Here is a 71,174-nt window from a genome sequence, read left to right on the forward strand (position 1 = left end):
AATTTGCAAGAAAGTAAGAAGATTCATATCACAGCAAGTTTCCTTCCAGGCCCAGCCAAACCCCCAATACTCATTTGGAAATCAGAGGGAGAAGAGCAAAATTGTCCTGCTTCTCTCATATTCACTACAGCTGCAATTGAAGCATTGGACAGAAATAACTGAAGCTGTATTTGCAAACACAATCCCAGTATGTTCTTAGTTGTTCCAAATACAGATTTTATTTAAAAGAACACTTTGCTACACCTCATCTTTGCAGTCTGTCAACATGGCTGAAATATAGCAGAGATAGGCAATAATTGGGGGAAAAGATAAAATCATAGTTAGCCCAGAGTTAAGTCACACAGCAACAGGCCCTTCCCAGAACAGGCTCAGTGAAAGATCCAGCACGGTTTGGCTCAGGAGCAGACTTCTCCTTTGTTTTTTTAAATGGTGCTCAAGTAAACATGAAAGAGAAATTCCAAAGCTGGGTCACAGGAGTTTGCTGCAATGCAGAACCTGTGTTCTTTATTCCTGAAGGGAAAAAATTAATAAAAAACAATTTTACATTAGGACAAGTATTTAAGAAATTGAAATTTACACCCTTAATGGCAACTACTGGAAAGCTCAGTTTACACAACCCTGCTCAGTGATTCAGTAAGAACCTGAGTGTGTCCAAGGCAAAAAAACCTTGATAGTGTAATGATTCTTAGCCTGTTTGTTCACTGATGTCAGCCTTCCATTACACCAACACCAGCTGTGGATGGAATACTCTTCTGGGTGAAGCGGCTGGACAGCACTTTCCAAGTGCATTGCTTCAGGAGAACAGCACCAAATAGTGGATATTCACTCTTTCTCACCTGTATTCATTTGGAGAAACACAGCTTCAATCTTTTAGGCACCTTTGTCTAAAGTTCAGACAGAGATAAAAGTGACAGCCCACAGCCCAGGACCACTCAGTAGATGTTTTCATAACCAGACGTACAAACTGCTTGCTTTTGCATAAAGCACTGTGCAACAGCTGATGTCTGGTACTTGGTTTTGACTACCAGGTAATGTGAATTGAACTTCCATTGCTTGAAGGGAGAACTAGGACTCAAATCAGTGATCAAACTCAGCACCTCAGTGAAGTTACAAAATGTTCACTGACTCAGAACCACTGTATAACCATAGCTATGAGATGAAAGCCAATTTTTATTTTCTCCTCCAACTAATCTACAAACCTACAAAGAACAAGTCATAAAAAAGAATGAGAATGAAAGATGGTAGATTGTTTTCCACAGTTTTCATGAGTCAAGATACAAGGCACTGATGTCAAGGGCAGTTCAAAGTGGAGAATCATTAGAATTCAAGAGGTTTCACAAAACAAAAGTGCAATGTTTTGATCTTTAAGCTACTTTGCAAATTGAGGATTAAAATGCAAGGCTACCTAACTGCTGACACACTATGTAGGGTATTCCTACTGTCACTCTTTTGGAAACAAGTTTCATAATTCAGTACATAATTCTGCATCCCAAGAGAAAAACATCATAAGCAAGATCAAACATGAGGAAGCTGCTTAGTAAAAACAAGTTTATTCATCTGTATGTCAGGCAACTATGTAAACAGTCAGCAAAGCCTTTTCATCATCACTGTGAACTTTTCATTAAAAAAAAAACCCAACTGTTTTAAAAACCAATACAGGAATTTCTGTTAATGTTCTAAAAAAGTCTGTTCACATCTTGAAAGAAAATACATTAGCAACATCTCCCAGCAGAACTTTGTCTTAAAAAAGTAAACCTCTAGACGCAGAGCTTTCCTACAGCACAGTATCCTCTACCTTTTCATTAACCACAGGATTGAATACCATTCATCTCTGTTGTCTCCACAACATGACCAAGTTTGTCTTACATAGATGATATTCAGTGATGTTACACATTGCCAGAGGAACTAACATCATTAGAAGAGCGCACAACTGAATTCCACTAAGGAAGCAAGACCTTTCTATACGCTGCATTGTAACCCTTCCTAACCAACACAGTTAATTTAGCCTTTAAAATTATGCACATTTTCCAAGGAAAAATACTAAAAGAATCCATGTTCCAAATTCTGCTCCCACTTATATTCACAGGATAATAGAAGCACCATAAAGTTGTGGCTTACAGCCAAGAAGCATGTAAAGAACCAGTGAATTTATGAGTATAAGGGAGAGAAGAACTTGACCCATGTCTGTAAACATTCCCCAAAGCCTGCAGTCCAAAGTGCTGGACAGGCAGCCTATTATTTCATTCACAGAGAGGTGTGGGGGCAAGGAGGATGTTATGGAACTTTATTTTAGAAGCAAATTAAAATGCTTTCATGCACTTTGGAAAGATGCACTTTTACCCAAATACAGTACAGCAGCATTTTCCAGCTCTCCTGGTCAGGTTCAGACAAAGGAGTACTCAACTCAACAGCAAGCCCTTCCTTAACAGTATTTTAAAGCATAAGAAAACCCCCACATTCCTCTGACCTACTCTCCTCTTTAACATACTGCTGATGTCAAGCAGAGATTCTCACACATACAAAGCAAAGATCCAGAGAACCATGGGCTGAGCATGACCTACGCACACACAAGTGTGCATCTAGACAAAAGACCATCTACAGCTTTCAGTATCTTGTTGCGGTCTTGATCTTGTCCTGTGCCAGCCACATGCACTATACAAAACATAACAGAAGACAGTGCTCATACACACTCTCAGTACAGTTCTTCTCCCCACTGGGTTTGACAGCAACTCCTCTATTTACATTAACATCTCTTCGAATGTCCCTGATCCTGTAAGACACCAAACATTCAACTCAAACCAGAGAGTCACGAACCAGACCTTAAATCAGTCAAATGCAATCATAAATTAGATTTTGACATCTGATACAGCCTCCTTTCATCAGTTTGCTTTTGTGTGTTCCCCTTTCTCCAATTCAGACCAGGCTCCCACTAACATGGAGACAGCCTTCAAAGTCTCTGTCAAGCAAGCACCGCAGTCTTTAAAAATGCCTGGTATTTATTGCCATCCACTCTGGGGCAGACTTGTCTGCAATGAAAATGGTGTTCCTGGTGTTGATGGATAGTTAGCAAAACCTTCAGGCTGAGCTGTATAGCTCTCCAGAGCAGAAGCAGAATGTGCCTTTAAGGAAGAGAAGTTGTTAGGAAATAGCACTGATAAAAACAAAGAAACAAAAAACCTAAATCAAGCAAAATTACAGGCAAAATACCAGTCCTATTCAAGCCAAACCAAACCAAGTATAACCTGAAGTATGCAAGGAACTGAGCTGAGCAATGTACCTATATGCAGGTGTTAATATGTAGTACAATTACTGCTCTGAAATACCAGAGAATGAGGAAAGCAGTTGGATTAAGAGGAAAAATGAAGAGGTGTTAATGGCATTCACTTCCCAGTGGAGTAAGCCACAGCTGATTTGGAAGGCACAGCTTAATCAAGAGCTGCAGTATTTCACTGACTTTGAACTTTATCTTCAGTGCTCAATTGGCTAAGAGTTAAATGTTATTGATTGGAACTTGCAAACACGGAAAGTGTGGTTTCCTTGAAGTGATCTGCATACATGGATTTTTACAGAATGAGCAAACTCCTGTAAAGCAGCATGGCCTGGATTAGGTAATGTGCTTTTTTCATTATCTATTTCCCTGTGCTTAGATACATGCTCCATTTGGAAAACTGATGTGTCATGGAAGACAGAAAGCATTCATTCAAGACACTCAACTCTCTCTCTTAGTATTTTGTAGAGGACAGATTTCCTACCAGAATCCCTAAACTGTACAGAGGCTGCTTTTAACAAAAGCCAGAATAAACATCCAAATACAAACTCTGATGATGGTTTCAGTTAGCTTACATAGGCTGAGGACTGAAACAAGTTATTTCATGGACAAAAATGATGAAACTACACATGACATCAACCACCTCAAGCTTGTATTATAACAGTTGCATTTGTGGGAACTACCAGGACACAACCACAGCAAGCACAAATTCAAGCCACCCTGAGTGCCTGTGTAGAGAGGCAGATAACTCACAAAAAGTGGTTTTCCACAGCAATACCGAGTATTAAAATGTCAGACTGCAATCGAGCACAGATTTTGCAGCCAAGTGGCAAGTTCATTAGGTTTAGCACAAACGTAACACAAATTTAACTTGCAGGTGTTTTGCTTTTTCCTGTCAAAGAGAGTTACATCCAGTTCACAAGATCCAGAAGCAGTGTACCTTGGCCTCGAGTGAAAAGTTACTCTGAGTTGTTCTTTATCATCAGCCTTTATCAACAAGCGGTTTTCACCACTTACTGACTTAAAGTAATCCCAAGAAGTTAGCACACAAGTACATGCCCACATAATCACTTGAGGCCAAACAGTATCAGCACACATAAGCACATTACCTGTAGCAGTGCTGACTGTGCAGCTGCACTGTGCTGCAACTCCTGCAAAGAAGACTGCGCTGCACTTTGGGGAAATCCAGGGATACCAGGGAGAGACAAAAGACCAGGAAAAACTGCATTTCCTGGTGTCTGCAGTCCAGAAGTCAGGCTGAAAGAATGTCAGGAAAATGTGTCTGTTATCAGGAACACATGCATCACACTTTATCCTATTGCTCTCTGTAAGCTTATGGCTATAAACATTAAATGTCTTTTTGTCTACGTATCACAAAAGCTGGAATTTCCAATCAGAAGCTGGGTAGAGACTGGGCACAAATCATTCATGTACACACAAACCAAGACTGTCAGGGGCTCACCTGAGAAGGGAACTCAACTGTTTATACTTTGGCTGTGCCTACAATTTGCTTACTGAAACTGCACAGGCAAAAGTTAATGTTGAGTACTTCCTTAAAACACAGGAACATCTAAGACGCTGCCTGCTGTTACCTGGATGTCTCAATGGATGCCCATGTGGAATCTATTCTTGTAAAAGCCTAGGAGGTGCCAAGCGTCCTCATCTGGGAAATATCATCACTCAGCACCTCACTGGATTAGGCTGTCAGAACAGGGACTACTGAGGACAGCCTGTTTACTATCTGTTTGTATTTGAAGGCAGGTGGCAATTTACTGGTGAATTAACTTTTAAAATTGACTGCCATTACTATGAGTGAAATACTGTCTATGACTGAAGTAAAACTAGTTCTTTGCTCAGGAGAAAAAGAAACGGTGCTGACCTCCTTTAGAAACAGAAACATACCCAGCCTGTGCAACAAGTGCAGAGTTGAAGTTTGAGCTAAAGGCCGAGGCAAACCCTGGCAGGACTGGAGCTGCAGATGGGGCTGTGGCAGCTGCTGGCAACGGTGCAACTGCTGCTACTGCAGAAGATGCCTGGAGGCCAGGGAAAGAAGGGAGAGCAGGAGTGACAGAGGGTGTGTTAGAGACAGGAAAACCGGGGAAGGATGGGTTTGATGATCCCAGAGGTCCCTGGGCAACAGAAAAAAGGGGAGGGACAGCACTGGACAAGTTAAGTGAGAAGGGTGGAGCAGAGACTGTTGCCGAGGCGGCGAGTCCTGAAAGCACGGCGGCAGTGGAACTCACGTGAGGAGCAGACACGGCCGGAGCGGTTGTAGACGGGCTGGCTAACAAGGACCCTGGGAGAGTGACGGGAGGCGTAAGTGCTGGGTTACCAGTAAAAGCAAAGTTACTGGTTAGAGACGTGAAAGGAGGAAGGCCGTTGAACACAGGGGCAATGGGAGCAGAGGAGCCATGAGGGGTGAGGGAAATGGAAGCCAGAGAACTGGAATTGTTTAGAGGAGCACTCAAGGAGGAGAGACCTGATAGTGCTGGATTCAGGGAACTGGGTAAACTGACTGGCACTGACGCTGCCGAGGTGTAGGCACGTCCGAGCGCCGACAGTCCTATGCTGCCGTGAGAAGGGCCAGCTGAATGCGAAGGACCTTTGAAGGCTGAGAGAGTAGGGCTCATGGGCTCAGTTTTGACCAGGACTGGGACACTTGTGGCACCTGGGGCTGATGAGAGCTGTTGATCGGGATTAGTAGGGCTTGTGCCATGCAAGAGGGAGGCTGATGAGCCACAGTTGACTGGCATAATTGATGGCGAAGTGGTTAAAGGTGACTGTGCAGGCAATGTTGGAGGAGTGGAACTAGAATTTGCAACAGATGGGGATGAAAGACCTGGAAAAATGGCCTGTGCAGGTGTGGAGGAACGTTGTGGGGTGGTGGTGGCTGATGGAGTGTAACATCTGTTGACAGAGGAAGTGGGAATGTCAGAGCTTTGATTAGCAAGAGCAGAAAAAGAAGCAAGCTCACTTGTCATAGCAGAAGGTAAAGCAGATGAGTTGATTAATGAAGTGTCATTGGATGTCAGAAATCCCTTTAAGACTGACAAAATCGGATTAGGCAAGCTAAGTGAACCAGGAACGGTAGTGGCAGGAGAATTAGCAATTGTAGATGGAACAGGACTAGAAATCCCTTGGGCATTGGGTGGCAAGGACAAAGGTAGGCCAGGAAAAACTGATGACAATGGAGTGGGATTATTAGCAGAAGCAATTGAAGAGGTTGCAGAAAATGGGAGGCCAATAAACGGTGCAGTAGCAGATGCAAAAGCTTCACTAGGTGCAGGCGTGGCACATGGGGTGGAAGAACCTTGTGGAGCTGGTGTAGCAGTGGGTAGAGAAGCCAGTCCAGAAAAAACCGCAGGGACGGGGGTAGAGGTTGCACTGTGAACAGAGGTGACAGGAACACCAGGCAATGAAAGGGATTTGATGACAGTAGGGGTTGCAGTGGATGGCTGAGATGTATGGATGGAAGAGGAGACCTGTCCTGGGAAAACAGGAAGGACAGGGTTAGACATGTTCATCCCAGAGATGACTGGAGTTGCAGGTGCTAATGGATGGCTTATGGCCTTGACAGGTGATGGGGTAGGGACTGGAGTAGCAGCAGGTGTTGAAGGATTAGAACCATGAGGAGTAAAGAGCTGATTCGCTTGTGCAGAAAAAGCTGCAAAGAAACAAAACTGGTAAGAATACTTTGAACTGTCAGAAATGTTTGAAATCAACACAAAGACATCTTATATAGCATTTCAAAATACGATACACAGGCAATAGCTAATACACAGTGTCTGTATATAAACTATCAACACTGAGGGCTATGAAAACAAAGCCAAAAGTACGTGCAAACACATCACACAGGTTGTACATCACATAGGCTACCACTCCACTCTAAACACTAGGTGACATCTGATACCCCTTCATGATCTCATGCAAGACAGTTAGACACTTAAATATACTCTGTAAGAATGTTTAAGTGATACAGGTGAACACCCTCCTGGTTCCTAACATCTGGCAGTACCACAACCAGATCCAATATTGCATTGGCATCAGATCACCTGGGCTCTCTACATCCACTGTCACTGAAGGTCAGAATTTCCTTCAGAACCATGACTTCAGAGTCAACAACTGAAGACAGCTGATTTCAGGTGCTGGTATTTTCCTTTGCTTCAAAATCAGATCATTCTCTTCACTGTGTCCTTACGATTTTGATTCTAAGAAGGTACTCTTTAAAATGTATATGTCCCATTACAGTACTAAGCTAATATTGGCACTTGACTATCAACAAATACAAGTCTTTAGTCAGATGTCTGAAACTGAAGCAAGCAGCTGCCACTAGGAATATCAGCTTCTATCAACCCTACAAAGTCAAAGAGACATCGGTCAAGCTGTAGGAGAACAGGCAGACATACTGTGAATGGGGATGTGGAAGTTAATGGAAAGAAGCTGCAGTTATCAACACTAGCATGTCAAGAGCCTTGATCTACCTCTACCTAGTTTCCTGTGGAAAATGAATGTGCGAATTCATCATTCCTCTTGAACAACCCTCATGCTTTATTTTACTTGTAACTAATCTTTTTAACTGCAAGCCAATCACTGACCCAACCAGTTAAACTCAACTGTAACACCTTAGATTTCTCTCATGCACAAGTTCTACATATAAACACACTAACTCCAAACCAGAATCTTTAAAATAAAATCTTGAACCTAAGTTGACATGACAAATTCCTCTGAAACCAGCAAGTTTGCAAACAATTTTGGTTTAGTTATTCTTTTCCAAAAGCCTACACCCAGATAGCTCAGCTATGGATTCTCTTCTTTCCTCACCCTGTTTCCAAGTTGAAGACTGTCCTGAAGATCACAGTTGTTAATCCTGACAGCCAAGATAACCACTACTGAAATGCAGCTGAAATAGAACTCAGAGTTCATGGCCATTTTATCCATTTTGGGTATATGTTATTAGGCCTGACTGAATATTCAGTAGATCCTCAGTTTCTATTGGTCAAACAAAGTATTATCAACACCTTTGTGTAAGTAACGGGATGTAAGTGATTTACTATGAGGACCTGTACAAAGCGTACCAAGTGCCACACAAATAGACACAAAGAACACCACCAAGCCAACTACGCTCAGAAAGAACTAGATTTCAAAGGGTAGGATAAAAGTGCAAAGTCAGATGTAGCAGTCTGAGACAGGACATTCTACACACGTATTTCAAACTATAAATAATCTGTCTCTCTTCTGTTCCTAGCTTCCCATTGTAACTAATGGATGAAATTAAAATGTGAATGAGTTTCCAAACAGATGTCCAAAGTTTTAACAACTGTAAAGATATTATCAAAGTGTTTCAGTGCACTGCATTGCAAAGCATAATTTGATTCAGTTTTGTACATGATTGGTCACATACTTCAATGCTGAAGAATGAAACTCTAACGAGCAAACACAAAAGGCTGAATTTCAATGTCGAAATGTCCCAAGTGCCCGAGAACAATTTTTCCTCAACTCTCAAGGGATCCTACTCCAACGGTAGTTAAATACTTAGTTTTATGAAAATCCCACTAAGCAAATAAATTTTTCACATTTTCTGAACCACAAATGAAGATACAAAAACTCCCCTATGGATTTGCAATTTACCTTGATTTTGGGAAGGCTTTGCCTGACTGGAAAGATCCTCATTTTCTAAACAGAGAACAACAATTAGTTATCTATAAGCAAGTGAAACTCCGCAATGAATGATCCACTCACAACCACGAAATACAAGAAATATGATTGGAATTTTAAAAGGATGCATGCTTCACCTGATACCACTTGATTAGCAGTGTACAGCGGAGGAGCTGGCAAGCTTGGAGTTACGACATTAGACGCTGGAACTAAGCCAGCGTTGTTGTAAGCACCTAAAATAACAAATGCAGCACACATCTCAGTTTTCAGAAGAATCTGTATCTAAACAAAACAGTAAGTGCCTTTTCCTTTAAAACAACATTTTCAAGATTCCTCCTCCAAAAAAGACAGACCAGTTAACCATTCAGGCTAGATGCTGGCTTCTGCCAATGTCTGCCTGAATGACTTGCATTGTGATCCAAAATTCATTAAAGGCAGCTCTCCTGAAAAAGCCTGAAGAAGTCAGGTTTCAATAGCTTTCAATTCCATTTTGCCTGAAAAACTCAAAGGGGGGAGTGATTCAGTGTCTGCAGCTTCATTTCCTCTTTTCCTATTCCTACCTTACAGGCTGTTGCAACTCTTCCTTTAACATTAAAGCCTTGACAAACGAAAGAGCCAAACATACATCAGTGGCCATGACCAGTCCTCCAACACTAGGCAGAATACTCAGAGGATAATGTCCCATCTCAAATGCTTGGTCTGTCATTCTTCAATGTCTCTTTCAATGTTAAGAAATTCAAAGTATTTTAATATAAAACTTACTGTGCTCATTGTACACATTTTTAGTATACAAATGCATCATCAGTTATGAGTTACACTGTCACAAGATTTTTTTACAAACCCTGTTGCAACCTAAGTAAGGCCCTGAAACCAAAGAAGCTGTTCCATATCCTATAATGTATGAACACTTGCATCCAGTCACTGGCCAATTTTGTGACATAATTTACTTCCTATAGGATTTGTTTAATATAAATTTCAGCTGGTTCCCAAGTTGCCTGTGGAGAAACTTTCTGAGGAGCAAGAAGTTCGTATGGCACAAATGATCAGATTCACTTTACCTGAACAAATTTAATCCTCTGCAAGTTCATACATACTTCTACCCAGTTCAGGGCTGTGCCTGATCACCTCTCTGTGTGTGGTACAACAGCACCAGGTCAACAGAATGTCAAGCCTACAAACATCACCACAAGATGTAGCCCTACTCTTCTCTAACATGCACAATGCCTGCCATAAGTGAAAGATTTTGTCATCAGAACAGGGCTCTCTATTTTCCTTAGGACATGGATGCTGGAAAAAGCAGCCAGTTATTGATCTTTTTATCAATTCTGCAGTCATGACAGGAAGAGGTAGTTCCAGAGTGTGCAGAGGGAGCAACAAGCTAATTCTTGGTCAGAGAAACTGACAACTTACTAAAAATCAATTGGATTAACACACATAGAAGCCTTACTTGGTGCAATAGTTGCATGTGGCCGACAGGGTGGGATGGGGTATGGAACTGGCTTGTGGGGATTGTAGGTTGATGGAGCCTACATGAACAAAGAAGAAACAGAAGAATCAATAGCAAAAGCATTACCCAACATTTCTCAGACAAAGTGACAAAATTCAGACACCACTACAGACAGCTGCTCTTCACTGGAGAAATATTAGACATGAGCTTTCTTTGCAATACCCATAGTCACTGAAAATATTTCACTCTTTCTGAAAATAATGAAAGAAACAACACTGGTACACTTTCAGTTTTTAATACAATACTCAACATAGGTCAGAAAGGGACCTCCTTCCTGCCTTGTAGTCTTCACACTCTAGTCTTGGACTGATTTCTCATTTTAAACATTAACACATCTAAAATTGAAAAATACTTATGAAAGTATCTATTCCTTTAAAAGAATACAACTTATAATAAAAATGAAAATAAAGCACCAAGACAATACTTGAAAGTACTCCTGGGTTCACTGAAAGTTTGCCTTACATGCTTAAACATTTTGAAATGCAGGTTGGCTGTGCTGTTAATCATAGGATCAATAAGGCTGGAAAAGACCTCAAAGATCATCCACCACCTCCCTGGGCAGCACACTCCAATGGCTAACAACTCTCTCAGTGAGGAACTTCCTCCTCACCTCAAGCCTAAACCTCCCCTGGTGCAGCTTGAGACTGTGTCCTCTTGTTCTAGTGCTGGTTGTGTGGGAGAAGAGACCAACCCCTTCCTGGCTACAACCTCCCTTCAGGTAGTTGTAGAGAGCAAGAAGGTCTCCCCTGAGCCTCCTCTTCTCCAGGCTAAACAATCCCAGCTCCCTCAGCTTCTCCTCACAGGGCTTGTGCTTGATGCCTCTCCCCAGTCTCATTGCCCTTCCCTGGACACGTTCAAGAGTCTCAAGAAGCAAGAACCTCCTTTTAAGGCACTGCTGTAATTCAAGTTTTGAAGATGCAGGCATTCTTTAAGTTTATGTGGGAAACCCTCAGAGGCTGTAACAAAAATTTGTAAATACTTTTATCTGAAACTTGCACTACCTTACTGTGGACTACTAAATATACTTTCAGTTTAAATTATGCCACATACATTGTATCCCCTAGAGAATCCTAATTCCCACAGATGCAAACCAGAGCTTTTAGAAAAAACAAACTACTACATGGCATTATCTTCATTGTGTAAGTTTAGCCTTGTTGATATTGCTGCTCTACAGTCTTCTAGCAACGTATTTTGTATCATTCACATCATTACATCTAGCATTTTATATCAAAGCCTCACTGAATTGGCTGGTGGTTTGGATTTTGTTCCTTCAAGTTTGATTTATTGTTTCATTTATTAGACATACTGGTTTGGATGGGCCAAGGATACGGGCTGCGATTCCTTTTCCTTCGTTAGTGCATTCTTCTGTGTCCTTTTTGATAGGGGTACCCTGAAACAAAAGAAAATTAAACTATTAAGTATTAATTTAAAATCTTAAAATCATTTTGATGGGAAAGGACCTTTTAAGATCAACTCCAACCACTATCTATTACTAGTCTGGTGCTAAACCATGCCCCTTAGCAGTACGTCTCTGCATGTTTTACACACCTCCAGGGATGGTGATTCAGCCATCTCCCTGGGGAGCCTATTCCCATGTTTGATAACCTTTTCAGTGAAGAAGTTCATCAATCTTGCTACAGAATTTCTCCCATATTTGATTTTTTAATAAACAACATTCAAATTTTTGAGTATTCTGAAAGTGATACTGCACCATGTTTGTTGGGAAAAAGAAACTGCATGCTAGGCTTGGAAAGTGCTAAGTATAAGCATGCCAGTGGTTTGGTTTACAACACTGGAATCTCATACAGAGAGGAGCACCCATTACCAGCCCACGTTTCTGATGAAATTACCATTCTGCACTTGGACTTGTAGAAAAGGCAAGTTACATTTTGCAGTTCATTAAGAGCACACAGGTTGTTCAAGAACTACACTAAAATTTAGTCCTGGGACCTGTCTTATTAGTCCTGGGACCTGTCTTATTCAACATCTTTGTGGGGGACATGGACAGTGGCATTGAGTGCACCCTCAGCAAGTTTGCTGATGACACCAAGCTGTGTGGTGCAGCAGACACGCTAGAGGGAAGGGAGGCCATCCAGAGGGACCTGGACAGGCTGGAGAGGTGGGCACAGGCCAACTTCATGAGGCTCAGTAAGAGCAAGTGCAGGGTCCTGCATCTGGGTCGAGGCAATCCCAGGCACAAATCCAGGCTGGGCAGTGACTGGCTGGAAAGCAGCCCTGAGCAGAGAGACTTGGGGGTGCTGGTGGACAAGAAGCTCAACAGGAGCTCTCAATATGCACTTGCAGCCCGCAAAGCCAATCAGATCCTGGGCTGCATCAGGAGAAGTGTGGCTAGCAGGTCGAGGGAGGTGATCCTCCCCCTCTACTCAGCCCTGGTGAGACCCCACCTGGAGTACTGTGTCCAGTTCTGGAGCCCCTATTACAAGAGGGATGTGGAGGTGCTGGAACGTGTCCAGAGAAGGGCCACGAGGATGATCAGAGGGCTGGAGCACCTCTCCTGTGAGGACAGACTGAAGGAGTTGGGGCTGTTCAGACTGCAGAAGAGAAGGCTCCCAGGTGACCTAATTGTGGCCTTCCAGTATCTGAAGGGGGCCTACAGGAAGGCTGGGGAAGGACTTCTCAGGATCTCAGGTAGTGATAGGACTAGGGGGAATGGAATGAAGCTGGAGGTGGGGAGATTCAGGCTAGATGTGAGGAGGAGGTTCTTCCCCATGAGAGTGGTGAAACCCTGGAATGTGTTGTCCAGGGAGGTGATCGAGGCCCCGTCCCTGGGGGTGTTTAAGAGCAGGCTGGCTGAGGCTCTGGCCAGGCTGATCTAGTGTGGGGTGTCCCTGCCCATGGCAGGGGGGTTGGAACTAGCTGATCCTTGTGGTCCCTTCCAACCCTGAATGAAAATATGAAACTATGAAACTATGAAAATTAGCAGCAGGACTGCAGTGCCCACATTAGGTCATCTTATCAATCTGCGACTGAGATGTTTTTACACCTCTTCTGATGCTGACAAATATTGCTGTAGTTCACAGTGTTTGCTTCAGATGAACAAAGTCTTATTCATGCAGTAATCTTTACTTGAAGAAGCATAGGAAGAATGGGCAAACAAAAATAACACAAGCTCCCTATAAATGTGGAATGGGGAAATACAAAAGAACACCACTGACTTGGATTCCAATCCTCCTTCCACTTACATGAATTCTGGTTTAAGATGTAACTCTAATAAACCCTAACTCAAGGATGCTGTGAAAAGTGAAGGCATACAGTTATGCTTACTGGAAAAATTCCATTGATGCGGCTTGGTTTGCCCTTGGGATAAGGGTTGCCAGGAATCATGCCACAAGATGATATCATAGCATGAGGAGCCTTACAACCTGCTTTTGAAGCCTGCAAAAGAATCAGGAAAAGGCATTAACTGCTATCAAATTCAGTGTGTTAAGAAACTAAATACTATTTCATGATATTTACACTGCATGAATCAATCTACACAGAACAAGTCAAAGCTCTGTCTTAAAATTTCTTCTCAAATAGTCCAAATAGTGTGAGTTCTACCAAAGCCTCCTCTGTTTGGAGTAATTCTACTCAGACCACCTCTGCTTCCGCTGAACTTGGGGTTAAACACTTGATGTTCTCTAAAACAAATGCAGACTGTTTCTTTCGATATTGGTTGCAATTCTGTGCCCCTTTTCCCGCAGGATTCTAATGCTTGACAGAAACTTCCCCTCTTTTTGGCACGTGCTGCATAGCTCATTATCCTTCCGCAGATGCTTCTCTCAGCTTGTCTTCCACCAGTGGTTCCCAGCAGTCCTCAAAGCAAGTCCTGACCCCAACATGAACATTAGGATACAAGCAACACTGTATCTGACAGAATCGAGGATACTAGGGTATCTCAACTACCTGCTCAAGAATCCTTCTGCATCTTTTCTTCTCTGACATGTTAATCCTGAAGAGATCTTCAATAAGGCGGTAATTCTGTGCATCAACAATGTTGCTATAAACAAAGACATTGACAGGCACTTACTGCCATTCCAAATGTGTATCAGAAACAATGCATGACTGAAAAGTGATCCACACTTATTCAGCCAGTATCCAACAGTGCATTAAAAAACATGATTATTTCAGATTGTAATATTACTATTACTTTACACCAATACTGGAGGCTTAAATATGGACTTCATATCTGTAATTAAAGCATGTATTAGAATTAAATATCAATACAGAACAGTGGACAACAATGGCTAAACTTTATGGCAAAATTGACTGTCTTGACAAAATGCATTTTGCATCACCACAGCTCATGAGAAAGCTTTAATTGCTACGGCACACAATTGCCATTATGGAAGAAAATCAGCAGCTGCTCACATTGCCACTGTTTCTTACTGGACTGGCAGAGAAAGAAGTTTGCACCTTATTTATTCTAGAATGAAAAAAAATAACACTCCTGACAATATTTCCATCTTGTGCAGAATCAGTGAAATCTCTCATACAGGTCTATAAAGAATTCTTTCTCTCTCCATGCTAATCTCCCAAATTAACACTATACACACCAAACAAAAAGTGCAAGTACGAGGGACCTAATGCCTGATTCTGCCTGCTTTGTTCAAAACTCTGACCACAGTACTTGCACTGCTGTCAGACATTACCTACCCCATCTGAACCACAGTAAATAGTCCCAAAAAGGAGGAGCTCTCAAAGAATATTCTTTGATATTAGAAGAAATGAATGAGTAGAATGTTGAATTGACATGAAAACCACCTTAAAATGGGAATAATTTTTCAGCTCTGTTCTCTAATTTTGATTAGAAAATTAAGCAGTATACAGACTTGGGCAGGGACTCCTGCATCATGACTCCCTTATTATGCTCTTGCACTGTACAAACTCAACAGCTAAAGAGGTTATCATGCTTTGCTCCCACACCAGCTTAAGTGAAGCAACTGAAAAGTGAGTCCGAGTGACAACCTCATTTCAAGAAGCATTTCAAGGAGGTTAGTGTCACGTGCCACTGGACTTCCTTTAGGCTGCCTGCTTTGTTTTGGTCTGAAAAAGACTAAGAGTGTTCAGAGAGCTTCCTTAAAGCTCAACTCCAAAAGCAAGATCATGCCTATATCCTCAGTCTTGTTTTATGAATATTCATGTAATTAATTTATATGCTTCAAAATGTACAAGCTGGCTCTAATAAGTATTCACATGCAAAGCAGACATACTTGATGCTAAAAATCCCACAACCCAAACCAGAACAAAATTTCATAGAATAAATCTCCTAAACTAGGCAGGAGAACTCCCACATAAGCATATGTGAAAGCATCTGTGTTCAGTAAAAAGTAACTTTCTGTGTAAAAATAAATTCAGAATATCTACACATCTTTTATAGGTATCAGATCTCCAAACTGAATGTGTCAATTCAAGAGATGTATTAACTTGCTTTTACACAAGTAATATCTAGAGAGCTTTTCAAATGCAAAAGAGTCAACTCCCAGAACACTTTGGTCTCAAGTCTTTTCCATTCCACTGAGCACAAAGAGGCTTAAGGTCCTCTTCATTGCCTAAATGATTTGAAGATCACTGTAAAAACACTGGCCAAGTGGCAGTTTTTCCAGCAGGCACACATCCACATAGCAGCATGATCAAGGCTCAGATGAACTACAGAATTTCACACAATGTCTATTTCCAATTCTTCTTTTTACACCCTCATGGACAATGGATTTGTGTTTAACTGGCCAGAGCACGTCTTTCTGGAACTACCCTGGATTTTCTGTACTGTAACATTAGTAAAACCAAAGTGACTTAAGGAAATACAACGTGAGAGATACTTACGAAGCTAAGATTTCAAGGGCAATAAGTTTATCTTTACTGAATGTGAAGCAGTTGAGAATATTAACCATTTTTGATGCTGGAACTGCCACTATTTTCTGATAAGTAAGCAAAAAGAGAAAAATAAAGCATAGAAAATCAGACACTGTAAATATTTTAAATCTAGAATGCTACTCTGTAACAGCTTCATATTACATATTTCAGTAAACATTTAATATTCTCTCCCTTTCACTGGGAAGGCGACTTTATGAGCTAAATTCTGAACTGGCAACTCCAAAAAGCACTTCCCAAAAGCAAAGACATTAGTAAAGTTAACAATAGTTACAATGTGATAGTAAAGTAAAAGACACTTCAGTCAGAAGAGAGAACAATGGTTAAAAGCAGTTCCATATTTTGATACCACTGAAAAAAGAAGAGATGAAGAGGAAACTTTGAAGACAGACCCACCAACCAGTTGCAAAAGTAGGCATGACAAAACTAAAATAAGATAAAGAGAGTAGGTCACAAGAACTTACATGTTGTAAAGCCTTGATTGCCTTGAGCTGTGGCTCAGCCCAGGAAAAGTATCTCAATAACTCAACCACCTGCAACAGAAAGGCTTTCAATTAATCTTTTCTAGATAATAAAAAACTATGCTAGCAGCATCAATAATGAGCTTTCATTTTTTGCAGTATAGTCATATATTGCTAAAGCAAACAGGCCTGTCTGTGATGTCTGGTGACAGCAGTACCTACCAGCATCTAAAGTTCTTTTGATTCTAGGTAGGCACCTGCAAACTCTGTTATAAGATTACGTTTTTCCATAGAAATATTTAAAGTGCTTACTTCTTTCTATGTATTTGTTTACATGCACAAATGTCACAGTATTAAAGTAAATAAAATAGAACAAATCCTTCCAAAGTTTATAAACATTCCATTTATTTAAACAGTATTTACCCATCATTCAAAAAACCAAACAAAAACACCGCACAAAAGTAAAGCAAGAGAAGAAAAGGAAACAGGAAAAACACCCACACAGCATCAGAACAAGCTGGATGCTTATTACTACAGGCCAGTTAAGAAAATGCACGCAAAATAATCCTAAACTCCATTGTGATCAATTTCTCCAATTTTCCCCACACACAAATAAAAATTTAATGATTTTGATAACAAAACAACCTTGAGTTATTTTAAACAGTTTTAGCTGATATAAGGAATTAAATCTCCTCAGTTATTAATAAAGTATGGACTGGAGATGCTGGCATTCTGTATTACTGAAAACATAAAACCCAAGACCTCCCATTAGACCCAGGACGGTGTTGACTTTTACCTGTTCACTAGAAAAGTATCCATGAACATATTCAATAGCTTTTAATTTGTACTCAGTCAGTACAGCCTAGAAGATACAGAGAAAAAGACAGTTAATCCCCCGAATTATACCCCAACCATCTGCTGGACTAGTCTATGAGTCTACAAAAGTCTGACCTTACCAAGTGACATTTGCATCAATTATACTGCAGTATTACTAGGGATCAGTATATGCCTTAGATCATTGAGAGAAAAAGCAAAAGAGATGTAGATTAATTCCTCTGTTTAAAAAAAAAGAAGTACTCATTTTTTGACATTTTGCTATTTTTTCAATATTTAGCACTGTACAGAGAGAATATCATCACTCTTCCTTTTGCCCCAAAGGTTTGCAGCATGCTCATGTTAAAGAAGATAATGCAGTTGATTATTCATACAGTCTTTGTACGTGCCCTGTAAATAATTAGCAAAGCATCTTCAGCGAATGTATAAAAAACTGGGTAACAAGTTTGTACAGACAGAATTATGTACACAAGCAAGCTTGCTCCAAAGGTTGGTGTTGTCTTATTACCTTCCCACAGTTCCAACTTCATTACGTAATCATACAGAACAAAGGAAGCATCGTAGTTTAACACAGTACTGGCCATCACTTTTGACTAAGTGGCAAGACAGTTCTGTTGATAACCCCATGGGCTACCTAGTCCAGGGCTTTCTCCCTCTCCTCACACCCAGCACACTGTTACAGCAACACGATGTAAAGACAACAGGTAACAGCTAAATCCCTGACCTAAACTAATAAAAGCATCTTTCTTCCCCAGTTTCTATGCCCCCACCTATTGCTAGCTCTCATGCTTGTTCTCAAATTACCTCCAGCTTTCACCCACACTCCTAACTTCTTCCCCAATTGCTCTTCTACACCTTTGTTTTTTGTCCTTGTTCCTCCATACAGGCACGTGAAGTTCTCTATCACTACAATCTGACTCTGCCATGCTGAAGTTCACTGGCACACTGCTTGAAGCAACCCCTTTCTTTCTGTACCCTCATTAAGAGACTGACACTAGCAGAAACACTGCAGTCACAGGGTAAAAAGAACCTCTGTCTTTATGGCAACTTTAAATTCTCTTTCTCCTCTTTATATATTTTGTTTAAAGAAAGCCTTGTATGTCATATAGCAACTTACCCAAATGAATTATGTCAGTCTCCCTCCTCAAATCAACGACTAAATGGCTTTAGAATAAGAACACGAACAAAAAGCACCTATATGCATGTTTACAGGAACACAGAAAAACCCACACCAAAAAACCCAAACCACACCACAAAACTTTATGTCAATAATTATAAATATGTATGGGGAAAGATGAACCTAACCTATACATTAAGACATTAAAATAAGTCTTCCTGCAATTAGGAGGAACCATTCATGGGTGGACTGTCCAGTGGGTAAGGAATTGGTTGAATGATCGCATCCAGTGATTAGTGGTCAATAACTCGATGACTGGATGAAGACAGATGGCAAGAGGTGTCCCTTCAAGGGTCCATGTTGAGACCATTGCTTCTTCAGCAATGAAACAACAGTGAAATTAAGTGCATACTCAGCAAGTCTGCAGGCAATACCAAGCTGAGTGGTGCCAGTTGACAAGACTGACAAAAGAGATGCCACCCAGAGGGACCTGGACAGGCTAGAGAAGTGGGCTAAGGAAAATTGCATGAGGTTAATTGTGGCAAAGTGCAAGGTCCTGAACCTAGGTCAGGGCAATCTTTGATACCAGGACAGGCTGAGGGATGATGAAATGGAGAGCAGCCCTGCAGGAAAGGACTTAGGGGTACTGGTGGGTAAGATGCTGGGCATGAGTCAATGAATACTTGCAGCCCAGAAGGCAAATCACATTCTGGGCAGCATCAAAAGAAGCATGGTGTCAGATTGAGAGAGGTGATTCTGACACTCTGCTCTGGTGACACCTCACCTGGAGTACTGTACTTGCTATGGGACCCCCAACACAAGAGGGACATGGTCTTGCTCGAGCGGGTCCAGAGGAGGGCCACAAAGGTGATCAGAGGGGCAGAACACCTCTCCTATGCAGACAAGCTGAAAGAGGTGGGGCTGTTAAGCCTGTAAAAAGGAAAGCTCTGGGGAGACCATATAGCTTCATTTCAGTATGGGGAAGGGACCTTCAGGAAGGCTAGGTAAGGACTGCCTACAAGGGCTTGCAGCAATAGGATGAGGGGCAAGGGTTTTAAACTGGAGCAGGGTAGATTTACATCAGACATAAGGAAGAAGTTCTTTACAATGAGAATGGTGAAATACTGAAGCAGGTTGCCCAGGGATGGGGTTGAGACCCCACCCCTGAAGACATTCAAGGTGAGATTTGATGTGTTCCCGGGCAGCTTGACCTAGTTGGAGATGTCCCTGCTTACTGCAGGAAGGCTGGGCAAATGACCTTTGAGGGCCCCTTCTAACCTGACACAACCTGTGAATCTGTGAAAATTCAATGCACCAACAAGCGTCTCCTGAATCCCATCACAAAGAAAGTTGTATCACTGAATTAGGAACGAAGTTTAAACAAGGACCTAGCACCCAAATCACAGAATAAGTATTTGGAAAACGAATATTACAACAGCACAGCTATTGCTAACCTAGCACTGACCCCCAGATCAACGAGGTCAGGTTTACAGGCAGACAGAGAACCACATGTCAAAATCCCTTTGTTTGAAGTCTTCAGTAATCAGAGAGCATATTCTGAAGGGCTGCACTGCAGCAGTGATATCTGAAACGTTACTCCCTCCCACTATCGATTGTGAGGCAACACATTCACGTGCAAACGGCTCCCTCATGTTTTTAACCCCGGCTTTCCATAAAGATTCTTGGGTTGAAAGCCCACCCCCTGAAATATCTTAGGCTGTCGTGGTTTCTGGCTGGTTATAGAGCACAGAAGATACCCGCTTTATAAACGAGAATTTGTGACCATGACCCCATGTGAAAATGCTAAGTGCAGCTGTGATAAAGACTCACCCCTGGGGCTTTCATGCACGATGGTTTATACCTCGATACTTCCAAAACAATACAACTGGGCCATTACTGGGTCTCATGATTAAGAGAGGCTGACCTGAAACTACAACCTGTAGCACCTAAGCCCAAATTAAAAAAGCATAAAACCCACCTCTCCTAGGCAACCCATCACAGCAAAAATCACCCATTACAAAAATGCTATGGGCTCCTGTTCTGCCCTAAGATAATCTTACCCAACTCACTCCGTGACTGCATTAGCAGGACATGTAACTGATCTACTGTGACACTTAAGTCACTTCTCCTTAGCTACAGCCAAACACATCACTCCAGGTAAGAAACAAACCACTCTTCTCAAAGGTTCTAATTTCTTCTCCCTCTTCTTGCAGTTCCAGCATTTAAGGGACTGTCACAACCAGTAACCTCTATCATTCCTGTTAAAAATGGGCCTCTGCACAGAAAAAAAAAAGAAATGAGACCTGCCAGGCAACAGTTCAAGATTGCACATCTCTGCTTCCTGTAACTAGAAATGATTTTGCTCATTTTTAACGGGAGATGGACATGCAAAATCCAGAGCGTGCATCAAAACCCAGGATTTCACATCCTGGAGAAAGGCATGCATGCTTGTGAGCTGTGACTCTGAACAAGGACAGCTGAGCAGAGCTTTGAAACCAACCCTCCCTGTGCCATACCCCTGTGTTCTATCTCCTAAACCAACCTAAAAACGGTGGTCCCCATCTACACTCGGGTCAAGCAAATCCAGCTTCTCTCCCCAGATAAGAGATACCTGTCTCTTCTAGCTTTTCTTCATCACCCTTGACAGTAAAAGTGCTGTACTACACAATCGCAGTATCACCAAGGTTGGAAGAGACCTCAAAGCTCATCGAGCCCAACCTGTCCAGTGTACTCCTATCAAACGAGCGCTGTTCAAGCATTCTGTTACCTGAGGAACAGCAGTCTGAACACTCAGCCCCAGTCTGCTGGGAAAATAAAAGTTTATCAAACAGACCAAGTACACTACAGCAACTTTACACTGACACACCAAAACAAAACCAACCAAAGAAAGTCACACCAGCAACACAGGATTACAGTCCCTCACAACGAGGTGAAACTTAGCTTTTATTGAATCCTGAAGCGATTATTAAAATACACAAGCCCTTGGTCTGCTGTGTCCATCCAAAGTAATATCCTACCAACAAATGGTTAAACCAACACATAAAACGAGAAGTTACCTTTCTTATTTCATCCAGCACGGTTTCAAAGGACTTCTTATCCATCTTTACTAGTTCATTCAATGCAGACACTTAAACATGGACGAGGCAAAAAATGTACCAAAAAAAAACCCCAAAAAACAAACACCACCACCAGAAAACCCACCAAAAAAAAGCCAATTTCCTGCCAAAGACCTATCAGAAAAAAAAAACAACCCAGACAAACCTACCAAAAAAAACCAAAACACCCCAAAACCCCAAGATCGCAAGAAGGTCAGCCTGAGATCTCCGCAGCCCCGGGCACTCCGTGCTGGCGCCTCCGCCAGGCTGACACAGAACACGAGACAAAGGCGACGGGCCGGGCGCTGCCGGCAGCCTCAGAGGTGACCCGAGGCCGCTCTGCCGGCGGAGGGAGGGCCCGGGGCAGCTCGGCCGCGGCCCCCGGGCACAGCAGCGCACCGACCCCGCGCGGCACCGGTCCCCTCAGCACGCGGCGCCGAGGCCCGGCCGGCCCGCGCCCGCCCGCGAGGCGTCCCCACGGCCCATCGCGCGCTGCACCGCCACACTTCGGCCCCGGCGCTTCCGAGGGGCCCCCGGGCAAAGCGGAGCACCGGGCGGAGACACCCCGGGATGGGAGGGCGCGGCGCGGAGCCCGGAGCCACCAACAGAGCACCCCACTCCGCCCGCCCTGCCTCTCCACCGTCGCACTCCTATGACATCAGAGCGAAGGGGCCAAGGTCCCTTTCCATGCTGTTCGAAACAACAGTGCCTGCACAGAAGCGGCGGAAACTTGAACCGGGCTTGCCCTCTCCCAGCTCCCAGCCGTTTTGCCGAAGCTTCGAGCGCTGCTGAAGGCCGCCGCCGTGCCATCCCCTGGCCTGTGCCTGCGGTGCTGGCGCTCGGGCTGGAGCCGGCACGGCTCGGGGCAGCCCAGCGCTCGGGGGAGCGGCGCCAGGAAGCGAGAACGCTTTCCCCTGCCCCCCGGTGGCGGGCGGAGAGTTCCGTCGCGCGGCTCCTATGGCGTCTCGCGCCGCCCAGCCCGCCCGCGGGACGGAGGCGGCTGCCGGGCGGCGGCTGGGCAGAGCGGGCGCCGCGCTCCTTCTCCTGGCGCTGCTCTGGGGCGTGCAGGTGGGCGGCGGCCAGGGCGAGCCCATCCTCGGGGCCTGAGGAACAGTGGGTGGGCGCGAGAGGGAATCCAGTGCTCTCCTTACGCCTTCGCGCCCGAAGGCAGAGGGCAGCCGGGCACAGGGATGAGGACAGCCGGGAGGAGCGATCTCGGCGGCGGTGGGCAGGGGACGCGGTCCCTTCGATCTGCGTGGGGCCCTGTCGGAGCGTGGAATGCAGCAGGCCCCAGGAGGCGTTTGGTCGTGGCCCCTTGTCGCGCCCCTTCCAGTTGCTGTCAGTCTAGGCGGAGACGTGTTTGTGTGGCTTTACTGCCCTGGGGAAATGCCTGTGCCGGGTTCTAAGCTCTGCTTGGACGAGGGAGAAGCCTCATGATCGCTTTGCACCCTTTATTGTCTGTCTCCTCCCGCCGCTTCCTTCCTGTTGGCTTTCCCTGCACCACAGACTGGTCTGTCTTAGGCTGTTCCCCTGCTCACCCCTGCCTCTGGCGAGGCAGTTGGCAGGAATGTTAAATGGCCCTCGTCTGTCAGGATGCGGCACTTGCAGGCTCTTAGCCCTAGCCTGATCTGACCTGTTCCGGTGCTCCGGTTGCAGCAGTGCAGCTGTACTTCCATTCTTCTGCTGGAAAAATAGATCAAAGAAGTGGAAGCTTGTTTTTTTCCATTATCTTTTAAGATGTATGCATTGGCATGAGTTTTGCCATTCCTGGTGTCTTACACTTCCCCATTTCCAAGATGCTGTTTCTGCTTTGACCTCTGTTTTTCCTTTGTTCTATTTTTCCTTATTTTCATACCACCTTGAATTAGTTATTGATCCTCTTCCATTTGGAACCATTTATACTATTTTCCTCCTTTTGGAGTGTGCTTTACAGATATCAATAGCACCGCTGAGGTAAAAAATTTCAGGGTATATTTTCTGCCTTGTAATTCCCCAATCCAAAGAATTTAATTTGCTAATTTCCAGTTTGCTGAAGTTTCCCTGTTTGCCTTCCAAAACCCTAGCTACAAGCCTATCTCTGTTTATCCATAATCTTAGATTAAATTCAATAAAACAATTTGTAATGCTTCAGTGCACAGTTACTTGCTACTGCCGGTCCTTCTGATCCCATCGTCATGAAATTTAACTACTGGTGGATAATTGTTTTGCATTTTCAGGTTTCACAAGCGTTTGATTACGTCCCATCTTGGAAGGGAGAGCAACAGGTGTACAAACTGGACATAGGCTGGCCTAAACTTCCAGAGTACTTCACTGGCCAAACATTTTGTGTTGCTGTTGACTCTCTTCATGGTTTGGTCTATGTGGGCCAAGTGAGTATTTCTTGCAGTTCTGGTGTAGTTTTGCCTATTTTAGCTTGGGATGTATGTATTTGTATGTGTATATGTTTGTGTCTGCATATGTGAATAGTTACTGTATCAAAAGTGGTCAAAATAGAAGTATAGGTCTCCTCTTGATGGACATTTTTTTAAGCAGTTCTGACGACACCTTTGTGTTTTTAAAAGCACTGAATTTCTGTGGTATGAAACTCTACAGGAAGTGAAGAGAAGGACAGCTAGAACAGGGGGTATATAAGGAAGCTGCCTGAGCAGCAAGAGTCCTGGTTAGGAAAGCCAAAGCAGAGTTCGAATTGAATCTAGCCAGGGAGATTAAAGGGAACACTAAGAACTTCTACAGGTATATCAATGGGAAGAAGAAGACTAGGGAAGGTGTGGGCCCCCTCAGAAAGGAAAATGGTGACATGGTCACAAGTGATGAGGAAAAGGCTGAGGTACTTAATAACTTCTTTACCTCAGTCTTCACTGCAAGGGCCTCTAGCCACACTCCTGATGTTATGGAAGACAATGCCAGTGACGGGGAGGAAGAACTGCCCATTGTAAGTGCAGATCAGGTTGGTGATCACCTGAAGAACCTGAAAGTGTTCAAGTCCATGGGACCCAACGGGTTACACCCACGGGTGCTGAGAGAACTGGCAGAGGAGGTTGCTAAACCCCTCTCTATTATATTTCAAAAGCCATGGCAGTCTGGGGCAGTCCCCACAGACTGGAAAAGGGGAAACATTGCCCCCATCTTCAAAAAGGGTAAGAAGGAGGAACCGGGGAACTACAGGCCAGTCAGTCTCACCTCTGTGCCTGGAAAGATCATGGAGCAGATCCTCCTGGAGTCACTACTGGCTCAGAAGAAGAGTGAAGAGGTGATTGGGAACAGTCAGCATGGCTTTGCCAAGGGCAAATCCTGCCTGACCAACCTGGTGGCCTTCTATGAGCAGGTGACAAAATTAATAGCTGAGGGGTGAGCAACTGATGTCATTTACCTGGACCTGAGCAAAGCCTTCGACACTGTCCCACACCACATCCTGGTCTCCAAACTGGTGACACATGGGTTTGATGGGTGGACCACAAGATGGATAAGGAACTGTCTCCTATGAAGACAGACTGAAGGAGTTGGGGCTGTTCAGTCTGCAGAAGAGAAGGCTCCGAGGTGACCTAATTGTCGCCTTCCAGTATCTGAAGGGGGCCTACAGGAAGGCTGGGGAAGGACTTCTCAGGATCTCAGGTAGTGATAGGACTAGGGGGAATGGAATGAAGCTGGAGGTGGGGAGATTCAGGCTGGGGGTGAGGAGGAGGTTCTTCACCATGAGAGTGGTGAAACCCTGGAATGGGTTGTCCAGGGAGGTGGTCGAGGCCCTGTCCCTGGAGGTGTTTAAGCCCAGGCTGGCTGAGTCTTTGGCCAGCCTGATGTAGTGTGGGGTGTCCCTGCCCATGGCAGGGGGTTGGAACTAGATGATCCTTGTGGTCCCTTCCAACCCTGAATGATACTATGATACTATGATGATGCAACCTAACTGAGATACAGTAGCTTCTCTTAACTATAAGGTAAAAGGTGATTCTGGGACAATTGAAGCTTCCACTCTTTCAGCCTTTATCTTTGGAAAGCAAAACCACACAGCTCTGTCAGCCAGTTCCAGTAACGAGTTCCAGTATTTGCTTTACTCAGTTTCATGCATTCGTATCTCTAGATCACAGACAATACATTCTCTCCATGGAAACTGCTGGAATTTGGTGGTAAAGCACAGTATGAGTGCTTGAGTGTTAGGCAGCTAACAAGTACAGATATAGTTTTTCATGCTTGTGTTACACTTGGCATATTTTTGAACAAGAACAGTAAAATGATGATTCAAAATGAAGACTCAGAGAATTTGAGGAGCTTGGCTGCTGTGAAAATTCTGCTCTTATGTGTTGTAAGTTGAAACTCTAGAATGAGTGAAAAGTTTTGCATTTGCACGCACTTAGACTCTTTCCTTTTCCAGCTGCAAAAGATGAGATCTAGCAGACAGCCTCAGGAGATTCTTAGGATCATTTAAACCTTGCAAAAGACCTTGCAAAGAGGAATTTTCATAAGTATAATTATTTCCTTAATATGTTTTCTTAATAGACTTCTTTGCCTTTTCAGAGGGGAGACAATGTGCCAAAGGTACTTGTATTCTCAGAGGAAGGCTATTTTCTTTATTCCTGGAATAATACTGTTGAAATGCCTCATGGTATCTTTGTATTGAACACTGCAACAGATAGCTCAGTATGGATCACAGATGTTGGAACAGGTATGTGTGGTGGTGATAGGCAAGTGCTAGATGGGGAAGAAAATGCTAGCAGTGCAGACACTACATTTAAAACTCATTCAAGTCAGTTCTGCCATGAACAAACTTCTCAGGTGCTGCACAAAATGCTCTGCAGGTTCATGAGTTGTGTTGTGTGTTTGCTTGTAGCTTCTAAACTTTGTAAGCTCTGCCCTCTGCCCCCAGGAGGAATATCAGAAGGAAGAAAAATCCTCTGGCTAGACTTGCTGTAATAAAATGGATGCATATTGTGGTAGCCTGGGGCCACAGTCATATTCTCACTGTAGAATTTTGTCTTCTTTTGATTTATATCACTTGTGAGTGTTAGGAGATTATATTTTTGTAACCTGTGTAGTCAATTGTGCTTACTTTATTGTGTTACTAAGACTTTTTACACTATTTTTTTCAATCCAGGAAAATATGGGCACACTGTGAAACAGTACAGCCCTTCAGGTAAACTTCTGCAGGTCTTGGGCACGCCGGGTAACGCTGGTTCCAGTTTGATTCCCCTACAGTTTGATCAACCAGCAGAGGTCTTTGTGGAGGAAAGTGGAGATATGTATGTCGTGGATGGGGACGGAGGAATGAATAACAGATTGCTCAAACTATCCAATGGTATGGGAAAACAAACTTCTGCAGTAGCTGACCATTGAAAACTGCATTTTAAATAGTGTGGTTTGAGAGTACTTACAAGCAAGAGCTAGGTAGAGCTGTCATTAATTTGAAGGCTCTTTAATCAGATCCTGGTTTACTGCCTGTCACTTCAGGAGAAATCTAACTGTTTCTGATAAGAGGCTTAGAGAACAAGTTTGTTCAGTCTTCAAGAGAGAATGCTAAGTGAGATTCTTATTGTCTTCAAGTCAGTAATGGGGAGGGTATAGAGAAGATGCAGCCACTTACTTCTTGGAGATGAACGGTGAGGAACGAAGAGCACCAAGCAAAAGGTGTAAAGGAGTGTATCGCTGTTCAGCTTTTGGAGGAAAAGATGCACAGGGAGGTGATCATACAGTGAATAGTTTGCTCAGAGATGTGCAATCTGCACTCTTGAAGATGCTCAAAATGTTATGAGTTATGAGCAACCTGATCTAACCTCAGGGTTGGATTTGTTAACAAGGCTAGCTGTGATTTGAGAAGAGGATTGGAGCAGGTAGTGTCTGAAGATCTTTCAGACTTAAATTATTTGGCGATTATAATTAGTTTGCTCATATTCCCAAGTTAGATGGTCAGTGTTGGTTAGGGCTGTAAGTGAGGAGTCTGCACATGCCTGCAGTTGGGGAAAAACTGGAGGAGCTACAGTTTCTCATTTGTACTATCATGAAATAGGTAGTTTCCTAGTTAAAACTACTTGAAACTGCCAAGTTATGAATATAAAACCCAATTTAGTAAGCAATTGGATATTATAATCAGCCAGCTGGGGTTTGGGTTTGTTTTTTTAAGCACAGCCTTTTATTATGGCTTGTGTACTAGTGGCTATATTTCTGTAATCATACTCCTGAAAGCACTGATAACAAGCCAGGAGTCACTGTAGCAGTTCCAATATTTCTTGAGTTTATGTATTGGAAGTATTGTGTTTAAAAATCCTGTGTTTAGAAATTTCACTTCTTAAAAATCAAGTACCTTTGCCAGGATATTACAGCTTGTCATTCCCTTACTCTGATTTTAATTATTTTTTTTAACTCTTTTTTCCATGGTGCTCACTGTTCAGATTACCAGGAGATATGGCTGACTGGCACAAATGGCACTGGCATTGGTCAGTTCAGGATTCCTCACAGCGTAACATTGGATCCTTTTGGACGGGTAAAGAACAGAGGGAGAAGTTTTTCTCATCTTCCAATCATAGAACTGTCAGGGTTGGAAGGGACCTCAAGGATCATCTAGTCCCACCCCCCTGCTATGGGCAGGGATTCCTCACACTAGAGCCAGTTGCTCACAGCCACATCCAGCCTGGCCTTCAAAACCTCCAGGGGTGAGGCTTCCCCCACCTCCCTGGGCAACCTGTGCCATTCTCTCACCACCCTCATGGGGAAGAATGTCTTCCTAACATCCAATCTGAATCTGCCTACTTCTAGTTTTGCTCCATTCCCCCCAGTCCTATCATTACCTGACACCCTAAAACATCCCTCCCCAGCTTTCTTGTAAGCCCCCTTAAGACCCTGGTAGGCCACCATAAGGTCTTCTCGAAGCCTTCTCCTCTCCAGACTGAACAGCCCCAACTCCCTCAGTCTGTCCTCACAGCAGAGCAGCTCCAGCCCTCTGCTCATCCTCATGGCCCTTCTCTGGACACCTTCCAGCAGCTCCAGATCCTTCCTGTAGTAGGGACTCCTATGGAGTTGTGTACAGTATTTGAGCAAACATAACTTTCCTTTTCTCAAAGGAGCTGTTGTGATATGGGTCATTTTATTGGGATTTCAGTTTGCAGTGTCACAGGTGGTCGTGAGCTGAAGTCTCGTACTGCAGATCCTACTGATGTAGCTAGCTCCAAGGTTAGCACAAGGGTCCTGAGCAGCTACATTGTCAATATCTGTACTAACAACAGACTGTTCCTCCTGCAGCTCCTAACAGGTTGTCATCATGAGAGTACAGGAGAACTATGCTCTGTAATAAATATCGACCCAAGCACTCAGGTTTCTTCAGGGGACTTTGATTTCACGTTTAGAAACTCCATATAAGATTAAGATGATAGTAAGGCTTTGGCTAGGTTGTGGACATGGTCCCTTTTGGCATGTGGGTTCAAACGTTCAGGAACCTGCTTTTCTGCCAGGTGTTAATTGTACTCTAGCTTTTGCTCTGCTGCTCTTGTAGAGGAATTGTGCAGTCATTCCTTAATCTGTTTCAGGGGAAATAAACCATCCTAAATCACTAGTTGGAAGTAATTCTGCTGATGCTGTGTGAACCAAAATAAGAAGCATACACAAAAATCACTTCTCTGCTAAAACTGGCAGGGTGGAGAGAGAGAGGTGGAGGGAGATGTTCAGTTTGTGTTGAAGGGTAGCCACAGTATATATACATTCAAAGACAGCAAGTGCAATGAGCTGTGGTTTTATTGCCAGTGTAGTGTCAACCTCAGCCTAGGTTAACATCATTAATTCCTCAGAAATCTAAGAGAGTGCTGTAGTAGTGTTTTATTTAAAAGCACTGATAAAAGCTCTCAAGCCAACCTGTTTATTGCTCCTTTTGGGTGATACCCCACAAAACAAATTAAGCTTATTGATCAGATTGATAGGTTGTCAACAGCTAGCACTTCAATGATTGTGGTACAAGAGATGCCTTCACTGGAACTAGTGGTATTGCTAGCTTGCATTGTTTGGAAACCCAGTTAGGAATAGGTGGGACAGAGACAAGCTCCACAAAACTGATTACACAAAGCATGCTGCAAAGCTCTTCCAGTTGCTCAGTGTTTATAGTAGCATTGCACATGTCAAGTGCTTGCAGATGCAGTCATTATGGGCCTGCATCACGAAGTGAGACTACTGCTGAAAACTTGTTAGTTGTTGACAGAGCAGTATCTTTAGAATTAAATAGGTAGTAATACATCCCCACTGGGAGGTGGGAAAATACCTGCTGAATATGTCCATGTCATAGCCACAAACATGAAAAGAAGGCACTGATTGCTCTGTTAAAGTAGTATAAAGTAATCTGTGTATGTTAACTGTGTGCTAGTTTTGTGTAGTACCTGAAACTCATATTTACTTAACATAGTTTTGAATGGGGAGACACATTCCTTCAGGGTATACTTCTGTTTTTGCTACAGGACACTTGGCTCATGTAAGAAACTAACACATTTCATTGGTTCTGTTTGTGAACAGCCACGATTTTTGTTCTTAACAGGTATGGGTTGCAGACAGAGACAACAGAAGAATCCAAGTCTTTGATAAAGTCACAGGGGAATGGCTTGGGTCTTGGAGCAGCTGCTTTTCAGAAGATGGACCCTATTCTGTCAGGTATTGTTGAACAGCTCTAGAAGCATGCAGTTATGTAAATCAGGTGTATATTTACTGGTGAATTAAAATGTTGCTGTTTACTGCCAGATGACAAAGAGCTCTCCAGTATAACTAAAAGAATGCTGGGCCCTAATCACATGCAAAGCTCTGTGCAGTTGTCTCTTGACAGGGAGATCCTGGCTTTATAATGAGCCCTATGGATTTGAGTGCAGGATTGGGAACTTCATTTTCAGGTTGTTGTGTGTTGTTGACCTTACTGTTGCAGCTTTTATGGGAAGAGAGATTGTTTTGAATGACTTCTCTGTAGCATAATCTGTCTCAGGAAGCATCCAATAGGTAGACGAAGGCTTGTGATTTAATTCTTAGCTTTTCATTCACTTAGTCTGTGGTAAGCTTCCGAAACTTGACTATTAAGGAGGTTTTGTATGCTTAGAAGTGCAGGGTTGTATTAAAATGAGATGTCCTAGGGAGTTCACAATCCACAATGTGTTTCTCTTTCACAGATTTACTGCTGATTACAAATACCTGATTGTAGCTCAGCTGAATATCAACCGGTTAGTAGTCTTGGCAGCACCACCAGTTGGCTCTATTAGGGACTGTGTTACGGTCAACACAATCCAGCTGGCAGATGAAACCAAACCACACCTCGTGGATGTCGACATGAAGAGTGGAGCAATCTATGTTGCAGAGATTGGAGCCCAGCAAGTACAAAAGTACATACCCTTAAGCTGATGGTTTCCCACAGCTGCCATGGCCCAAGCTGTGTGATATATAAGACCTATGACCACATTTCCTTAAGTTTTCTGTAGTATCTGTATCTGTTTTGTGGGCAAGTGCATAACAATGTACTTCCAGAACTGTTGAGTTAAGAATCTGTCCTGGCTGTGCTGCAGTCCTGGAGAAGTGTTTTATCTTGAGCTGTGTCATGATTTAACCCCATCCAGCAACTAAGCCTTCTCCAGACAGCCACTTGCTCACTCCCTCTCCACACTCCTAGCAGGATGGGGAAGAGAATCATGAAATAAAAATATTAAAGCTCATAGGTTGAGATAAAGACAATAGGTCAGAAAAGGAATAAGAGAATGCTAATTAAAAAAGGATTAGAATATACAGAGCAAGTAATGTGCAGCTAGTTACCCATCAATGGCCCCAAGACAGCTTTCCCTCCAGCTTGTATACTGAGCTTGACTTTGTAGGATATGGAATATCCCTTTGTCCAGTTTGGGTCAGCTGTCCTGTCTATGTTGTGCCCCAACCTTTTGTGCCTCCACCACAGCCTACTCACTGACTGGTCCTGAGAAGCTGATGAGCATACACACTACATAGCACACCTAAAACGTCAGTGTGTTAGCAACTTTGTTCTCACACTAAATCCAAACCAACACTCTACTGGGAAGAAAATGAAGTCTGTTCCAGCTGTACAGCTTGTTCCAGACAAAGCTGCACAATGGGTTTTCCTTTTGTGGCTGGCAATTGGAAAATGGCTTTGAAAGGCAGCTTAATTTTATTCTGTAAAACGTCACAAACACAGCTGCCATTCCTAAGTAGAGAGGGTCGCCTTGGGGCTCTTCTGCTTAGCCTGTGTGTGTTGCTAAATGAAGGCCAGAACTGCCTGAAGTGTTTCAGGAGAGGCAAGCACCTCATTTTAATGTTTGTTCACATGTTTGTATTTTTAAAGGGGTTGTGCTGATAGTGCCTAACATTAAATACAGGGATGCATTATGATGCTGAAATAAGATGCTGCTGGATGCCGATGTCAGTGCTGATATTGGCATCTACCTTGGGTGCCTTAATGACACCTCTGGCTAAAGTGGTGAGGTCTGCAGTAACCTTAAGTTAAATTGGTATCAGGCACTTTAAATTAAAAACAGGTGCACAGCAGTCAAGTACTGATTCTTAGCTACAGTCAGTTCTTAACCTGATCTTACGTATATCAGCATGAGCTGTGTTCTGAGGTTTCGTAGTGGAATACATGGAAGCTCAACTCACTGAAGCTCTTCAAAATAAGCAAATTCCAGTTTGCTGGAAAAGTCTTAAATCGGCATTAGGGACTGGGATACACTTGATTTTCTCCCAGTTTCCTCGAAGATCTGCCAGGGCATTGTTTTGACTTGGGGATTTCTAACTGATCTATATCCAGACGTTAGAATTCATCAACTCCATTAATGTTTAAATTGTTACACTTTATCCCAGCTGGTGTCTTCAAATTCTGTCGTAAAAAATGCTTCCTTCCATTCCCACTGCAGGGAGGTTCTGTCTTCTCTACGTGGTGCTACAAGAGTTTAAGGTAGTTCACTTTATAGCACAGAGAGAACTGGGTGTAGTAAACTGGGATGGGGAAAATGGCATGGCAGAAATGATACAGTGCATAATTGATTACCTCTACAAAGCTGTGGACCCACATTCCATATTTATCTACTAGCTCTTCAAAACACGTGGGAGGATTTTTGCTGTTTCCAGATGCTGATTCTATCGTGTGGACTATTCCAATGCTAAGTACCAGCTAAGAGAGATATTTTTTTTTCTGCTTCCATGGAAAGGGAAAATGAGGAATAGGATTATTCTGATGGGAAGCAGCCAATTCAGCAAATGTTATCAAAAGCAAACTCTTCTTGATTGGGCAAGTTTTAAACTATGACCACAAATTTGTGGGTCAGCAGATGGAAAAGCTGCTCAGAAAAGTCAGATTCATGTATTCTGTGGGAAATAACTCAGCTGTGGAGCCTGATGGCCTGATGTCAATAGTATGTGAGATAAATGTATTCAATGTGAATGCTTTGTTGCTGGTTACATCCACGGTAACAAAAGCAGATCTTACCTGGCTACCCTCAGGCGAGCCTTAGAACCAGACCTTCAGGGTTTTACACTAGCAAATGTGGTCCGTCATTTGTATGATCTTGAATGGGAGCTAGTCAGCAATATTTATTGTCTGTAAATACAGCAGTACTTCCTCTAGATCTAGACGGATCGGTCCACATTGCTTTGCAGTGCGTCGTGTGGATTTTCCACGTCTCCGTTAGCTCAGGGAGCTCTGCTTTGTCTGCATTTTAGCCATTTTCACCTGCACAAGGTGGATTTCTTCTTAAGAATATGACAATGTTTTAAGAATATTACAATAATATATTTGATCTTATCTTGGTGGTGTAAGGAGTCCGGGCACATCCACCCTTCCTCACCGCATCCTCTTTATTTATTTTTACCTTTGATACATCCATTTAAAACAGAATTCAAAGCTCTCCAGGAACATGCTTCTGTGTTCCATAAAAGGAGTAGTGCACTTTTGGATGTTGATGAGTAAGTTATTCCTAGAAGTTTGCATTTGCTGTGTGAATCTGTTCTCAGCTCTCTTTTTGCATAGGCTGTTTCAGACCCTAGAAGTGGGGAGCGTTCATGCAGTGTTGTCTGGCTTTACTGAAATAAGCCACGGTGCCAAAGTGTGTTTTGCCTCCAGGCATTTGGGTATCTGTGCTAAGAAGGGATGTTATTGACTAGTAGAAGATGCTTAGACACCTTTTTACCTCTGTGTCTATGACCAGACTGGAAAGATTACTGATCTGTGCACAAACTTGCTAATTATCTGAAGATTTTATTATGTATCATCTTGAAACTGATTTCTGAAAATGTGCATCGTAGCACAATTTGATTAAATAAACAGAGCATTATGAAAGGCATGGGCTCTTCGTTTCTGTTCCAATATCAGTGATACTCTAGTGGGGTCCTCAGCCCTTTGATAAGGTGTTTAATAATTTCCAACGCCAACACTCAAATGCAATCTAAAATTCCACGTTACCTTTGTGCATTAGTATTTGTGTACCCCATGTCTTTTGCATCCTGATTGATGTATCAAAAAAGGCACAAGTGAGATGGGGTGAGGAGTTACATAAGTGCCAACTGGAAAAGATGTATTTAAACTGTATCCCCCAGTAGGGAAATCAAGCTAACAAAACCCTTCTTAATATAGAATTAGGTTTTACTTCCAGAAAAGATTTACCAAGCAATCTGTTTAGTTTTCAGAAGACCAAGAATGGACTTCTCCACGGATCAGAAATGCTTGCACAAGAAATAAAATACTACAATGTTGACTAGGCAGGAGAGAAAACCTAACATGATGGCCAGAGCCCTCTGGAAATCTGATTTGGGTAAGGGCCAATTTTAAGTAAGACAAATAATCACAGGACTATCCAAGAATATTCTACAGGAATGTTCCATGGTTTGTGTTTTGATGTCTCCAGCTTTGCAGATGTGGGTTTTTTCACTGATCCTTTTCTTTGGGTAAGTGCCTAGGTTAGAAGGAGGTTTCAGTGAGGAATGACCAGGTTATCCAATCCTCTCTCATCTGATTCCATGCTCTGCTGGCACAGTTCATCTTGATTTCTGTGACATGCAACCTGCCCGGTGTGTGTGCTACTGCAGTCAGCAATTCACTAACAATATCTGTCTGGCCAAGACAAAAGAAGCCTGAATCAAATTTGTGCATGCACGGTCTGCTCAGTCAGGCTGAATTGTCTTAATAAAAGCTGAAGTGGAAGGTGCACAGGTATGTCTGTGGGTCTGCTTGTTGCTGTAAGCTCACACCTAAAAGCAGTTAACCTTTTTGAAGCATTAATCTGTTGATGCTTAACTCTCCTAACAATTTGTGACTGGAGAAGCCTTCACAAATGATCTGTCACCAGTGTTTGCAATTGCTGAAGTTGCTTGTTTAGTACATAAGAGGGCACCAAACCCCAGCTGATGGTTGGCATCCTCAGTGCATTACACTAGCAAATGCAAATAGCTGTTAATTTCTGGAAACTTGGGATAAATGGACAAAGAGAATTAACTGCTCCAGACTTCCTTTGTCTGTTCAAAATAGATTGCTTTAAACATAAGCAGAGAATTCTATTACTTTTTTGGCTTAATACTGTTGGATTTATATTTATCATTTATTTCCATTGCTTTTCCTAGGGAAAAAAAAAAAAAGATCAGTAATGCAGAGTCCAGAGACAACTGGGTATGGTGAATTGATTCTTCTAGTCCTTGTGGCATTCATTTCAGTGGAATTTCTTCTGATATGTTGCTTTGGGAACATAGTAATTTACAATAGCATCACTGTAGCAGCATAATTATACCAAGAGAGCAATGCCATTGTCCTTCCCTGCAGAGCTGACCCTGAGAGAGATTAGAGCTAAGCTTTCTGGATCTCATTCACCAGTTTTATTCCACCCCTTCTGTCTCAGCCTTTATCTAAAAACCTTGCTCCAATTTTGTATTCTTAGCAGTTGTAATAAAACAGTTTGAACATGGACTTTTCTTCAGGTTAAAGGACTGTAAATATTTGAGTCTTTCAGTGTCTATAAAGCTTCAAAGTCATATTGTTTATTAGAAATTTTGAAGTAGGAACATAGAATCATAGAATGGTCTGGGTTGGAAGGCACCTCTGAAGGTAGTGCAGTCCAGCCCCCTCTGCAGTAAGCAGGGGCGTCCTCAGCTAGACCAGGCTGCCCAGAGCCCTGTCCAGCCTCACTTTGAATATCTCCAGGGATGGAGCCCAAACCACCTCCTTGGGCCACCCATTCCAGTGTTCCACTACCTTCATGGTAAAGAACCTGTTGCTAACATCCAATCCAAATCTGAGTTTCTGTAATTTGAAGTCATTGCCTCTCATCCTATCACTGCAGGCCTTTGTAAACAGTCTCTCTCCATCCTTCTTGTAGGCCCCCTTCAGGTACTGGAGGGCTGCTATTAGGTCTCCCTGAAGCCTTCTCTTTTCCAGGCTGAACAACCCACTCCATCAGGTCCATGTCCTTCCTGTGTTGAGGGCTCTAGACCTGGGCACAGTACTCCAGGTGAGGTCTCACCAGAGCAAAGCAGCAGAACCACCTCTCTGGATCTGCTGGCAATGCATTTTTGATGCAGCCCAGGATGTGATTTGCCTTCTGGGTTGGAAGTGCACACTGCCTGCTCATGTACAGCTTCTCATCCATCAGCACCTCCAAGCCCTTTTCCCCAGGGCTGCTTTCCATCACCTCTTACCCCCAGCCTGTATTGATAGTGAGGATTGTTCCAGCCCAGGAGCAGAACCCTGCACTTGCTCTTCATAGAATCATAGAATCAACAAGGTTGGAAAAGACCCCAGAGATCATCAAGTCCAACCTCTCACCCAACACCTCAGGACTAACTAAAGTATGGCTCCAAGTGCCACATCCAATCCCCTCTTGAACACCTCCAGTGATGATAACTCCACCACCTCCCTAGTTTGGCTTCAGAAAGCTGCAAGGTCACACAACCTGCAGATGTGCCAAGGTGGGATGGAGAATGAAGGTGGGCAGAGGCATGTGCTGTCTGTTGCACAGGGGAAATTAACTTGAAAAGAAGATAAGAATTTGCAAATAGCCTAAGGTTTTAGTGTTGAAGGTGCTTTCTGAACACAGAGTCACAAAGGCAGTTCATTGATCTTAACCAATGGGGTTTGGCAAAGGAAGCCAGAGCCTGTTGACTTCAGTCTGGTCAGTTTTGATGTTCTCCCCAAGGGTCACTCTGCCTGCCTGTGGCACCCACCCACTGTCCCAGAGATGAAAAGCACTACCCGCTGCATCAGAACTGCAAAACCCACCACACCATCACAGTAGCACAAACACAGGCTAATTTTTGTTCAGAGGTTTGAGTGCTTCAAAACTCTTGGAATTAAAATGAAGGTGCCCTTTCAAATGCTTTAGTAATGTCCAGGCAAAGCATAATGCTGATGCTCATGCTGGTTCATATTCACGTGCATTGGTGTAGCTGGAATCAGCAGGCACAAGATGACTGTTAGCTTCAAAACAGGGCCTTGTGACACGTCCCAGCTGCAATGTTCATAGCAGTGGGTAACTGATCTGCAAGCAAATACCCATGTTTATCTCTACAGGGATGCCAAAATGAGGAAAGAAGGAAGGTATCACCATGTTAGGGGTCTGTGCTTCATAGTGTGTAAATCTTAGAGCAGAAATCTGGCTTGAATCAATTAAGAAGACCTGGAAGTCAGAGGGAAGAAGGAGGAATGATTCTGCCTACCATATTCCACCCTGGCTCTGTAGTAAGGCTTTCAGCATCTTACTTCATGCCCAATCTCATTTCAGAGCTTCTAGAAATGAAAACTTCAGAAAATTGATCTGAGGGTGGAGTATTATACTCTAACTAAGGGCTGCCATGATGTGCCTCCAGGGTGTTGCCTTGGCAGGGCTTTGTGATCGTGGATGCTACCAAACACACACAGGAGAAAGAAAGTTTAAATTATCCATAAACCAGATAACAAGCCAGAGGGATTAAAAATATTTGGGACAACCTAAAAAGTGGCATCTTTCAATGAATTTGGAAGTGCTGGCTCTGTTCTCACAGGGACGCATGGTGCATCAGAGCTCCTGATTCTCATTCCACCCAGTCTCCTTGTCGCAGGTTGCCTTCATTCTCGACAACTGAGTTTTGTGGAAACGTGGCACACAGCCAATATTTGTCAAACACCTTTTATTAATTAAGCTGTTCCTATTAATAGAGTTAAGATGTTGTTATTAATAGCAGGTAAGTATTTATAGCACCTCCACCTCCCTGCTGCTCCAAGTGCTTAGGCACACAGCTGCCATGTTGCAGCAGCATTTGGGAGGCCCACCCCAGCTCTCTGAGGAGTACAGGGTCACCCCAGTGCATGGGTGATGAGAAAGCCCCTCAAGGGGTCCTGTGCTTCATGTAGTGCCTACATGCCCTGTGGTCCCTGCATGTACATGACAGCCACTGCCTCCCTGGATGCATACAAGCTGCATGGCTGCTGCTCAGTGTGGCCAGCCAACCCTGTCCCCATCTAACCAGTATGGATCTTGAGCTCACCCATTTGCCACACATAGCCCCCAGCATGTACTTACCTTCTTTCTCCCCTGCTGCTCTCTGATCAGCTTCTCTATTCCCACACAGTTACTAGCAATGCACAAGTCTCTGTCCGGCACACAGCACCCCGGCAGTGCATGGGAGAGGAGGGCAGACTGCAGGTCAGGAAGCCCTGACGGTACTGGAGTGGCTTATGTTAAAAAAGTCTCCTTTTGTAACCAAGTGTTGCAAAGAAAGACACAGCTTACGTGGAAAGGCAGACTTGCTGACAGGCTAGGAGGGGCCACCAGGCAGTCTGAGGAAGGCTGCCAGGTACTGCGAAACCCACACAGCTCTACAAAGCAGTCACGTAAGGTCTAGTGCATCATGCCTGCTTCTTCCTGTGACCTGCTGTGGCCAAGCAACTGAGGTCATTGACCTGGACCTGAGCAAAGCCTTTGACACTGTCCCGCACCACATCCTGGTCTCCAAACTGGTGCAGGATGGGTTCCATGGAAGGATACAGAACCGGCTTGATAGCTGCACCCAAAGGGTGGCTGTCAATGGTCCATGGGCAAGAAGAGGCCAGGGACAAGTTGAGCCCCTCAGGGATCAGTCCTGGGACCCAGCTTGTTTAAAATCTTTGTGGGTGCCATGGACAGAGGCGTTGAGTGCACCCTCAGCAAGTTTGCTGATGACACCAAGCTGTGTGGTGCAGCAAGAGAAGCATAGCCAGCAGGTCTAGGGAGGTGATTCTCCCCCTCTACCCCACTCTGGTGAGACCACACCTGGAGCACTGTGTCCAGTTCTGGAGTCCCTATTGCAAGAAGGATCTGGAGGTGCTGGAAAGTGTCCAGAGCAGGGCCATGAGGATGAGCAGAGGGCTGGAGCTGCTCTGCTATGAGGACAGACTGAGGGAGTTGGGGTTGTTCAGTCTGGAGAAGAGAAGGATCTGAGGAGTCCTTATTGTGGCCTTCCAGTATCTGAAGGGGGCTCCAAGAAAGCTGAGGAAGGACTTTTTAGGGTGTCAGGGAGTGATAGGCCTGGGGGGGATGGAGCAATACTAGAAGTGGGGAGATTCAGATTGGATGTTAGGAAGAAATTCTTCCCCATGAGGGTGGTGAGAAACTGGCACAGGTTGCCCAGGGAGGTGGTGGAAGTCTCATCCCTGGAGGTGTTTGCAGCCAGGCTGGATGTAGCTGTGAGCAACCTGCTGTAGTGTGAGGTGTCCCTGCCCATGGCAGGGGGGTTGAAACTGAATGATCCTTGAGGTCCCTTCCAACCCTAACAATTCTATCATTCCTGTTCTGCACCAAACCTGAGGGCTCTACAATCTTGATGGCTGCTCTCTAAGTACCACCTTCCTTCTCCAACAGAGGAAGCAATCATGCTACTGTTGTAAAACTCATAATAATCTGTAGAGCAACATCTGCAAGGAGAAGATTGTATCTCCTGTTAGTGCCCTTGTGGCAGTTTAAAATGGGAGAGCAGCTTCTGGGTAGGCAAGGCCTTGTGTCGTTTCTCTTTTAAACAACTGTCTCATTAGCCATAATAAAGGCTATCACCTCTCCCAGAGAATCTCAGCTTACTCCAAAGCCACGCCATGTAACAAATGCCAGGTTTCATGTATTGCATCCTCTACACATGATCACACAAACACACAGAGGGTATACAGACAAGTATTTCAGGAGAGGTGTATATGGCAGATGCAGTCTGTATAATCCAACATTCATATCTGTGTATGCTACTGTTACTTAATTTTTGTTGATCTAGTCTGGGTCACAGGCATGCTGGGAAAGAAGAGTGGAATGATCAAATCACCAAAGCCACCCAACATCAGCAGCAGTTCCCTGCTGTGTTTGCACTGTGCGTACATGCAACAGAGACAGCCCTTGCCCTGCCAGCCATTGCAAAGAGAGTGGGTTGGTGTAAAAGAAAAGCAGTATGTAATTCAGTATTGTATGGTATATATTCAGAGGCAAATGAGCCAATAGGAAAGCTCCCTGCTTTCACAAGGAGGTCTGTTTTGGTGTCAGGAATCCATACATCAGCTCGTGTGTGCCAAGGAGCACTGCCCCGGTCTAACTCACTGTGTTAATTCCAGTGTTCAGGGGTTTAATGTATCTTACGATAGCCTTGTTTCTCACTGTTTTGCTTGAGGGGGAATTTCATGTAGGATAAGAAAGGAATAATAGCTGCCTGACCCAAAATCTTTATCACAGAAGAAACATTTGCAGCCTGATCTAAACGTCTCAAACTCCATAACTCTTTCAAGAGAAAAACAGAAAGTGCTTGACATTATACAACACATAAAGCGAAGAAAGCCTGACATAAGCACATTACAAATAGTGGAAACAGTGGGAAGATTAAGATACAGGAAATTCTGAGAACCTTCTAGAAAGTTTTATTCTAAACATATTCGTTAGCCTGTGGAAAAACGTGTTTTTCACCGTAATGTGGTGAGAGGTGAATCCAAACAAGGCGTTCAAACTTCAAGTAATCTACGGTGACTTTAATGGAAGTACAAGCCCATGAGGCAGCCTGGAAAGATATCCTTTGCCTTAGACAAAGCTTTATACATGCCTAGTCAAATTAAATGGCGTTACTGGCACACGTATTTAGAGAGCTGTCCCTGGGATAACAGCTCCGAATCTGAAGTGTAGATTAGGCTCCAAACCAGGAGTGGCAATTGGTGATCGTTAAACAAACAGCAGCAGGCCGAGTGGCCAGTAATCCCCCTGCTCACCTCTTGCCAGTCCATGCTCCTTGGCAAGGGTGAGTGGCAAAACTGGGCACATCCTCTGAAGCATAATAATGAAATGGGCTGGATCCTGAATGGCTGGGTGTTCAAAATGCAAATGCTGCTGCTGCTCTCTGAAACTCAGCAGAGAATTTATTAGCCTTTTTCAGAGATAATCAGATGCAGAGGGGGAAGGATGAAGGGTAAAACTGAAGCAACACTGGCAACCCAGAAATTGTGGGATAAATGGGATTGAGTGATTGAGTTGCTTCTTTCCTCTTGAGGGATAAGACTATTTTAGCTGCTGCAGTTCCTTTGATTGCCTAATCTTAGGTAAACCTGCAAGCCAGCAAACCTGGAGTCTTGTGTTATCCCTTATTTTGTTTTCCTGCTCACTGCACAAAGGGGAAGAATGAATCAAAAAGTTAAGCTGGTTGCTGCTCCTGCAACCACCAGGATCACAAGTGTCTCCCCACATCCTGGGGAGCTCTCCCAGTGCCCAACACAGGACAGGTTTGCTTTGCAGCAAACTCACCCACTGACAGACTACCCAGAGGGAAGAGGCCAAGACAAACAGCTCTGCTCCTCCCAGCATTATGCAGATGTCTTACTTGAGACGAGTGTTAGACCCTAGCTTCTGGTGTTCTGTTCCTCTTGACAAGGCCCCTGGAGAAACACCCAGGGACTATGGTGGCTGTAAAATATGAACTGTGTGAAAAGTAAAGCCAATTGTGTCACCAAGCTGAGATTTTCTAACATTTTCCTTGATTAGATGCTGGGTTTGTTTGCTTTTAACCTCTGAAACTGAACTGTTCAGGCTGAAATCATCCATGCAGTGGATTTGATTTATCTTCTGCTGAAATCAGTGGCTTCTAAGAGAGTACATTGCTTCTCACTTATACAGAGGGATTTAAAACATGGAGAATGTTTCCCTACTAAATATGGCTTTAAATTCAACAACACATCCTCTGCATGAGATAGTTTCCACTTGTTATTCCCATGGAAAATATGTGGATGTTTGGCTGTGCAGTGAGCCTGGAAGTAGGGAGCTAGAGGAGGAGAACCCAGGAGAGGACAGTGAATAAGGCAAGAGCCCCTGGGGAAGAAATAAATTGGCATCACATTATTAAAGATTGTAGCCATGATGCATGTGTGGAAAGGACAGGCTTAGGGTAATACAAATGGCACTAACTCTGACACCTGCCAGGTTTTGTCTCCTTAAGTTAGTGGACTTAATAAGATTTTAAATGTGCATATGTGCATGTAACATGATGGGTTGTGACAATGTCCCTTGACCCTGGTAATCCCATTCATGAGTCGCAATACCTCAACGCACAGTATCACTCAACATAACTGTTGTGCAAAGTGGGTCCTAATACATAGCTGAGGAGAACACAAAATCACAGTGCAAGGTGGGCTTCTGGTGAGAGCACAAAATCACAGTGCAAAGTGGGCTTCTGGTGAGAACACAAAACTACAGTGCAAGGTGGGCTTCTGGTGAGAGCACAAAATCACAGTGCAAGGTGGGCTTCTGGTGAGAACACAAAATCACAGTGCAAGGTGGGCTTCTGTTGAGAGCACAAAATCACAGTGCAAAGTGGGCTTCTGGTGAGAACACAAAATCACAGTGCAAGGTGGGCTTCTGTTGAGAGCACAAAATCACAGTGCAAAGTGGGCTTCTGGTGAGAACACAAAACCACAGTGCAAAGTGGGCTTCTGGTGAGAACACAAAACCACAGTGCAAGGTGGGCTTCTGGTGAGAACACAAAACCACAGTGCAAGGTGGGCTTCTGGTGAGAACACAAAACCACAGTGCAAGGTGGGCTTCTGGTGAGAACACAAAACCACAGTGCAAAGTGGGCTTCTGGTGAGAACACAAAACCACAGTGCAAGGTGGGCTTCTGGTGAGAACACAAAACCACAGTGCAAGGTGGGCTTCTGGTGAGAACACAAAATCACAGTGCAAAGTGGGCTTCTGGTGTTACCAAGAAAGAAAATACTCCTTGTAACCAGAGGCGGGCTGCTTCTTCGGATCTTGTTCTCTCTTGACAGCTTTCCTCGTGGCTATGTCTGATGGTGGTTCCAGTGTGTGTGCTGAAGTGGAGGGGAGTAAAGTGTGCACTGGAAGTTTTGAGAATCCACAATAAAGGTGTTTCTCTGGAGTATTTTGTAGACTGGTGAGCAGATACTTTTTGGCTGGTCCTTTCATTTCTTAACATCTTATTCCTTTACCTGTTAGGATTTTATGAGTAGTTCTATCTTGATAAAATCTGAGAATCCAACTCCTTTTAATTTAAAGGAGAATGGTTTGACAGTAGTGTCTGCTGGATTCTGTTAAAATAAATCAAAACACACTCACTGTAGCTGAAATTGCCTTGAAAGCAGAAAAGCAGTTACACTCTAAGTCTGTGGGGGTGGAGGTGATGAATTGTACTGTGAAAGAAAACGAAAACCAGATGGCACTTGCCAAACACCAACACACTGCAATTATGCATAGAGTGGAGGCATAACCACACAACTCGTATACAAACCTGTTACCTAGATCCTCGCCAGACTGCTGAGCAGAGTGAAGTTTGAGTTTTCAGGCTGCTGTGAGATGAAGACAAAGTAACGGCTTGGATTGAACAAGCCCAGGAAAGAGATGAGACGGTGGATGGGCAGCTTGCCAGGAGCTCCCAGCACTGATAGCTTTGCCCAGAACTGCTGCAGGGTTTGGAGCCCCACCAGGGCTTGTGAGGAAAGGAGCTGCTGGCTGCTCTGACAACTGGGTGTGGGGGGTATAGGGTGTTAAGTCTGAACAACATGATCTTTCCCACTGCCTTTACTACAACTCAGGCATGATTCTGATGACCACAGATACTTTTAGAATTGCAACTTCAGAAGACTTATGAGTCCAAACGGCATAGGAAAAATCCAGACATCATAGAGAAGGAAACAAAGCTTGCAGGAAAGGTTAAAACTCTGACTGCACTGCAAGCAAGATTAAAATTGTCACCGACAGCCGCACCAGAAACAGGATTTTCTCCTATGGAAATATACCACCTATTTTGTTGTTGCTACTATGACCCCAGTCCTTAGGACCACAGCAAACCCAAGCAGACACAACCTGGTGATGAGAGACTGATATCAGAGCTAGGCTGCTTCTTCGGCTCCGTGGTATCCACAGTTTACAAGAAGGGAAGTGGAGCTGTAAGTGAACAGAAGCTTTTGCACAGCGAGTTATTGCTTACTAAATGTTGTTGTTAAATTTCCTTGCAACGTTAAAGTAGATTTTCCAATCAACAGATGAATCATTCCCCTAACCCTCTTTATTTTGCCAACAGACCAATAAAAAGACCCAGCTGATACACAGCTTGGCATATTGCCATTCTATGGTTTTATTTGCTATCATAATTGCTTGTTGTTCTCTTTTGGTTCTGTGAAATCAATGGAGTATAGCAATCGTTCTGCAGATTGTATTTCTCTTTCAGACCCTAGATCTAGAGAGGTATTTGGACCAGCTCCCTTGCAAGTGAACCACAGCAGGGGCATGCCATCTTTATTTAGAGATGCCCAGGTTAATCTTTATTATCAACATCTGCAACATTGAAGAGGAAAATCAATACCCAAGAAAATCTGGGGACACTCCCATCAGCTAAAAGCTCATGGCACTTCAGAGTTAAAGACCTCACCATCTCTATCTGACTATTCTTGCTGGGTTTTTTCCAGTCAAAATATCTTGTGGTGTGGTCACATGAGTGCTTTATTATTGAACTGAGCAATTTATAGAACACACGTCCTCCTTGGCTGAAATTTTCCAGCCTGTAGCTAAGATGAAGTAACTGACAGCATACCTCCTGCAAAGGAACTGAGTAGAGGATCAATTCCTGACACATCTGGTGACCAAGCCAAATAGGGAGAGGACCCTGCTGGACCTGCTGTTTGTGAACAGAAAAGGACTTGTGAGTGATGTAATGGCTGGAGACCATCTAGGGCACAGCAATCAAACTGCTGGAGTTCTCAGTTGTTGGAGAAATAAAGAGGGGGGTTAGCAGAACTGCCACCTTGGAATTCCAGTGGGCAGGTTTGGGCCTATTTTGGGGTCTGATTGACAGAATCCCATGGAAGGCAATCCTAAAGGGTCAAGGAGTCCAGGCAGGCTGGATACTGTTCAAGAAGGAAGTCTTAAAGGCACAGGAACAGACTGTCCCCATGTGCTGAAAGGTGAGGCAGCAGGAAAGAAGACCAGCCTGGATGAATAGAGAGATTTGGGTTCAGCTCAGGGTAAAAAAGGAGAGTTTATGGTCACTAGAAGAAGGGGTAAGCCACTCAGGAGTACTATAACTTGTTGTGAAGCTACACAAGGAGAAAATTAGAAAGGCCAAAGCCCAACTAGAAACTAATCTGGCTTTAGCTGGTGCAAAACAGTTCCACACAGTTTCCTGAAGTCCACAGTTAAGAGCCTAGGGTCTGTTGTCCCCTACATATGGTCTCTGTGCCTATTTTGAATACCAACCATTCTGGTTTACTAAAGATGGAAACAACTCTATCTCTTGTCTTGGCAGAGACTATGAGTCAGGTAGTCAGCATGCTCACAATTCTTCCTTAGCTGCTTTTGTGTCCATTTTTGAGCAGCCACTTCTTGCAACACGCAAGAACCAATATGAAGGGATTCCTTCACACCAGTATTGTGAGAGACTATCCCACCTAGGCTGTCCTGTTGTAGTAGGTTAATATGGCAAGGATTTGGTAGCAGGGGGCTATAGGAGCAGTGTCTGTGAAGAGCTGCCAGAAGCTGCCCTCATTTTGGACAGAGCCAGTTCCATCCAGCTCCAAGATGGAACTACCACTGGCCAAAAATAAGATAATCTGCCATAACAGTAGCACCTCATGTGGGATAACATATATAAGAAAGGGTAAAGAACACAGGGAGAGAGGCATGAGAAAATGTGAGAGGAACTCTGCAAACATCAAAGTGAGATGGAGCAGAGATTCCCTTACAGCCCATGGTGAATACCATGAAGATGCATGTTGTCCCCTCAGCCTGCAGAGGATGCCTCACTCACTGCAGCAGCTGGATTTACTCTTGTGACCGTTTGAGGCTGTCCCCTTAAGAAAGGGAATATGGTGGTCGGATGTTTGTAAACGAAAAGAAGGATCTAAACTAATTTCATTGGTAGAGTGGGAGGAAGCACCTTCTGAACAGGGAGTGCAGCAGAGTATCCTGGGCATTCCTGCACTTTTCTGGTCAGTCTGTCTTCCCCCTCCTTCGGTGGTTTGCAGCTTGCAGCTCCTGGGCTTTCGGCCAAGCCTGACCTTGAAACTGATAAACTGCAAGGCCTGTATTAACTGCTTTCCAATTAACACATAACTGCTTCTAATTTTTTCTCTCTTTTCAACCCTCTCTGGGGAAAGGGGGAGAGAGGGGGGAGCAGAGGTGGGGAACCCCCTCAGCAGAGGGGGGAACTCTCTTATTTCTGTGCTACTTTGTTGTATATTTCTGTATGTATTGTAAATACTGTAAATTCTGTATATATTTCCCTGTGTTTCCCTAAATGGCTTTGTAAATATACAGCACCCCCTGCTTCGCTAATTCAGTTGTGAGGTTTTTTTTCCTTTCACTTTTCTGGGGGGAGGAGGCCTTTCCCTTCCAACCCTCGACAACTCTTAAGGAAGATGTAGCCCCTAGGGAGCCTGCACTGGAATGGATTTGCTGGCAGCACCCACACAGGAGTAGTCTGTTTCCTGAAGAACAGCAGCACGGGGAGAAGATCCATGCTGGAGAAGTTTGTGAAAGACTGCCTCCTGTGCCACTGTGTTGGAGTGGGGGAAGAACATAAGCAAGAAGAAGCATCAGAGGCAAAGCATTATGAGCCAAACACAATCTCCATTACACCATAGCCCTGGACTTCTCATGAGGGGGAAGTAAAAGAGTTGGGAGTGGAGTTGAGCCTGGGAAGGGGGGGGTTAGGTGCTTTTAGGTTTGTTCTTATTTTTCATTATCCTGCTCTATTTGAGTGGCAATAAATTAAACTGAAGTCTCTAAACTGAAGTCTCATTTTGCCTGTGAGAGTAACTGGTAAGTTATCTCCTTGTCCTTACTTCAACCCATGAACTTTTCATTGTGTTTTATATCCCCTGTACAGCTGAGGAAATGAAGTGATAGAGTAGTTTGGTGGCACCTCATGGCCAGCCAAGGTCACAGTATCACTGTATCACTTAGGTTGGAAAGGACCTCGAGGATCATTGAGTCCAACCTATCAACACAGACCCCAAGACTAGACCATGGCACCAAGTGCCACGTCCAATCTCCCCTTGAACGCCTCCAGGGTCGATGACTCAACCACCTCCCTGGGCAACCGGTTCCAATGCCGAATGACTCGCTCGGTGAAGAACTTCCTCCTCACCTCGAGTCTGAACCTCCCCTGGCGCAGCTTGAGACTGTGTCCCCTTGTTCTGGTGCTGGTTGCCTGGGAGAAGAGGCCAACCCCCTCCTGGCTACAACCACCTTTCAGGTAGTTGTAGAGGGCAATGAGGTCACCCCTGAGCCTCCTCTTCTCCAGGCTAAACAATCCCAGCTCCCTCAGCCTCTCCTCATAGGGCTTGTGTTCAAGGCCTCTCACCAGCCTTGTTGCCCTTCTCTGGACACGCTCAAGTGTTTCAATGTCCTTCTTAAACTGAGGAGCCCAGAACTGGACACAGTACTCAAGGTGCGGCCTAACCAGAGCAGAGTACAGGGGCACTATGACCTCCCTGCTCCTGCTGGCCACACTATTCCTAATGCAGGCCAGAATGCTATTGGCCCTCCTGGCCACCTGGGCACACTGCTGGCTCATATTCAGGTGGCTGTCGATCAGCACACCCAGGTCCCTCTCTGTTTGGGAGCTCTCCAGCCACTCCGACCCCAGCCTATAGCTCTGCATGGGATTGCCGTAGCCAAAGTGCAGCACTCGGCACTTGGACTTGTTGAAAGCCATCCCATTGGACTCTGCCCATCTGTCCAGTCGGTCGAGGTCCCTCTGCAGAGCCTTTCTACCCTCTAACTGACTAACATCTGCCCCTAACTTTGTGTCATCTGCAAACTTGCTGATGACTGACTCTACCCCTTCATCCAGATCATCAACGAATATGTTGAAGAGTTTTTTTTGAGTATAAGGAAGGGACCCACCTCAGCAGTCCTAGCTTTCAGGCTGTCACTTGGCCTTTTCCACTGAGAAGCAGCTCCATCCTGGGATGCTGCAGCTTACACTCTGCACATCATAGAGTCCTCCACTGGCTGAACACTATATCAACAACAACTCTCCCATCATGAAGAGGCCTAAGCAGGCAGAGGAAACTAATTTTTTCCTCATCTCTTTCCATCTGCACAGGGAAGAAACCTGAAGGATCTCCCTTTTGGATATGTGGAGATAAGGGAGATCACATCCAACAAGAAGAGTTGTGTGTGCATGAAGTCTGAGTGTATTCAGACGTATCTCCATACATTTTCATTCTAAATATAACCCAGCTATTTCCTAAGTCCATAGGTGTGATGGCTTGCAGGCTTTTGGTTTTTCACATTCATTGCTGAAATCAAGTTAGTTGTGCTGCTAGAAACTGAAGCTGCATCCCAGCAGCTTTCACAATCCCTGGCTTCCAGATTGCTTTCAATCACAGAAAACTATATATGTTGCTCCCCTGTCAGAAGAGCTACAGCCTCAGAAACCTCCCTACTGCCCAAAGGTGGGGATGGACTAAGGTGTAGACTGGGAACAGAAGCAGTTTCTATGATCTGAATAGCTGAAGACTGGCAAGATACTGGTGAGAAACTGTAATGCAGATGATGCTGAGAGGGCAAACAGTAGGAGCTAAGGGTTTTCTGGAGATGTGGAACAAAGGCAGAGTAGTGTATGGGCTGAATGAAAGCAATCTTTCACTCAGATTGTGCTAGCAAACTTACAGGCATGAGAAAGGTTTGAGAGGAAAGGGTTAGGAGGCAAACTGTGAGAAAGCACTGAAGGGAACAGCATTGTGTCAAATGGTGGTGCAGCTTTTCAGAAGACAGTTTCTGACTACTGAAATCTTTTCCAGAAGGTATTCAGCTGGGAAGCAGCTCCTGGATTCTGACACATCTTAAGAGAAAAAATAATTTTAAAAAAGTACCTGAAAGGCAGTTTCTTAGTTTTATTCCACAGAGAAAAGACACAGAGAGTAGGAAGAGACAAAAAATTACATGAGACAACTAATTTTCTTCTTTGGCTCTTCACACAAAAAAGGAGCTATGTGGAAAATAGTTGGCTCCCTGCACAGAATGAGCTTTGCCACTTAACAGTCTGAAGTCTAGCTCTCCACCAGGCCTGATCCCAGTAAACCATCTACTCATCTGCTAAAAGCAGGCCTGTCTTAAGTTAGCTCAGCAAAGAAGCTAGGACCTGGGAGTAGAACCAAAAAGATAGCAGTAGAAGTTGTATTTTTGGCTTGCCACCCTTCCAGGACTCTCTCTCAACCCTGGTTTCCTCAGGAAAGTATTTTGGTGGAGGGGGAGCTTGCAGAGCCTGGGCTGAGAAGTGTGTGGGCTGCAGCCAAGAGCACCTTCATGTGGCTACCTGAATCTTATTTTATCTCCCCTTATGTCCCTGCCCCTGGTAAGGCTTCAGGGTCCGTTGATAGATCCAGGGGCACTCTTCATCTGAACAGTAACAGTTATTAATATCATCATCAGTTATCTCATCCATCATTGTGAAGAACACAGTAAAAATCATGGGAAAATATTTTAACAGTCTGATTAGCAGTATCTGAAATTACTTCAGTGATTTTCCAGCACATCTGGTGATCTGGGCTGCTGTGGCTGACATTGCCTTATGCTGATCGTGCCCACGGTGAATAGCAAGCTTTCAAACCTGCTGTTTAACTTGCAAATGTCTAGTGCTGAGTAATAGAGGTTGCTATAGACATTGAAGTTATCAAGCATCAGCAGAACTTTAGGCATGAAGTCTCTGTGTAGCAGAAAATGACTTGATTTTTCTCATTGAGATTTTAAATTTCAATGTTGCTCTTAATCTGTCTCAGACTCCAATTTAACTCCTCTTTGTGATGTATATTTTGTAAGAATCATATAAGATCTGAATTATTACTGCATTGTGTGCTTGGCAGAGACAATATAACTCTGTTCTGATGCTTCATAGAAACACAGCAAATATAATACCTTCATGAATTATTCCTGGATGTAAAAAATCACTTCCTTTTGCGGTTAAGCACACTCATGGCACACACGTCCCTGCCAGCAAACAGCAGGACTACATCATCTACTGAAATACATATGGGCAATTAATCTGCTGAAGGGTTAACATGTGCAAGGGAATATTAATTCTCTCACAATTAAAATTTCAGGAATAGGGAGGAAAAAAAACCAACAAACCAACAACAAATGCTGCATCACTGTGTCTCTGGCCAATCTGTGCTAGTTGTTGATCCCTCCCTTAGGAAGACACAAAAGAGACCACTGTTCGCATCACCTCTGTCCTCTACAGAACTCAGCTATGTAAGCCAGAATTAGACATATCAAAGCACCTTTGATCACTTCATTGTCTGTCAAGTCCTCTCCAGAGCAATCACTGTCTGTTGTAATGAATTGTCTTACTCTCTAACGTCAAAGTGTGTCCCTTCAGTTCCCTGAAACCTTCTGAGGTGCTGACTGTGCAGCACGCAGGGAGCGCCGTGCAGGTGGGTGGATGAGTTACAGCGTGCTCTCGTTTCTCAGCAGTCTGGGGTTTAATTGCAGAACTGGTGAAGCAAGGGCATCACGAGAACTCATCTGTGTTTTTCTGTATGTGTGCAACCACAAAGTCCTCCTGCAGTGCAGGTTTGAATGAGTTATGGGACCATAAAAAAATACTTCGGTTCACAAGGCTATCAACTCTTTGTCATGAAACAGAAACACCTGCCAGGAGAGTGTTTCCCTTACTTGACAATCACAGCAAAATAGACATGATACAAAGCCATCATCTAAAGGGATATTTTTATGCAGCAGGCATGCTGCAGAGTGTCTAACGAACCACAGTCTAAATTTAGATACTAATTAGAAAAACACTTTTCTAAGATGTCATTAAGCACCCAACAGTCTGAGAACTGTCTCTTTTCAAAAGGGAATGTTATACCCATTAATAAATTATCCACTGTGGGATTTCACTTCTCTCGTCCAATAGCTCCAGCAATGGATCATTACTCATGCAGGTAACTTCTTGGTTTCCACTGATAAAATTAATTCTTAGCTACCTTAGGCTAATACTGAAATTCTGCCCTTGGCCAGAAATCCCCCTGAAGGAACTGCAGGAATGCATAATGAGCCAAGCCTTCCTCCGCCCTTTCCAGAGTGTTCCAAAACGTCCTCTTTATCTTCTTCCAAGCTCTTAGGACACAATCACATCTTGGTTTGATATTTTTCTCAAATAATATGTGATCCAGAAATTAACCTTTCATACATAAAAGCTAAAACTCTGGGGTATTCACGTGGTTCCAGGAGGCAGGTCTCTGAGAAGTCATTTACAGCACAAGTGAAATAGCAAAGTTGACATCTAGAAATTATGAAGCAAGGTGGAACAAAACAACGGCACAGGGAACAGAATAACATTTGCCAGCAGTGGGAAAAGGTCTCTCCGTCTCACGTGAAAACCTGGAATTTCCAAAGACAAGAATGCCTTACATGTGCCTCAACCTAGAGAGAGACAAAAAAGCTGTGAACTGTTACAGTGGTGATTTATGTGAGCTGTGCTTCAGTGGCCACATGCAGCCCATTCTTTTATTTTCCTTGGTGCTGGATCATATTTCCCACAGTGTCTCATTTTGGAGAGGAAAATTACTCCAGAAACTCCTGAAGGATTGTGTGGCCACAGGCATATTTCAGGAAATGGGACTTGTGTCTGGATACTCTGAAAACACAAAAGCATGAGCGCATGGGACACCTGCTCTTCAGCACCACGGGGGCACACTAGTTACACACACCCTGAAACACTGGGCTCGTGGCCAACTTCTTAGTCCAAACTTTCCTTCTTAGGCTCTCACTTTTGCAAGTGTATATATAAATGTATGTTCTGTGGAGGGAACCCTGTCCTTACAATTAAAACAACAAAACAAGACAAAACAACAAACCCCACACCTTTCTATTTTGGCTGTTTGTTTTTTTTCCATGATCCTTGGAAAACCTGAATTACACCCAGCAATAAAATCCATCTCTTGCTCACATTTTTTTCCCCTCCAGGTCAAAGCAAATTTCTACCAATTTCCAGTTATAATGTTGAATATATCTTAGAAGGAACTCACTGCCACAAGGATAGGGTAAATGCTAAACAAAGGCTTTAGGATATGTCTTCAGTGTTGTGGCAATGGAAAATAATTGCAGATCAGGTCAATCGTGTTCCTCAGTGAGGTGAGAAAAATGAAGGGGCCTAATGATAATTGATTCTTAAAATCCCTAGAGACTTGGACTGACACTTAGAGTAAACTTCCCTTGATGTTAATAGAGAGAGAAAGGTACCTTAAGAATAGAATAGAATAGAATAGAATAGAATAGAATAGAATAGAATAGAATAGAATAGAATAGAATAGAATAGAATAGAATACCAGACCAGACCAGACCAGACCAGACCAGACCAGACCAGGTTGGAAGAGACCTTCAAGATCATTGCGTCCAACCTATTATCCAACACCACCTAATCAACTAAACCATAGCACCAAGCACCCTATCAAGTCTCCTCCTGAACACCTCCAGTGATGGTGACTCCACCACCTCCCTGGGCAGCACATTCCAACGGCCAGTCTCTCTTTCTGGGAAGAACTTCTTCCTAACCTCCAGCCTAAACCTTCCCTGGCACAGCTTGAGAGATTCATTCTACCGTCTGAGATATCTCTTCTAGATATCTGGGTCAAATGCACTATTTTAAGAGCCATTCAGGCCCATTCATTATGGAAGGAACTGGGAATCAGCAAAGGAAACAGAACATTTTTGCTCACTGTTTGCAAAAGAAACACTTCTGGTAACACTTCCCTCCTGTGAAGGAAACACTTCTGAATTTCCTTCACTCAAAAATGCTTCCATGCTAATGTTTTGCTCATGGAAAGTGACACCATTCGCCACTGTCTGATGATCACAGCTCTCTCCAGGGACACAATCTGTACAATTAGCTTCTGAACGTATGATCAGCTGTGCCTGTTCATTCAGATTTTCTTTCATGGGTATCCAACCTAAATTTTTGACTCAACCATATACACAGAACTCTAATTTAACACAGTGACGTGTATCTGTATTTTCTGCTGAGGGAGAAACCTATTAAAAGAGTTTCCTCTGCCTTAATTTTATCATTTGAAAATTACAGTTGATCTGGTGCAAATCTTCCTAATTATTGGGCTTGGGATTCTTTAAGATGAGTTTGCTGGAAGGGTTTAACTTTTGAAACCTGAGGCATGTTGCTTCCCCACAGTTGTTCACACAGGTACAGCAGCAATACTTCTGTTCTGTAGTTTAGAACAACATCTCAGCAAGTGCCGAGTCTTCAAGTCTTAATTTCAGTATTTAAAAATTGACTGACTTTCAGTATTTTCACCTTAGTGAATATTCTGGCTTCCAAAGCAATTTACTAGCACGCCCCCTGAAAACTCAATCAAAGAGGATTAGCCCTCTCCACCCTGTGAGGTAGCTGTTCTACTCCTTGCATTCTTCATCTCATTTGTAGTTTCCAGTTTCTGCGATTATGGCTTAGTTTGCCTGGGAGTCAAATTCATCAATATCTTCAATGCAAGAAACTCAGTGAGAGAGCAGAGAATGGGTTGTCTGCTCACATAAACACAGCTGCATATGGAACATGGCACACGGTTTTTTATACCCAAATTCAGGATATTGTGCAACAGACAAAATAACTACAAACTTCAAATCAAAGGGAAATAAATTGTCCTTGGTTTTGCCATTCCTTTCGTCTAAAATTACTTATGCAGATGTGTATTTTGTGATCAGACAAGGAAATGAGAAGAAATTGTTTACACACTTCTACAGGAGTATTGTTTAAGTTTCGAGTCCTTGTTTACTTCAACAAGCATAGAGGAGCTTCTGGGAATGCGTGTGATGCCCTAAGAGATGAGTCCGTCATCTTCCACTGTTCTCTTTGTGTGTGTGTGCATGGACTGGGAGTGTATCAGATGAGAAACCTGTGCATAATTGTTTCTCACAAATCTTTGCCAGAAGTTTATAATGACTTTCTGTAGCCAGAATGTTAGGACAATGCAATGCAAGTGCTGCTGGTCTCAAGAGAGAACAGTGATTTCTTGTCCCTCTTACCTATCAGAATGAGACAGCAATGCCCTTTACTCAGAGTGAGACGTTAGTAACGCTGTATATATGTAAATACATTCACCAGAGTACTGGGAGCAGCATAGCTTGGTGACGACTGGATTATGTTAGACTCAGTAGCTGTACTAGTTCAAAATTAGCTTGGATAGCTAATATCGGTGCGGTGTGCAGAACTAGCTCACAGCTCGTGTCCTGTGTATGTAGTCAGTGGCTTAATGCCAGGAGGATGGTTACCAAAAGAGGATCCCAAGCTTTGATACTGGGATTAGCAATGGCCTGCTGGAATCCGTCTCCTTCTCAACTAGCTCTGTTGGGTCTTCTCAGGGATCTCAAGAGTCAGTACTATCTTCTTCCTAACATAGCTGTGAAGAAGTTTTGAAGATAGAACCACAAAGCAGCAACAGCAGAAAAAGTGAAAGAAAATTCATATTTAATATAGGTTCACTAAGGCAGGCTAACAATTTTTATTTTAAAGTTATAATGAGGATAAACAAACTTGATAACTCTGTTTAGTAACACTGGACAAAGCCTATGGGAGGTTAAAAGTTGCAGCTGAGCTCCCGATCGATGATATAATTAAACAAAGCAATTCCACCAATGCAACATCTCGCTGCAACGTGAAGGGATTATCTCCTGCACCCCCTCTTCCCCTTTGCCTTGCACCTTACCCTTCCATCTTTGCTCTACTTCCTTCCTGTTGATATGGCTGTCACTCTCTTCTGACCCTGTACTGAGTCCTTTCAACTTGAAAATGGTCAGAAAACTGTACTTGGGTTTTGGTTTGTTTGCTTTATCCTTTGAGTTATTTTTGGAGTAGATCAGTGAGCTGAACTTGCTGAGCACACAAAGGGAGCAGGTTAAGCAGTTATGGTGAGTGCAAAAAGGAAGAAAAATGTGAGAGCTGAACTGCTCCTTTCAGGGACAAGCAGCCATTAGGTCAACTCAGCTCAGCTATAGAATTTAACCACATTTCTTATTAATGAGATTGATAAGCTACCTTATCAACAACACCCAAACTGCAAACTTTCATTAGTTATTTAAATGGAGCAGTTTTCATGTTCAAGGTTCTGCTGCTCATCAGTCAGAAGTTTGTTTACTTTCTCTATCAGTATGTTGAGAGCAGGACCAAGCATCTTGGCCATGCCTGCTGGATATTGCAACACCCTATGAGAAAAGTCATCCCAAAGGAACTCACAGGCTGCCCAGTTGGAATGCTGCACTTGAAAGCTTCCTCTGCTTTGCAGTCTATTTCATGTAAGAGGAAATCTCTTGTGTAACTTTTGAAGCCATTTTAAAAGGTCAGGCTTGGTTTGAGATGGTACAGAGAGCCTGGTTGTTCTCAGCATCCATCCAATGTGCAACTGAAAATTCGGATGTCATGGGCAGCAGTGTAACACAGCGAAACTCTGCTGCAAAGGGAGCCAGTTCTGACAGCCCTGTCCATAGGTGCACCCAGCCAGGAGGCTAGTGATGGTAAAAGCTGAATTTCATAGGAGAGCAGCATCCATCTGCTCCAGGAGATATCCTTGATTCACTGCAACAGGCGAAAATGAATTGAACATCTAGGCAGAGATACACCACTGCCCACATTTAGCCTCAGAGACAACACAGGTGTGTCTGCTGCTGCTGGTGTTTCCAGTGATTCCCCTAAAGCAGAATCAGTGTGGATAATACTTAATATGTTATTCCCATCTTTATGGGTGTGCCTGCTGGGTCAGTCCTACAAGGAAAAGTTTCCAGAGAATGTGCTAACACTGATGAAAGTTAGTGTAAGCTATCAATATGCTGCATGATCTTCTCAGCGAGGTCTGAGCAGCTAGAGAAAGCTCAGCTCTAGCCTTTGTGCCTCATCTCATATTTCCAAATGAAGGATGGTGCACATCCATGAAGTCACTTGAAGACACTATGTCTGTTAAGCCAGAAGGGTTCAAAGGTAGCTGTAAATGTGGTTTTCTGTTTCTCTGCTGACCCAGAATGGGAGATATGGACCTCACTGGAATCCTGTCCCATCTCCTGGTAGGGACCTCCTGAAGAGCTGTTCGGAAGAGCTCAGTGTCCTTTCTGGGGGCACAGAGCTCTAACCTCCTGCTCCTGAGAGCAGCTGAAAAATATTCTGAACTCCTTTTCTTGTTCTCAAAAACAACAGGAATTGAGAAATGAAGCCTGTCCAAGGCTGGTCTTTCTTATTGGGATTAAAATAATAGAATTAACCAGGTTGGAAAAGACCTTTGAGATCATCGAGTCCATGTATGCAGCTGTGACCAAGTGCCGTCACACCCACGCTCCATAACACAGTTAATCATGCCCTGTTGGCACAGCCACTGGGGCTACAAGATGATCTCAGACTCTATTGCAAAATCCATCCCAATTGCTGTCACATATACTAGCCCTGCCATGATGGGCACTCAGTCTCCTTTCCAACACATTCTTTGAGCACCCAAACCAATCATGAATATGTGAGTTTGGTATCGCAGTGTTACAGGCAGTGAAGAAAGCAAAGGCTAATGAAAAGGGAAATGCAAATCCAGTATCTCCTGTAGAAATCTGTGTTCTGCAAGGGTTGTGTACTGCCCCTCAGCCTAGGACCTGGGAGCTATATGAAAACTAACAACTGCAGTGACCAAAGTGCATGTGTGTGTCTGTAATAAATTCTTATGAGCCTCCTTTGCTATGTAAATAATGAATATAAATTGCATGGTTTTCTAAGGCTTCCTTTCTAGAATGGGGAGAATTTCCTAGCTTCCATGTTCCATTTATTCTAATCACATCCCAGCTCAATTTTGGAGCAAAAATTGAAGAAACACTATCTCCCCAAACCCTACACAAACCATTTTCCATGTAGAGGAGGCCAGGGTACAGGAGGTGCAAGGAGATACATGACCCAAGGGTGTGCTATGTCATGTTGCAGTAGGTAGTATCTACACAGCCTGCCTACACGGTCATTTGTTACAGACATTTAATTGAGGTGAAACTCTGATTAAGAGCACAAGGTTTTAGAGTCTTAGCAGTGTCGTGGCACACTTATGAGACAGTTGTGACAGGAAGGGTGAGATATTCTGGAACTGGCCTTTAGCAGTATTATTTGGATACCAGTCACAATGTAGAGGGTCTACAATAGTACTGCTTCACCCAGATCTTGCCTAGGCATCACTCGTGTCACTCCATTATAGTCTGGTGTCTTCCAACACCAACTTGAGACAATCATTGCCAGCAGTGTTAGGTGTCAAAACAGCTTGTAGATGTGATAATCACTCATGTTCTTGTCTAGCAAACAGTATCAGCTGAATCTGAAAATCAGATAACCTTCTCACCTCCATAGACTGGTCCCCTCAGGAGAGCTGGGAAGCAGTGGCAAAATAAGGTGTGGAAATACTGTGAATATTGTATAGCATGTTAGTACTCTTACAGGAGGCAAGAAGGTACCTGTGCTATCTTTTCTCCTGCATTTGAACAAGACCCATTGAATGTCAGGATCTGAATGCAGCTCACCAGAGTTAAAAGGAAAAGTTGGAAGTGAAGGACCACAAGGGCATGAAATTATTAGCTGGCGTTGGCACTGCCAGCCAAGGTAGCAGATTGGATCTCCATCATTAATGCCAATGTTTAATGAGAAAACTGCAGCTTTTAATCTGAAATAAACGAGTTGATGTGTTTGAATGGAATCAAGGGAGAATTAAAAGACAGGGTTTGACAGCTCCCATTCTAGCCAGCGTTGGCACAAAATTCTCCACCATCCTGTCCAGTGTTCCGGCTCTGTTAGAACAATCTATGCTGTAAGCATGTTGCATTCAGTGTTTCATCAGTGACTGAAAACACAGCCACTGGAGGTGATATACAGATCAACAGGCTGCAGAGGAGTTGCTCTCTAGTTTTAACTTCCAATTCATTTTCCAGTTCAATGTTCCCCTTATAAAAAACTGACTTGTTTATTTTCACACTGAGAAGTTACTTTGATTTAGTGAGTTCTTTGGGGAAAATATCTCCATGTAAATCTGTCTACAGTCATCAGATGAATTCTGAATATACGCAGGGGAAGATTTTGTTCTTTGATCAACTTAAAATTTGACTGTGTTGACAGCAAGTTATGTCTGATTTCATTTGCATCAGGGCATAGCTCAGTTTGCTCCAAGTAGAGCTGCTCTAGATTCGCACCAGTCTGAAGAGAGTTTGACCTTGGTTCTCAGGGTTTTACAGAGAGCCTTTCTCAATCTTTCTGCATGTTACTCAGGTTTATGGCTTCCATGCTGAGTGATCACCTACTCTCAGCCAAGTTAGCTCAACCCCTCCTAGGCAAGAAAGGTCAAAACTCTGTCTTCTTATTTGACCTCACCCATTGCCCATAATTAAAACTGAGATGCTTTCTCTTTTTGTCAGGTCCTCCAGTCTGCCTCAGACTGAAGCAGGAATGCTTGCTTGGGCACATACTTTTTCCCCTCCAAGTAGTGAGTCAAAAAAACCCACCTGACTTCAAAGCTCCCCACTTACTGCTCAGAAGTGGAATAATGTCTGGGATATTTTATATACATAGTCTAAGATATATAGGAAATCAAGTATTGCCATTGACATATGAAAAAGTTTTCACTTATGAAACAACAAAAAATGTTACTGAAATCCCACTTGATGTCAAGCAAAAAGCAGAAAAATAATCTCAAAAGTTTCCTGCTTAACAGGAAGATATTTAGGTGAACATGTAAAGAACTGTACTTTTGAGATATTCAGTAAGACAATGCAACACCTCTTCTTGTACTTCCTTGTGCAAATGCAGGATTGGAAGAAAGGGAAGGGAGGGAGGAAGGAGGGAAGGAAGGAAGGAGGGAAGGAAGGAAGGAGGGAGGGAAGGAAGGAGGGAGGGAAGGAAGGAGGGAGGGAAGGAAGGAGGGAGGGAAGGAAGGAAGGAAGGAGGGAAGGAGGGAAGGAGGGAAGGAAGGAAGGAAGGGAAGGAGAGGAGGGAAGGAGGGAAGGAGGGAAGGAGGAGGGAAGGAGGGAGGGAAGGAGGGAGGGAAGGAGGGAGGGAAGGAGGGAGGGAAGGAGGGGAGGGAAGGAGGGAGGGAAGGAGGGAGGGAAGGAGGGAGGGAAGGAAGGAAGGAAGGAAGGAAGGAAGGAAGGAAGGAAGGAAGGAAGGAGAGGAAGGAAGGAAGGAAGGAAGGAAGGAAGGAAGGAAGGAAGGAAGGAAGGAAGGAAGGAAGGAAGGAAGGAAGGAAGGAAGGAAGGAAGGAAGGAAGGAAGGAGGGAAGGAGGAAGGAGGGAAGGAGGGAGGGAAGGAGGGAGGGAAGGAGGGAGGGAAGGAGGGAGGGAAGGAGGGAGGGAAGGAAGGAAGGAAGGAAGGAAGGAAGGAAGGAAGGAAGGAAGGAAGGAAGGAAGGAAGGAGGAAGGAAGGAAGGAAGGAAGGAAGGAAGGAAGGAAGGAAGGAAGGAAGGAAGGAAGGAGGAGGAAGGAAGGGAGGGAAGGAAGGAAGGAAGGAAGGAAGGAAGGAAGGAAGGAAGGAAGGAAGGAAGGAAGGAAGGAAGGAAGGAAGGAAGGAAGGAAGGAAGGAAGGAAGGAAGGAAGGAAGGAAGGAAGGAAGGAAGGAAGGAAGGAAGGAAGGAAGGAAGGAAGGAAGGAAGGAAGGAAGGAAGGAAGGAAGGAAGGAAGGAAGGAAGGAAACCTACTATTTGGCACTGCTGTTTTCCTGTCCCTGCAAAGTTTTAATTTTCTGTCAACTCTGCTTACCCTGGGGTTGGCCCAATTAGAATAAAACTATGTCTATTTGGAAAGTGAAACACAGCTAGGCTCTTGCTGCTTCACAAGGATATCAGATATTTTTCTGGACAAGAGCTGTTAAATATCTTGGAGCAAGCTCAAACAATCAATTTTCAAAGCACCCCGCCCCAATCTGTGCTGTAAATCAAGTTAGCTCTCTCCGGTGGTGAGCCTGGGAACAAAATACCCACTCACACCACCAGCTGCTGCTGCAAGGAGTGTGCACCAGGCAACACTTCACTGTCACCACCCAGGAGCATCCAGGTCAAGTGTTTTGAGGAGGGAAGACAATCAGGCTGCCTATTTTTAAGCACCCAATTTAGGACCTTAAATTGAAGGGTTGCCTTCCCTCCAGCCAGGGGAAAGAGAGGTTCTTCCAGTCAGCAGTCCAGACTAGATGTCTAATTAAAGTAGTATAGATCATCCTCTGAAAGAACTCCTTCTGTCCATTGCCTGTAAGGAAAACTTAGAATGACATATAAAAACAGGCCAGACGAGTCCTCTTTTTCTCTTACTGACTGAGGAGCTGCAGGAGATGAATCCAACCTAGGCTCCTAAGATAGACTCCTGCATTTAGTGGCTAATGCTTGGCAGCTATGTATGGCACCTCTTCACCTGGATATCCCTGCTCTGGGGGCCTGTTCGTACCCTCTTGACTGGCACCGGAATAGAGTGCTAGCCTTAAAGAAAGCTTGAGGAAAACATGGCAGTGGAGGGATTGATGGGTTCCTCCTACACTATTATTCACATTACCCAAAACATAGCTCCCTAGAAATTCCTTCAAGATCACTCTTGGAAATAGTGCCAAACAAGAAGTTGTTCTTTTGATTCCCCACCCTGAGTGTTGTTGTAGTTTGCCTAGTTACCCAGGCTCATTTGTAGTGTTTCTGTAACTCTAGATGGTCCACTCATTGCTATTCTGCCCTCACAGTAATCCCTGTCCCAAGGTGTGGTGGGTTGAAAATTTTCCCCCAGCATTAAATTAGCCAGACCAGCTCAGCTGGAAGCAAATGAAAGATGTATTTGCAAGCAAAACCCAAAATCTACAACCAAATGCAATGAATGCATACAAAGTACACCGGATTTACAATGTTCACAGGTACTTACAATTAATGAACAGCACAAGAACCCCCTTGGCCAAAGACAAGGGAGCTTCAACAGCTTCCCCCTCCCTGCCTCATTCCCTACCCCCCCTGTACACCAAAGGGACAAGAGAAAAGAGAGCAGAGAGGTTGTTGTTCATACCACTCACAACAAAGCAGTGCAGCCAAGGCCAAGCAGAAGCCAGTCAGTCTTTCCCAGAGCGAAGAAGAGAGAAAGATTGTTTTGTACAACTAGTTTGTTATCTCTTCCAGTGGGATTGTTCAGAAGTATCATTATTTTCCTTTTTACACCCCATTCTACCACTTTCTGTTCGAGACCTGTGGCACATTTTTAGAGGCATAGCCTAAAACTACCACAGACAGAATACTAACGCTGAGTGAAGTTGATTAAAGACTGTAAAATGTTAATATGCTTCCAAGTAGGAGACATGCCATTCTCTAACTGTTCTTATCTGATGAGAACTGTAGTCTGTCGTCCCTGGCTCTTCAATGTGAGTCTATGAGTCTATTCTATGTATTATATGCACACAGACAGAGGTGGACAAATGGAGACGACCAGTGAATCAAACGACAAAGCAGAGAAGAGGTCGAAGCAGCAGCATTTATTGCCATCGTCTCTCAGAGAATACACGAGGCATTAAAATTCTGATACTGTCCCATGTTCCAGCCACAAAGATTGCAACGAGCACACATCATGGCATCAAATGAATCTCATCCAAAGACACAAGCTATAAGGAGAACAAGAAAAGGTGCAAGCACACCCTCCTTGAGTATGATCCTAAAGAGGTATTTTATAGTCCATTTCAGGAAGTGGGAGCTGTGTCAACATAGTATGGAACGCAGCACCCAGCCAAGCTAGTTAGTCACCTATTATTGCACAACAGCCACTGTTGATTACTGTTACTAGGTATCTGATGTGTTACTCTCCTACGCTGTGCCTTTTTTTTGCCCCCATCATGGCCATGAAATTTCTGACAGATAGTTAAGGCTGCCACAGATAATACAATGTAAGCTGACTATAAATCTCGGCTGTGAATCCGTGATGACATCAGAAGAAGGTAAACAATGCAGCTGAGGAGACTCATATCTATCAGCTCATCATAATCTCATGTAGGATGTGGTTGCAACTCAGAAACATGCTGGAGCCAGGGACCTCATTTTTCTCCAGTGTACAGGTGACAAATCAAAGATAAGACAAATGTTTTCATTTTATAGTGGATCTTGGAGAGAGTAATTCTGCACAGGACTGACTGGTAGAACCCTGGAATTCCTCTTTTAGGTTCCTTCCCTCAGAGCTTCTAGCAAATGTGGCAGGGCTTAGAAGGGTAAAGGCTGGGTGGCAAATGCTATTGTCTGGTGCTGGCAGAAGCAGCAATAATTGCAAAAGACTGCAAGAATGCATTAAAGATTCCATCTCCTCACTAAAACTAATTCAAGCTGCACTTTCATTACCAGCAGCAATCAAAGCATAGTTTATTTCACTAGAAAGCTTGGCCTAACAGTGTGCCCAGGCAGCCAAGAGGCCCAGTGGCATCCTGGCCTGCATCAAGAACAGTGTGGCCAGCAGGAGCAGGGAGGTCATTCTGCCCCTGTACACTGCACTGGTTAGGCCAAACCTTGAGTCCTGTGTCCAGTTCTGGGCCCCTCAGTTAAAGAAGGACATTGAGACACTTGAAGGTGTCCAGAGAAGGGCAACAAGGCTGGGGAGAGGCCCTGAGCACAGCCCTGTGAGGAGAGGCTGAGGGAGCTGGGGTTGCTTAGCCTGGAGAAGAGGAGACTCAGGGGTGACCTTATTGCTCTCTACAACTCCCTGAAGGGAGGTTGTAGCCAGGTGGGGGTTGGTCTCTTCTCCCAGGCAGCCAGCACCAGAACAAGAGGACACAGTCTCAGGCTGCACCAGGGGAGGTTCAGGCTGGAGGTTAGGAGGAAGTTCTACACACAGAGAGTGATTGCCCATTGGAATGGGCTGCCTGGGGAGGTGGTGGAGTCACCATCACTGGAGGTGTTCAGGAGGAGACTTGATGGGGTGCTTGGTGCCATGGGTTAGTTGTTTGGGTGGGTTGGATTGGATGATGGGTTGGACGTGATGATCTTGAAGGTCTCTTCCAACCTGGTTTATTCTATGTAATTCTATGTAATTCTTTCAGAATCCACAGGCCTGTGAAAACTAATTGAGTACAACCAAGAATTCGCAAATTTCAGTTTGTCTCTCTTAAAATCAGACCAAACTGTCACTTACAGGCCTAGATCACACAGTTTTACATTTCTATGCACTGAAGTCTAGCCCTAGCTGGAAAGCTTTTAAATAGTCTCTTCTCTGCCATGCTGGCACTAGGGACAGCTTCAGACTGACGTTCCCCAGGGCTATAGGCCCTTGGAGGCAGTAAAAACCTGTGGCCATGTTGGCAACTTCACCTACACTACAGTGGGCTGCTGCTGCACCTAAAGGATGGACCAAAGCACTTGGAGCAAGAGCTGCTGCCATGGATGATGGTCCTTCTGCCTCCCACCTTGCCAGGGCCAGGACAAGAGCAAGGACAGGTCTCCCCTTGCACCTGTGCTTATGCCACAGAGAGATGCGCTGCCCAGGGGGCATTACTGCTTCAGTGAGTGACTGGAAAGTGCTTTCAGCCCACCACACGGTAGTCCAAACGGGGTGAGGGTGTGGCATTGCTGGAATTTTTGGGGGCTGACCTATGGCTGCAATGGAAGGGGCCTAAAGCACTCATTGAGCTGTCAGTCGTAGCTGAGGAGGGCTATCAACAGCTGCACTCACCAGCACTGAGTTACCAGCTCTCAGCCAAGAGCTGTGCCTGCCTGGGGCTGGATTGAGGCTGTGGCTTAGGCATCACCTAACCAGGTACAGCACAAACTAGCTGGGTATTGAGAGAAGCATACTGTGGGTTACTACACCTCTTTTCTGCAGTTTGCTGCTTCTGTTGAGCTTGTATCTACACTGCATTTCATACCTACTTTCCTCACTCACCACTGCAAGATATTAGAGCTACTCTTACCCATGCTGCTGAGATTTTCTAGATATTTGCACTACTCCATCAATAGATTTGACCCATTTTTTACTCCCTTTCCACTTCATTCCCAACACTATGGTCTCTGCTCAAAATGTGTTTGTTTTATTAAGCTATCTATTTCTCCGAGGTGAATCTCCATTTACCTCTCTAGTCATTGCTGGCTGCTTTATGTGGCAATATGGGCAGACACGTCTCCTTTATGCCATGTTACTGGGTCAATCATGTGTTCTTATGTTATGAAGACATCATGCCCCCTAGAAGCTCCTGAGTTATGCTTCTAGCTAGCAGTAGTGGCATCCGCTCTAGCTTCATAAGTTACCTACTATCTTTGCCTTGTACATGTAACAAATTTAAGACAGTGTGTCAAGTGAGATTCAGACAGTGGGGACTGAACCTGTGACCTTTGGGGTTTAATGCACAAGCTCCTATCATTTGAGAACACGAGCCAGTCAGTCACAACTGAGGCAAATTAATCCTTCTTTGGCTAAAGAAATACTAGAAGTAGATATGAAACAAGAAAAACAGTTGTCATCAGATCCTCTGGAAATCCAGGGGGGAACTTACTGGGTTATTGTCTATAAATCATTGTGGAAGTGGAATATCAGTCAGCTGAGCCTGAGATAACCACACTAGATTTTATGAGGTGAGCATGCTGGGCTGTGTCAGTACTGTAGACTGACACTGACAATTTCATGGTCACCAGTAAAAAGCCAGTACTGAGTGCTAAATATTACCTTCAGTATTGATTTTCTTGATGTCAGCCCGTGGTGACAATGGTGTCATTGCTATTCCTGCTACCCAGGAGCTGGCAAAATGCTGCTCAGTGAAGGAGTTGGAGCCAGCATAAACACCTTCTGCCACCAGTAGCTGCCAACTTAATGCTTCCAAGATGGACATGGTGCTGCAGGCGGTGAAGCGAACGAGCCTCGTCCACAAACACTCCTGGAGGCACAGACAACTGTTTCTGTGCTCACTTTTGGCAAGAACAATTATTACAGCCTTTAGAGTTTGCCATTGCATTCAGGATGCGAAGCGGTTCCTTTACTTGCCCTGTGGACTTCAGTGCTGCCTCTGGCGCAGGGAAATCCCCAGCAGAGCTGTGAGCTGAAATGGGCAGAAGTGCAGAAAACTGCACTGCCTGCTGATAGCGCTTCTAATTCTTGTGCATGATGCATGGCAGGACTGTAGTCTCCATTTTAGTAGCAGCATAATGACTCTTGACAAAAAAAAGCTGAGTGCATTCACAGGCTTTTTGTCTACGGCTCTACTTGTGCTTGGCTCCTAACCACTGCCTGTTCTGATGCCAGAGGCAGCTCAGTGCCTAAACCACTGCTTTCAAAATGTCTCAGAGGGTCTCAACCTCTATTGTCACAGACCACCAACCAAACTAGAGGGAACTCATCAGTTGAAAGCATTTGCTCTGCAACATGGTTTCACAGACCGTCTGAGACCCTCTCAGCAGAGACCACAGGTTGGGAAGCTCTTGCCTAATCTTTACTGAGAGCATGTTTCATAGTCACATGCCAGCACAGGAAGGAGATAGAAATGAGAAGATGATGGGGCAGCACTGGCCCCACACCTCTGATGTATGCATGATGAATGCACGTATCCTGCTGTCACTTCACCACCATATTCTCACAGACATCAGTGAGACTGCCTGTAAGCGGGCCTTCACTGACCCTTTAGAGCAATTTTGACGTAGCTCGCTGTGCACACTAAGGATCGATCTGTATCAGAAATAATGCTAAAGCCATGGGGTTATGCAGCCACTAGCAGGGCACAAATAACAGCAAGGATACTAGTGACATCTCAAAGCTGAGGAATTGCCAAAGGGAAAGCAGGGAGGTTTAAGGGGCACAGCCATAATATGGCTAATCCAATGACTTTTAAGCACTGGGCATTAAAAACCTTATGCCCTTGGGCTGCTTTATGCCACACTGCAGTGCAAAGGGAGCAGAAAGCCACTAAATCACCTGTCCTTTGCAGCAAACTCTCCAGATATGAGGTACAGGTTGTCACAACCAAGGCTGTATCACCTCATAACACACGGATGAAGAAACTAGAGATCTGCCAGCTATGTCAGCACAGAACAAAGCTTCAGAGAGCCTTCTTTCAATTCGTAACGACCCTGAAGATAATCCAGTTTTGACAAAGGTTCTCCTGTAACCATCCTGTCCAGGAATTGAAGGCCACAAGCCCATTACAGTGCTTTCCCTTAGCTGCAAAAGACATCCTGGCTTTTTAAGGCTTCAACCACAGCAGAAGGTTTTGAACGAGGTATATTTTGCTTTGCCAAGTCCAGTGAGTGCAGATAGATGAAGCTTGGACAGTATCTGATCCAAACTTCGGAGGCAGTGTAAAGTTTTAAGACTGTACACAGCTCTGCCTCGTGCTCTCCTGTGCCTATATTACATACTTCTATTGAAATTCAATTTGTAGTTAGGGAACAAGGGGATTTTTTCAAAGGCAGTTTATTGCTGCAGGTAATAGAAAAGGCATAAATCAGCTAATGCTGCAGTTTCTGGCCAGTGATAGCCTAAGCAGTTGTTACTGGGGGTGTTTCACCAGCCCTGGGAAATCTCAGACAAACATCATAGAATTTTCTGTTTCACACATTCAGTCATTGTTAAAAAAAAAAAAAACAAAACAGAAAAACACAACCAACCAAGAAAACTAAGAAGAAGTTAATTCCTTTATTTGTGTGTTTAATTTTGTCTCTCTCAAGTCTCTGGGAAGTCACAATAGCATGTGTTAGCTGGGGAGACATTCTTGAGACCTCTTACTCATGGTGGAAAGTTCCTGAACAGATATTTTCCTGCAAACTGTCCAGAGCAGTAGTAATAGAATTTCCCCTCTGTAAAAGAGCTGCCTCTGAATAGAGGGCAACAGTGCAGCAGCTCTCTGCTGTCAGCAGAGGAGAAATACAGTCCTGCTTCCAAAGTAGCTGGCTGCAGCTGTCCCTTACCCGTAGGGAAATAGCATAAGTTCAGTTGTGGTAAGTGGTGGTGAGACTTCCCACTGCTCCTCTTCCTCAGTGCATGAGATGGGGGCCCCTGACACGCACTACATATGGGGGAGCCTGATGGTGCAGGGACACCACTGATCTGAGGCTGCAGAGAGAGGAGTCCTTGGGATGGGGAGCAAACATGGATTTCTATAAATGAGTGAAAGATGACCTCAGGCCTGGGAAGCAACTGGTAGCAGTTTCATGCTCAGCAGGTGACATTTCACAGGTCAATACAAGGAAACCAGACACTAATGAAAAGATTTGGTTTGTGAATATTTTGATTTTAAAAAATAGCCCTGGGGCAGATGGGGCAATGACACTCTCTGCCTCTCACCCTGTACAACTGCACAGAGAAATGAAGTAAAAGTCTCTCACCACCCAGTGATGAGGCCAGCAGACTGCCTGCCATGAATCAAGTGGGAGCTTGGCACAACCATGACAGGCCTTCTGTCCATGATGGCTCTGCTTCTAATGTAAGCAGCAAGCATGCATGAGCTGGGAAGCAGGTGGCTGTGGCTAAGGCAGCCAGTAGCAGAACAAGAGGACACAGTGTTAAGCTGCACCAGGGGAAGTTTAGGCTTGAGGTGAGGAGAAAGCTCTTCCCAGAAAGAATGGAATGGGCTATCCAGAGAGGCGGTGGAGTCACCACCCCTGGAGGTGTTCCAGAAAGCATTGGATGTAGCACTTGGAGCCATGGTTTAGTAGTCTTGAGGTGTTGGGTGAGATGAGTCAGGAGGAAGTTTTACACAGAGAGAGTGATTGCCCATTGGAATGGACTGCCTGGGGAGGTGGTGGAGTCGCCGTCACTGGAGGTGTTCAGGAGGAGACTTGACAGGGTGCTTGGTGCCATGGGTTAGTTGATTAGGTGGTGTTGGGTGATAGGTTGGACGCGATGATCTTGAAGGTCTCTTCCAACCTGGTTTATTCTATGTTGGACTTGATGATCTCTGAGGTCTTTTCCAACCTGGCTGATTCTGTGATATTGGAGGGCAATCCTGAAGTTTCTGTGTCTCTGAGGTGTCACCCTTGTGCCTACATGTTTCTACATTCCCTGATTCATTGGATGCTTTAGAAATGTACTCATGTTCAAAGACAACTTGCACAGTGCCTCTGCTTAAGCCATTCCCATACCTTTCTCCAGTGCATGATCCTTTCAGTGCTGACCTGTTTCCTGGCAGTGTTTTGTGTGCTATTTGGTGTGCCTCATCACACTTGTGCATCAACTCAGGGTACCACTCAGCCCGTTTCAGTCCCACTGTGCTCTCTGACCCTGGATAAGGTGTCTTTTGGGGGAGACACCAAAGCCCATGGCTTGCCTGTATACAAGTCAAAGGAGATGGTGAAGATGAACAGAGAGAGGGCTGACTTATCTCCCCTGCAGGCTGAGAGAGCTGGGGTTGTTCAACTTGGAGAAGAGAAGGCTGCAGGGAGACCTTAGAGCAGCCTTCTAGTACCTAAATGGGACCTAGAAGAAACCTGGACAGGGTTATTTTTACATGGGCCTGCAGTGTTAGGACAAGGAGTAACAGCTTTAAATTGGAAGAGAGTAGATTTGGCTTAGAGGTAAGAAATTGTTCACTGCTTACAGTGAGGCACTGTAACTGGTTGCATATAGAAGTTGTGGATGCCTCCTCCCTGGAAGTGTTCAAGAACAGGTTGGATAAGGCTTTGAGCACCCTGGTATAGTGGAAGGTGTCCCTGCCTATGCTGGGGGCATTGGAACTAGATGATTTTTAAGGTCTCTTCAAATCCAAACCATTCTATGATTCTATGAAATACATTATGAATCCCTCCAACTCTGCTCCTTGTGATCTCACTGTGGTCCTTCATCTTATTCCTCCTCTCCATCTTCTCATATTCTCTGTCCACCTGTTGAGCCTTGTCCCTAGTTAACTCATCAGATCTTCAAGATGAGGATAATCTTTCCTAAATATTGTACTCACTCAGCATGACAGGAGCTTGAGAACCTCTGGGCTCTCCTGTAATGAATGTAATATATAATAATAACAAGATGTCATTGAAAAATGAGCCTGGCACTGTGCAGAATAATTGAGAATAATGTTAGGTTTTAACATGGACACTTTTCCTGCTCAACAATATATAGCATATTTTCAGCAATAGCAATTACAGAAATGCTCAGATTTGCAGTTTCCCTCCTTCACGCATTTCACTGTTTCTGTTCTCCCTCATTTCCTTCTGCCTCTGTTAGATATTTTCCTGCTTTCTGCTCAAATTCCAAGACAGACTTAGGGGTTTAAGATTCATTAAAAAGATGGAAGATACTGCAATTCCGTTTCCTAAACATTTGTTTTGATTTAATTTTTCAACTAAAGTGCTTTAAGTGAACTGTTTGCCTCAGTTGTGACACAATTTGTTAACATTTATGATAACTAAATATATCTGACCTTTCTTTCCTTTTCCTAGTTCCTCCCAAGTCAGCCATACTTTTTCTCCCTCTCTATTGTTATATGTCTTTCTCTCTCTCTTGCTTCCACATGTATATGCAAACACTTGCTGACACAGGTATTTTGACTGGTTCCTTATCTCTATTCAAAGCAAAGAGGCTAAAGCTGAGCCTGGATTTTACATCTCTGTGTATTCTCCAGGCTCTTGTCCTGCCTTTGAGATGCTCACAGCTGCACAATGGCCTGTGGGAATATAAACATTCTTTTTCACTTCTTTCTCTTCCAAAAACAACAGCAAAACATTTTCTCTTTCCCTGCTTTCCCAGCAATAACAAAGAAGACATTGTTTTTGTCTCCAGCTCGGTAAGTTTCAGAGTGAGAGAAAGATGAGGAATATCTCTACCTAGGAAAATGATAGTATAAAGTATTTCTATTATTGCAATTTGTTACACTGAGTCAGTGCTTAAGAGGCTGTCCCTAGAGCTAGGGCCCCTTTTGTGCTCTGGGGGAACTCACAAAAGGAATCTGCTCCAAAGAACTTCTTTATTTCTTTGAAGGCATTTCTGGCACTGATTGGATGCTGATGAAAAGCACTGTCTTGGCAGCAACGGAGAGGAAAGTCTCCTGTTCATCTGCAGACAGCACAGCTTGCCCTTTCCCTTGGTCTCATTGGCTGTTAGGGTAAAGTCCAGTGTGCAAGATCAAAAACCATCTGGCTGATTTGATGATCATGGTACAAAGTTTTCTTCCCTTGGGGTAATTAAGGGCACTCAAGCCTGTATCCCAGCCTGAGCTCAAAGCAGACCCAGCACTACCAGTGACAGAGAAAGCAGGCACGCAGGGACATGTGCACATCACTGTGCATAAGCACAAGGTGTTTGTCCTTGAACCCACAGCTATGTGGGCTATTTTTCCACTGATCCACCCAAGAATTCACCTTCTTCATACATATCACACATGCTGATTGGTTTACTATCTTGTCAAATCATTTTAATGGGATTTTAAATGCTCTGAATCCCCTGAACTCTGAGATTTGGGTTAGCATAGCTCCAGTGAAGCCAATGCACCCAAGTCTGTTAATGCTGAAGGACAATTTGCTCTAGGTTTCCTTCTTAGGAATAGCTTTGAACCTCAAGGTGCCAGAAACCACCTACCTGTAGGTGCAGACATTGCAACAGGGATTAAAAGTCACGGGGGGATAAGAAAGGAAAAGACATCTTTTCTATGGCCTTTGGACACACTGGGGCTTTGTCTCCCTGCCTTTTTACAACCCCATTTCTGGGCTCACACCGGAGGCTCACTCAGTGAAGCTGGCTGTCACATGGTGTGGGACACAGAGCAGCTGTAACACTGTCACACAAGGGGAGTGCACCTTTACCTCAGCATCATGCCCTTAGAACCAAGGCCACATTTACAAGAAGCAAAGGAATCTCCAGCAACACTGAAACATGAAATTCTGTGACCCTTCCCCCCCCCCCCCCCCCAAATAGCTTTTGTGTCCAGTTCTGGGGCCCTCAGGTGAGGAAAGATGTTGAGATACTGGAACATGTACAGAGAAGGGCAGCAAAGCTGGAGAGGGGTCTGGAGCACAGCCCTGTGAGGAGAGGCTGAGGGAGCTGGG

General features: G+C 44.1%; 2 protein-coding genes across 5 annotated transcripts; one reads left to right on the forward strand and one right to left on the reverse strand.

Annotated features, from left to right (window-relative positions):
* Window positions 1-424: 424 nt before the first annotated feature.
* On the reverse strand, window positions 425-22,480 carry PROSER1 (proline and serine rich 1). Of its 3 annotated transcripts, none has more exons than XM_068168623.1 (13): window positions 21,770-22,479; window positions 17,559-17,624; window positions 16,766-16,834; window positions 16,254-16,348; window positions 14,337-14,430; window positions 13,716-13,826; window positions 11,737-11,820; window positions 10,371-10,449; window positions 9,061-9,156; window positions 8,897-8,941; window positions 5,171-6,932; window positions 4,378-4,525; window positions 425-510 (listed from the first exon to the last, which is right to left on the reverse strand). In XM_068168623.1, exons 1-13 carry the CDS (start codon window positions 21,812-21,814, stop codon window positions 505-507), a joined length of 2,700 nt encoding a protein of 899 aa, XP_068024724.1. In that variant the 5' UTR covers window positions 21,815-22,479; the 3' UTR covers window positions 425-504. The 3 variants fall into 3 exon arrangements, with proteins under 3 accessions (XP_068024724.1, XP_068024722.1, XP_068024723.1); XM_068168621.1 differs by lacking the exon at window positions 425-510 and adding an exon at window positions 1,532-3,119 and having other exon boundaries at window positions 21,770-22,480; XM_068168622.1 differs by lacking the exons at window positions 425-510; window positions 9,061-9,156 and adding an exon at window positions 1,532-3,119 and having other exon boundaries at window positions 21,770-22,480.
* A 228-nt stretch (window positions 22,481-22,708) lies between these two features.
* On the forward strand, window positions 22,709-35,698 carry NHLRC3 (NHL repeat containing 3). Of its 2 annotated transcripts, XM_068168626.1 has the most exons (8): window positions 22,709-22,876; window positions 24,025-24,177; window positions 26,318-26,465; window positions 26,895-27,095; window positions 28,186-28,277; window positions 30,309-30,421; window positions 30,925-30,975; window positions 34,429-35,698. In XM_068168626.1, the coding sequence occupies exons 1-8, from the start codon at window positions 22,766-22,768 to the stop codon at window positions 34,505-34,507; spliced, it is 948 nt and encodes a 315-aa protein (XP_068024727.1). In that variant the 5' UTR covers window positions 22,709-22,765; the 3' UTR covers window positions 34,508-35,698. The 2 variants fall into 2 exon arrangements, with proteins under 2 accessions (XP_068024727.1, XP_068024726.1); XM_068168625.1 differs by lacking the exon at window positions 34,429-35,698 and having other exon boundaries at window positions 22,710-22,876; window positions 30,925-34,092.
* Window positions 35,699-71,174: the final 35,476 nt, after the last annotated feature.

This window comes from Melanerpes formicivorus, unplaced genomic scaffold (assembly GCF_026170545.1).
Source record: "Melanerpes formicivorus ecotype bairdi unplaced genomic scaffold, bMelFor1.0.p_v2 SCAF_144, whole genome shotgun sequence".
Classification (NCBI taxonomy): domain Eukaryota; kingdom Metazoa; phylum Chordata; class Aves; order Piciformes; family Picidae; genus Melanerpes; species Melanerpes formicivorus.

Excerpts from the sequence above, each read along its gene's own strand:
- PROSER1 (XM_068168621.1), bottom strand. The coding sequence starts at position 21,814 with ATGGATAAGAAGTCCTTTGAAACCGTGCTGGATGAAATAAGAAAG. Across the intron at positions 16,349-16,765 it reads CAATCAAGGCTTTACAACAT|AAAATAGTGGCAGTTCCAGC; the intron begins GTAAGTTCTTGT and ends CTTACTTATCAG. Across the intron at positions 3,120-4,377 it reads CACAGTCAGCACTGCTACAG|GCACATTCTGCTTCTGCTCT; the intron begins GTAATGTGCTTA and ends TCTTCCTTAAAG.
- NHLRC3 (XM_068168625.1), top strand. The coding sequence starts at position 22,766 with ATGGCGTCTCGCGCCGCCCAGCCCGCCCGCGGGACGGAGGCGGCTGCC. Across the intron at positions 24,178-26,317 it reads GTTTGGTCTATGTGGGCCAA|AGGGGAGACAATGTGCCAAA; the intron begins GTGAGTATTTCT and ends TTGCCTTTTCAG. Across the intron at positions 28,278-30,308 it reads CATTGGATCCTTTTGGACGG|GTATGGGTTGCAGACAGAGA; the intron begins GTAAAGAACAGA and ends TGTTCTTAACAG.